Source organism: Gossypium arboreum, chromosome 6, assembly GCF_025698485.1.
Source record: "Gossypium arboreum isolate Shixiya-1 chromosome 6, ASM2569848v2, whole genome shotgun sequence".
Classification (NCBI taxonomy): domain Eukaryota; kingdom Viridiplantae; phylum Streptophyta; class Magnoliopsida; order Malvales; family Malvaceae; genus Gossypium; species Gossypium arboreum.
In genome coordinates this window covers 87,630,948-87,703,036 of record NC_069075.1, presented here as the reverse complement: position 1 = coordinate 87,703,036, position 72,089 = coordinate 87,630,948, and the positions used below count along the sequence as shown (strand labels likewise).

Below are 72,089 nucleotides of genomic sequence, written 5' to 3'. Positions count from 1 at the left end.
GGGTTACTATTAACTACAAGTTAAAGACTCCGATGTGTCGAAAACTGCTTTACAAATTAGGTACGGACATTATGAGTTTTTAGTTATGCCTTTCAGACTAACAAATGCACCCGCTATTTTTATGGACCTAATGAATCGAATCTTCAGACCGTATTTGATCGATTTTTTGTTGTGTTTATTGATGATATCTTGATTTATTCTCGTAATGAATCCGAGCATGCTAAACATATAAGAGTAGTGTTACAGACTTTGCGAGATAAGCAGCTATTTACAAAGTTCAGTAAATGTGAATTCTGGTTGCATGAAGTTGGTTTCCTGGGACATATTGTGTCAGTATCAGGTATTCGGGTTGATTCGAGCAAAATTTCTACAATAATAGATTGGAAGCCTCCAAGAAATGTATTTGAAGTCCATAGCTTTTTGGGACTTGCTGGTTATTACAAATGATTTGTAAAAGGTTTCTATATGATTGCAAACCCGATGATGAGACTGCTACAGAAAGATGTTAAGTTTGAGTGGTCAGATAAGTGCCAGAAAATTTTTGATCAGCTGAAAGCTCTTTTGACTGAAGCTCCAGTGTTAGTACAGCCAGAATCAGGTAAAGAATTTGTGATCTATAGTGATGCATCATTGAACGGCCTGGGTTGTTTTTTGATGCAGGAAGGTCATAGCTTATGCCTCGAGACAGTTAAAGCTGCATGAAAAGAATTACCCGACGCATGATTTAGAGTTAGCAGCCATTGTATTTACATTGAAGATTTTGCGCCATTATTTGTTCAGTGAGAAATGTCATGTTTATTCAGATCACAAAAGTTTGAAATATCTAATGACTCAGAAAGATCTGAACTTGCGACAACGAAGATGGTTAAAATTGCTAAAAGATTATGAACTAGTAATTGACTACCATTCGGGAAAAGCAAATGTTGTGGCTGCTGCATTAAGTCAAAAATCTTTGTTTGCTCTGCATGCAATGAATACTCAGTTGGCTTTATCTAATGACGGCTCGATTGTAGTTGAGTTGAAAGCTAGACCATTGTTTATACAATAGATTTACGAAGCTCAGAAAGTTGATAATGAAATGCTAGCAAAACAAGCTCAATATGATTCGAACCTTGATTTAGAATTTCAATTTGGCGCTGATGATTGTTTAAGATTCAGAAGCTGAATATGCATTCCGAGAAATTCAGAGTTGATTCGGATGATTTTGAATGAAGTACATAGTAGTTTATCTGTTCATCCGGGAAGTACGAAAATGTATAACGATTTGAAACAACTCTATTGGTGGCATGGTATGAAGTGTGATATTTCTGAATTTGTTTCAAAATGTTTAATCTATCAGCAAGTCAAAGATGAGCATCAGGTACCGTCTGGATTACTACAGCCAATTATGATTCCCGAGTGGAAATGGGACAAAATCATGATGGATTTTGTATCAGGTTTGCCCCTATCTCCGAGTAAGAAATATGCGATATGGGTGGTTGTTGATAGGCTAACTAAATCGACCCATTTCATTCTGGTACACACGAATTATTCACTTGATAAACTTGCTGAGTTGTACATCTCTCAAATTTTGAGATTGCACGAAGTACCTATTTCTATTGTTTCGGATAGAGATCCGAGATTTACATCGCGTTTCTGGAAGAGATTGCAAGATGCACTAGGTACAAAGCTACACTTTAGTACTGCTTTTTATCAGCAAACAGATGGTCAATCCGATCGAATTATTCAGATACTCGAGGATATGTTTATATGTTACATTCTTGAGTTTGAAGGTACGTGGGAACGATACCTGCCATTGATTGAATTTGCATATAATAATAGTTTTCAATCAGGTATAAAAATGGCACCTTATGAAGCATTGTACGGTCGTAAATGCCGAACACCTTTGTATTGGACTGAGCTTAGCGAGAATAAAATTCACAGGGTCGATTTAATTAAAGATACTGAACAGAAAGTGAAAGTGATTCGTGGCAGTTTGAAAGTAGCATCAGATCGACAGAAATCATATGTAGACTTGAAACAGAAGGATATGGAGTTTTAGATTTGGGATAAAGTGTTTTTAGAAGTTTCTCCGCAGAAGAAAATACTTCGGTTCAGTTGTAAAGGCAAGTTAAGTCTGAGAGTCATTGGGCCAAATGAGATTATCGAGCGTATTGGGCCAGTTGCTTATAGATTGTTGTTGCTACTTGAGTTAGAAAAGATTCATGACGTATTTCACGCATCGATGCTTTGATGATATCGATCCGATCCATCGCATATGATTTCCCCATCTGAGATTGAAAATTAGTCTGATATGACATATGAAGAAGAACTGATAAGAATATTAGTTCACAAGGTTAAAGAATTGAGAAATAAGAAAATCGCATTAGTGAAAGTCTTATGGCATCGACACAGGGTCGAAGAAGCTACTTGGAAACCGAGGATTCTATGAAAGACCAGTACCTGAACCTATTCGCTGGTAAGATTTTCAAGGATGAAAATCCCTAAGGGGGGAGAGTTGTAACAGCCCGATTTTAGCTAAATCGAAACAGTGGTTTCGGCACCACAAATTCGAGGTCGTAAAAATATTTTAATATTATTTTTGGTGTTTATAGCATGTGAATATTTATGTGAAAATTTCGTGAGCTAATTTTATCATTTAATAGCTAAATTTGAGAAAAAGAACTAAATCACGTTAAATGCAAAAGTTGCATTCTATTTGATAAAGGTGTCTATTTGCTATGGCTTATTAAATGTGAAGTCCTTATGTTGTAAATAGACCATTTGAATAATGGATGGACAAATATAATGTAACACCCCTAACCCGTAACCGTCACCGAAATAGGTTATGAGGCATTACTTAACCCACAACACAACTCAGAATATTCGTATATGAAATATCAAATCATTACAGTAAATGTCATTCATTCACATTCATTAAGAACATAAAATCAAGCATACGATACTTAAACGTGCATTCAAAACTAAATTGATAACATATAAAAGTTTCAGAACTTATAAAAAAAATTTCAACTTTTCAAAGGTCACATGTTCGTGTGAACAGGCCGTGTGCCTCACATGGCCTTAGACACGCTCGTGTGTCTAAGCCATGCCAAAACAGGGCATAGCTACTGACTTGCTCACACGGTTACAAGACACGCCCGTGTGCCTTGGCCGTGGTCAAGCCTGACTTGGGCCACACGGTTAGCCACACGCCCATGTGCTTTGGCCGTGTTCGGGCCTGACATACAATTGTAGGGTACCGCAGGGGACACACGGCCGTGCAACATAGCCGTGTGTCACACATGACTGAGACACATGCCCGTGTCTCTGCCCATGTGGAAAAATTTAGGCCATTTGAATAGCCAATTTGCCATCCCAAATTTGGGTCAACGTATAAGCAAAGAAACAAGCATATTTACACCACCATTTCAACCAATTTTTATGCCAAAACATAAGATAAGATCATTCCAAAACATTTCCTTCCATACATCATTCAATCTCAAGTTAAACTTACCAAAACTTACCTACTAAAACATACCACAATTATATATTAACATCACATATTATATACCATTATCAAACTATAAGTTCAAACATAAACTAGCCAAATCACATGGCTAAATGTATACATCACAAAACATAACCCCACAACTACTAGCCTATTCATGCCATACTTCAAAATATACAATTTCAAAATACCAAAATGAGGTTCGATAGTGTGGTGACGATCCTTGACGATTCCCAAGCTTGTAGTAGCTTCGATAACTATAAAACAATGCAAACACACACAAAGTAAGCTTTCAAAAGCTTAGTAAGCTCGTACCAAAAATCATCAATACATAAGTACTTACAAAATCTTAAATCATCTATCACATAGGTATCGTACATACCTGAATATTCACGTACTTATTCATTTTCATTCTCACCTTTCGTTTAAATATTTTAAGCTTTCAAAGCTAGAACGATTCTGCACACTTAGTACTGTAACAGTTAGCCAAAGCTAGAACGATTCCGCACACTTCGTGCCATCTCAATTAACCGAAACTAAATCAGTATCGCACACATAGTGCCTCATATAGCCGAAGCTTGTTTAAATCACACACTTAGTGCCAAATACCATTGGTTTATATTGCATTCATCCAAACCAAATATATATACAATCTAAAACAGCAAAAATATACTTATAACATCATGTTTTACGTACGAACTTACCTCGTACTCGGAATTGTAGACTCGATCATTTATTCTATAATCTTTGACTTCTCTCGGTCTAAATCTAAATTCCTCTTTTCTTGATCTATATGTATTCAAAATGAACCCTTTTATTCACCAAACCAATCAAAACAATCCATAGACACATATTTAGGGCATTTTGCAAACTAGCCCTTACATTTTCACATTTCGACCCTTTAGTTCCTGAATCACAAAATCACAAAATACACATAATTTGTTTATATTCATGCTTAGCTGAATTCTCCTAGATCTCATACAAGTCCATACATTTCAATTATTTTACACTTTAGTCCCTCAAAATAACATTTTTACAATTTAACCCATAATACTCAATTTCATTAAAAATTCAAAGACAAAACATGTAAACCCAACATCAAGCTTTCATAATTTATCAAATAACATCACAAAGCTCATATTTTCATCAATGGCACATTTCAAAATCATCATCTAAATCATAAATTGAAGCATGGGCTGGATAGTATGCTAAGCAACGATCACAAAAACGTAGAAATTATTAAAAATCGAGCAAAACATATAACCGAATTAAGCTTCCAATGTGTCAAAACCCTAAATAGCCAAGAAATATTTTATTTATTCTTTATTTTGGCAAAGATGAAGAAATAATGAACTAATTTCATGCTTGTTTTATTAATATTAACATAATAAACATTTTACCATTATAACCTTTGTTAAACAATTATAAAATCACATGATGGATGGTTATTAATGTCCATTCAAACTTACAATGGTAAAATAACCACATAAGAACCTCTCAATTATAAAGCCAAGTCATATAGGTACTTCTAACATCTAGCACATAGCTTTTACATTTTACGCGATTAGGTCCTTTTATCAAATTAAACACACAAACGATTAAGTTTTCAAACGAAACTTTCACAGATGCTAATTCATACATCATGTGCATGAAAATTAATAGTAAAATATTTTTCTAACTCAGATTTGTGGTCCCAAAACCACTATTCTAACTAGGTTCGAAATTGAACTATTACATATGCCTATAGTTAGTGGAATTTTAATTTTTATTTATTAAGGGTAAAATGGTAAAATGTGTATTAAGTATAATAAAATAAAAGCAAAGTTAATTTGTGTTCATATTTTCTTGCTATTAACCAAAATTAAGAAAGAAAAAAAGCCATTTTAGGGCTTTGATATTCGGCTAGCATATTTTTTGATTAAGGTATGTTCTTTGCTCGGTTTTTGATGATTTTTATGTTTTCGTGATCGTTGCTTCGAGTACTAGCTAGCCTGTGCTTTAATTTTCAAATTTGTTGATGATTTTCTGAAGTTCCATTGATTAATGCTTGAGTTCTTGAATGTTTGATGATGGAAAATGAGTATTTGATGATAGATTATTATGTTTAATTAAGTGATTTTTTTTATAAAAGGCCTATTGTGGATTAAATTATGAAATTGGAAAATTTAGGGGTCTAAATGTGAAGTAAATTGAATTAATGGGTTGATATGGACCTAGGGAAAATTCAGCCTAACATGAGCATATTGAAATTTGGTGTATTTTGAGTTGTTTTGAAATAGGGACTAAATTGAGAAAATGTGAAATACTAGGGGCTAATGTGCAAAATGCCCATTTATATGTTTTTGGGTGAAATTGTTTGAATTGGTGATTAAATAGATTAATTTTGAATACATATAGATCCTGAAAGAAAGAAATCGGATCTAGACCAGAGGAAATTGAAAGTTGTCGAATAGTCGATCCAGTCCCAGTCTTCCATCTACGAGGCAAGGTCATATGCAAATAAATGCATTTATTGAATTATATGTGTTTACTTTCCATTGAGATATTATGAATGTTGAACGAGTAATTACGAGCAAGAATCTACTAAGTTACGACATCCGAAAGTCCTGTACAAACCTTAGGAATAGCATTGGATACGAATGTCATGACATTAGGTTATTGAGATGTGATTTCATGTAAGACCATGCTTGGGACATTGGCCATGTATTAAGATTACGTGTAAGACCATGTCTGGGACATTGGCATCGTATTATAATTTCGTGTAAGACTCTGTCTGGGAAAGTGGCATCGATATGTATTTATATGTAAGACCATATCTGGCATTGTACGAGCTTAAGAGATTTTCGAATATCCTTATTGATTCCGAATGGTTCAACGGGTAAAGTCAAGTTGAGAAAGATTATGTGAATGAGCTAAGTGACTCAGGTACATATGATACTCATAAAAGTATAAAAAATAAAAGAAATTGATGAAATTACAAGTGAAATTGAACGAGTATTCACTAAAAAAGGTTTGTGTATCTATATGTTCTTTTTCTTAACTTACTTTCTTGGTGATTTCAATTATGATATTGAACATGTGTACAATAAGAAAGGTTTGAGAACTTGAATGTGTTTAGCTATGTTTAACATATTTGAATTGATATGTATATGTTCATATGATAGCTTTATTTGTATATGGCTCACTAAGCTTTTAAAGCTTACTTCGTGTATTTTTTTCCATGTTTTATAGATTATCAAAGCTAGCTCAGACATCGGGGATCATCGGGAACCATCATCACACTATCGGCTACTTGTTGGTACTTTTGGACGATTGTAAATATGGTATACGACATGTATAGGCTAGTGAGTAGATGATATGTTTTGTTTTGGGATATGATATAGCCATGAGATTTGGCTTCCTTTTGGTGTAAATGTTGGTGTGGTTTTGGTTTGGGAATGTTAGCCTTATTTGTTGATATAGTTTAATGATGTGTTTTGTGATATGAAATAGATCATAATATGATTAACTAATGTATATAGAACTTATGCAAGTTGTGATGATTTTGGCATAATGATTTGGTAGGTTTTGAATGTGGAATTGAGTATTTGAAATGGTTGATGATAGATGGTATGATATATATGTGAATTGGTATATTTTGGCTGACTATAAGTGGTTGGAAATGGTTCCAAATTGGTTGCTACGTGTGCAAGAGCCAAGGGTGGAAAATTGGCTTATTTTTTTCCATACGGGCAGAGACACGGGTGTGTGTCTCAGCCGTGTGCGACACACGGTCATGTTACACGAATGTCTGTCCCTTGGGGTACCCTTTTGAATTAGGAGAGTATGTCCTACAGGTTTGACACGGCCTAGACACACGGGCGTGTCTACTGGTCATGTGTATGGCATACGGGCTGGCACATGGGCGTGTGGCCAGCCGTGTGGCCAAGTCAGTAACCCCTCTAGTTTTCCCACAGCCATGGCACACAGACGTGTCCTCGGTTAAGTGGTGAAGTCAGTATGTATGCCCTGTTTTCACATGGCTTATGAAATAGGCATGTCTTGTGACCGTGTGAGGAACACGGCCTGTTCACACGGGCGTGTGACCCTTAAAAGTATGAAAATTTCTATGTTTCCCAAAGTTTCCAAATGTTATCGGTTTAGTCTCGAACCTTTTTTAAGCATGTTTTGAGGTTTCGTAGACCTATATAAGGGACATTATGAATGATTTATATGGACTTTGATTATGATTGCTTAAATGTATGAGAATGATGTGTATTGATCGGTAATGCCTCATAACCCTATTCTAGCGATGGATATGGGTTAGGGATGTTACATGTGTGAGGGACACAGCCTCAAGCACGGGCGTGTGTCTCGACCGTGTAAAGTCTGCACCTATTTCATGAAAATTAAATTAACCACATGGCCTAGCACACGGGCATGTGACTTGGCTGTGTGATCTCAACTTGTTCATGCTTTGTAAAACAGAAAGTTTCACGGCTTAGAGACACGGGGGTGTGTGACCACACGGCCTGCCCACACGAGCATGTCCCAAACCACACAGGCGTGTAACCCCTGTTCATAGAAAAAGATTTTCTAAGTTTTGTAAAAATTTCTAGAGTTGTCAGTTTAGTCCTGAACCACTTCCAAAGCATGTTTTGGGCGTAGGCTCGTATTAGGGACTTTATGATTGAATACAAATGATTTTAATTTGGATGAAAATTTATGCCTTGGAATTGTATGTTTGTAACACCCCTTACCCGTATCCAATGCCAGAATAGGGTACAAGGCATTACCAGACTTATACACAAGCAATAATACAAAATCGAGACATAAATTTCCATCTGAATTTAAAACTTTTCATTTTCAATTATGTTGTCCCTAAAACAAACCTGCGAGGCCCAAAACATGTATTGGAGGTGGTTTGGGACTAAACCTAGAACTTTAGACAATTCTACAACACTTAGAAAATTTTTCATCAAAACAAGGTCACATGCCCGTGTGACTTGGGACATGCCCGTGTGGGTTGGCCATGTGGTCATACACACTCGTGCCCTTAACCTGTGTAACTCTCTGTTTATGACGTCATGCATCAAAGGAAGTCACACGGTCAAGTCACACGTCCGTGTGATAGGCCATGTGGCAAATTTAATTTTTGAAATTTTTCGTAAAATAGGTGCAGACTTCGCACACCCTGGACACACGTCCATGTCCCTAGGCCGTGTCCTTCTCTGCCCGTGTGGACAAAAATAAGGCTATTTACCAAGCCATTTTGCCACTCTTACTTGCACCAACCTACACAACAACAAGCAACACCAATACAAGCATAGACATACAACCAAATTAGCCACAAACAAGATACCAATACATCATTTGCACATACTAACATCTATCATGCATAAACATCACATACTTTCTTTTCCATTCATGCCAATTTCATCTTTATGATAAGCGTCATCACATAAACATACTAATGACCAATAAGATTAATATTAGCCAACTTCCAATGGCCATATACAAAATGAATCATTAACCATTACAATGCCAATACATTTGGCTAAGCCAATATGACATGTAACAAAAGGACCAAGTCCCTATACATGCCATACTCAAAATATTGAAACCAAGTATACCCAAAATAATTGTTTGATAGTGTGAATCGAGCTCTGACATTCCTCAATCCCTGAGCTACCTTGGCGACACTATAAGGAATGGAAAGAAAAAGGGACTAAGCTTTAAAGCTTAGCAAGTTTGCATGTAAATAATAAGCAACATTAATCATACATTAATCACATAATTATTCAACATAAGTTAACATAAATATCACCATGTATCTTAGGCACAACTTACTCATTAGCATTCTCACCAAGAGTTCATCTCATACTAAAGTCCATACTCATAAGTTTTACATACATACCTGTACCGACTCGTAACATAGTCACATACTTTGTCATCTTTGACATACTCTTCGAATTACCCATTGAACACTTGGAATACTATCAAATACATGGAAAGTCTTGCACATAAGTGTCACATATGTAGCCAATGCTACCTTATATCTCATAACACATAGGACTCGCACACGAGCTAATCACGGGCCTGCTTACACAAGCTGTTAGTCAAGACATAGCTACACGGGCTGCTTACACAAGCTTTCAAGTATCTGCAATACTAGAATAACGAAAATCTGCAAGTTTACACAATCGCAACAAGTAATAAAGTGACAAGTAAATGTCGAGTTATCGTACCCACAGGGACTGTGAAAAGAACTATTTACTAATGCAATTTAAAACACTTTGGTGAAGAAAAATATTTTGTTTGAAGAGGATGATTAAAAACTAAGATTTTAAACTAAGTAAACTAAGTAAATAAATCTCAAATGCACGATTTCAAAATACAATTTTAATCAAGATGACATAATTGTGTTAGATTAATTACATTTCTTAACTTAGAATTATTAAACTCATGTTTATGTTGTTACGAATAAATTCACGTCAACTCAATAATTTGCTAACTTATGAACATACTCACCTACCAAAAATCCATTCATCTCTTGACATATCCCTATTCCAATTCAATCAATTAAACAGATTTTCATAAGCAAACATGTTATTGCATATACATACTCATTAAATTGAACTAATCACTTGCATATTCCTATGTCAATTCAAATGATTAATTAACTCTAATAAGAACATAAAAGACTATGTGAGGTAACAAGGTATCCTTACCTTGAAACAGTTTAATCACAACAATCTTGCAAGTTATGCAAGGCAAGTGTATCGCCAAATACAATGCTAATTTAACCTTCAGCTACCTTAGAAGAATAAACATGCACTGATTAAGTATTGTGTCAATTAGTTATAATTTCAATTCATTTAAACAATTAATTCATTAATTCCCTCACAATTATAATGCAAGAATAACTTAGGCTTGATTTTACTTAATCAAGCATTTTACCAAGGCCTATAACAGCATAAACACAACTTTAATAATTTAAGAGGACGAAATGCAATCAACCCAACATGAATTAAATTCAAGCTAAGCTGATTAAATTAACCATTCCACCAACATAAATATTCATAGATATGTTCATCACAAAAACAAAAAAAAAATTTAAAAAGATAGGGAACAAGAATCAAATTCGGCGTTTTTCCGTGGCTTGACTAGGCTGCTCTGTTCTTCCTTCTTTGTTGTCCTCGGTGATAAAGGCTGCTATGAACACTCAATTGCTGCTCCAAAATGGCTGAAGAAGAACCCTTTCTCAAGGGGAGAAATCGGTAAAAGAGCAATGGACTTTGAATGGGAAAATGAGAGTAGAAAATGAAAGAAGAGAGAAGAGATGTGAATAAATAAAGGATGCTTTGAGTTATCAGCCAAGGGGGTTTTTATACCTGAATGTGGCAGCTAAAATTTTCTGAAAATAGCAGCCAAAGAGCCACCCCTTGGCCGGCCACCTATGTGGCAAAGTTGATGGCTTCAACTTTGCTAAATATGACTTGGGGCAAATCTACAAAGCCACCGATTTTGGAGGGGTTGAATTGCAATTTGAACAAGTCTTCAAGGGCCTCTTTGCAAGCTTAAATAATCAGCTAATGAGCTGAATTGGGTCATCACTTGGACGATTTAGGGTTGTCCTTTTCTTGGCCGGTTCGATTCACTCAGTTCGGTTCAATTGGACCATTTTTCATAATTAATTAATAATAATAATTTATTAACCCAAATTAACTTGAATATAAATTAAAATTAAATATATTATGAACTAATACACATAATTTTGGACCGTCTTAGGCTGGAAATTAATTTGCCTTAGTACTTCAAATTGCTTCTCCGTTTTGTGCTTCTAGTAGTGTCTGCCGAGCCATTTTTCGCCTTTTGTGCAATTCTATCAAAAATAACCAAAATTAATCAAAATTAATTAAAATTCAACATGTTCATAATTTAAGTACAATTTAATTATTTTATAATAATTAATTATTTTTTGATAAGAATTTAACCGAATTCGCATGAATTTAAGTTAAAAGGGGTATGAAAAAGTATGTAAATTTTTGTGTTTCCAAATACATGCCAAACTACCCAGCCACCGTTAAGACGTACATGACTAGCACCTAGATTCACATAAATCACATAACTCATGGTTTCCTAATGACATATCACTTGTATCCTAAACTATTCCTATGGTTCAACAGGGATTTTCTTATCGTCGAAACTTCGTTGAATATTTCCATAAAAACAATCATACAATTCATGCAATATTAAACATTAAATACATAATACAACATTGCATTATAGTAGGAAATGGACTTAATCGTCAATAACCTTGTTCTTCCCCCGATCAAGGTCCGAACTTCATTTTTCTTAATCTATAATAGAAATTTTAACTTTAATTATCACATTACTTAATGCTGTCCTAAAATCACATTATGACAAAATTACAGTTTTACCCGTAACTTTTCACATTTTTACAAATTAGTCCTTAGGTTCGTAAAATTAAATGTATCCATTTTCTTTATTACTCAAGCCTAACCAAACCTAAATCATGCTCATAACTTCCCACATTTTTCATGAAATCACATTTCTACTACCCATTTTTACAACTTTTACAAATAAGTCCTTTTTATACATTTTCACTAAAAATCACTTAGTGAAAGTTCTTTATCACACCTTAAACATGAAATATCTTCCATCAAACATCAAAATACATGCATGCCACACATGGGTAAATTTTTAAATATGAACCCTACTTCAAAAAATGGTAGAAATAAAAAGATCGAGTGATAACGACTTCAAAAATGTAAAGTGCATTAAAAACGGGCTAGGATGTACTTACTATCAAGCTTGAAAGTTAAAGAAAACCCCTAGCTATGGTGTCTTGAGAATTTCGGCTGTAATCTCATCATAGGAGTAGCGATCATAGAAAATCCTTTAACAAACTATCTGTAATAACCGGCTAATCCCAAAAAGCTTCTAACCTCAGATACATTCTTTGGTGGATTTCATTCAACAATAGTAGAAATCTTCCTCGAATCAACTCGAATACCATCACCTGAAATAATGTCTCGCAAAAATCAAGCTTCTCAAAGCCAAAATTCACTTTTACTAAACTTAGCATACAACTGTTCTTCTCTCAAAGTCTGCAAAATAGTTCTCAAGTGCTCCGCATGCTCTACCTCATCTCGAGAATAAATCAGTATGTCATCAATGAAAACAACCACAAACTTATATAAATATGGTCAGAAAATTCGGTTCATTAAGTCCATAAAACTGCAGGAGCATTTGTTAGCCCGAAAGGCATGACAAGAAATTCATAGTGCCCGTACCTTGTCCTGAAAGCAGCCTTTGGCACATCCGACTCTTTAACTCCCAACTGGTAGTATCCGGATCTCAAATCTATCTTTGAAAACACCGTTTCCCCTTTCAGCTGATCAAACAAGTGATCAATTCTCGGCAAGGGATACTTGTTCTTTATAGTCACTTTATTAAGCTGTTGATGATCAATACAAAGTCTCATAGATCCATCTTTCTTCTTTACAAATAATATCGGAGCACCCCATGAAGAATAACTTGGTCTCGTAAAACCCTTATTTGTCAATTCTTGCAACAGAGCTTTCAATTCTTTCAATTCAGTCTGAGCCGTCCTATACGGAGCTATCATTATCGGGGTAGTGCTAGGGACCAAATCAATAGTAAACCCAACTTCTCCAATTGGAGGCAAACCTAACAATTCTTCTGGAAACACATCCGAATATTCACACAGTATTGGCACTTATTCAATTTTCAATTTAGACTCTTTTGTATTTAACACATAAGCAAGATAGGCTTCACAACATTTTCTTATAGATTTCTGAGCCGACATCGGAGAAATCACAATTGGCAATCTATCTGACTCATCTGATTCAACTCGAAGAATATCACTATTTTCACATTTCAATTCAATGACTTACTGTCTACAATTTACTATAGCATCATGCATAGTTAACCAATCCATACCCAATATAACATCAAATTCATCAAATGGAAACAACATCAAGTCAGCCAGAAGACAATGACCTCTAATCATCAAAGGACATTTCTTGCATACTTTATCAACTAATACATGATTGCCTAAAGGGTTTGACACCTTAATCATAAATTCTGTAGACTCAACAGACATATTCTTACTAATTACCAAATTCATGCATACATATGAATGGGTAGATCCTGGGTCAATCAAAGCAATAATAGTAGTATCATAAAGAGAAAAAGTATCAGTGATAACATCGAGAGATGTCGCTTCTTCGTGAGCACAGATGGCATAGGCCCTAACAGATGCTTGAGCTTCAGATCTTCCAGCTGAATCGTTGGTCACATTTTTGCTACTAGCTCCATTTTCGGTATTTCTTGGAGGTCTTCCTCTAGAAGCAGTATTACTCAGCCTTGTACTCTGAAACTTTTCTTTTTCAGTCATCTCAGGGATCTTTAATGAAGTGATCTTAGGAACTACACCTAAAACAAGCTGGGTCATTCATTCGGCACTTACCGGGGTGACATCTTCCATAATGTGGGCATCCAGATCTATTGGGTCGACTACCAATGCTCGCAATAGAAGTAGTTTAAGCTTTATAACCCGAATACTGATTCCCACGATTTCTATTTGAGAACCCAACTGAAGCATGAGAATGAGAATGCATCTTTCTAGATTTCTTAGACTGAAATTGGAACGACTTACTTATCGGCCTCTTTCTTGCATCTCTAGCCTCAAACTCGACCTTTCTCTTTTCTTTAGTTAGTTCTTCTACTTTACAAGCCCGATCCACAAGCACAACAAATTCTTTCAGCTCAAGAATACCCACTAACAGTCTGATGTCTTCATTAAGCCCGTCTTCAACCCTTTTACACATAATAGCTTCAGAGGAAACACACTCTCTAGCATCCTTGTTGAGCCAAAAAAACTCTCTTTCATATTCAACGACTGACATGTAGCCCTGTTTCAGCTTAAGAAATTCTTTACGCCTCTGATCGATGAATTGCTCACTGATACACTTCTTTCGGAACTCCTCCTGAAAGAATTCTCATGTAACCCTCTCTTCCAGAACCACAAATATTAGTGTCTTCCACCAATTATATGTTGTGTCCCTCAGTAAAGATATAGCACATTTCAAGCATTAATCGAGCGTACAAGATAACTCATCAAATACTCTAATACAATTCTCGAGCCAAAATTCTACTTTTTTGGGGTCATCATCGGTATTTGCTCTAAATTCTTCAGCCCCTTGCTTTCTTATCTTATCAACCAGGGTTCTATTCAATCTCATAAAGTCCATACTTTGAGGAACTATGGGGACAGGTTGAGGATTAGGAGGGGTGGAGCATGTTGTTGTTGAGCGGTAGGGTTTGTTCGAACGAACCCTAAGAACCACTAGTTCATCATATGGAAGAAGGCTTCCCAAGCCTCTCCTCTCTGACTCAAAGTTACAGGTCTACTCTCAATTGGCACCGTCCCTTGGGCGAGAGCCATCGCATTACTTTCTACATCATCTGCCACAACTCGATCGAGATCCATTACTATATGAAAACACAGTTTAAAATTGTCAAGAGTCGTCACACTATCACAATTTATATATAGCATGTATAGCTAGACTTGTACACATGCTATGTTAGTTCGAGAACTAACTAAACCGTAGCTCTAATACCACTAAATGTAACACCCCTTACCCATATCCAATGCCAGAATAGGGTACGAGGCATTATCGAACTTATACACAAGCAATCATACAAAACCAATACGTAAATTTCCATCCAAATTTAAAACTTTTCATTTTCAATTATGTCGTCCCTAAAACGAACCTACGAGGCCTAAAACATGCATTGCAGGTGGTTTGAGACTAAACCTATAACTTTAGAAAATTCTACAACACTTAGAAAATTTTTCATCGAAACAGGGTCATACGCCCGTGTGGCTTGGGACACGCTCGTGTGGGTTGGCCATGTGGTCATACACGTCCATGTCCTTAACCCGTGTAACTCTTTGTTTCTAACGTCATGCACCAAAGAAAGTCACACGGTCAAGTCACACGCCCGTTTGATAGGCCGTGTGGCAAATTTAATTTTTGAAATTTTTCATAAAATAGGTGCAAACTTTGCACACCCTGACACACGCCCATGTCCCTAGGCCGTGTCTTTCACACGGCTAAGAACACGGTAGTGTCTATGCCCATGTGGACAAAAATAATGCCATTTACAAAGCCATTTTGCTACCCTTACTTGCACCAACCTACAGGACAACAAGCAACACCAATCCAACCATAGACATATAACGAATTCAGCCACAAACAAGATACCAATACATCATTTGTACATACTAACATCTATCATGCATAAACATCACATACTTTCTTTTCCATTCATGTAAATTTCATCTTCATGATAAGCGTCACCACATAAACATACCAATGACCAATAAGATTAATATTAGCCAACTTCCAATGGTCATATACAAAATGAATCATTAACCATTACAATGCCAACACATTTGGCTAAACCAATATGACACATAACAAAATGACCAAGTCCCTATACATGCCATACTCAAAATATTGAAACCAAGTATACCCAAAACAATCATTTGATAGTTTAAATCAAGCTCTGACATTCCTCAATCCCCGAGCTAGCTTGGCGACACTATAAGGAATGGAAAGAAAAAGGGACTAAGCTTTAAAGCTAAGCAAGTTTGCATGTAAATAATAAGCATCATTAATCATACATTAATCATATAATTATTCAACATAAGTTAACATAAATATAATAATGTATCTTAGGCACAACTTACTCATTAGCATTCTCACCAAGAGTTCATCTCATACTAAAGTCCATACTCATGAGTTTTACATACACATCTGTACCAACTCGTAACATAGTCACATACTTTGTCATCTTTGACATACTCTTCGGATTACCCGTTGAACACTTGGAATACTATCAAATACACAGAAAGTCTTGCACATAAGTACCACATATGTAGCCAATGCTACCTCATATCTCATAACACATGGGGCTCACACACGAGCTAATCACGAGCCTACTCGCACATTGTTGTCAGTCAAGACATAGCTACAAGGGCTGCTCACACAAGCTGTCAGGTATCTGCAATACATGATGGACTACCCAGCCACCGGTAGGATGTACATGACCAGCACCCGGATTCACATAAATCACATAACTCATGGTTTCCTAGTGACATGTCACTTGTATCCTAAACTATTCCTAATGTTCAACCGGGATTTTCTCATCGTTGAAACTTCGTTGAATATTTCCATAGAAACAATCATACAATTCATGTAATATTAAACATTAAATACATAATACAACATTGCATTATTTACATACAAACTTACCTTGGTACAAAATAGAAGGAAATGGACTTAATCCTCAATAACCTTATTCTTCCCCCGATCAAGGTCTGAACTTCGTTTTTCTTGATCTATAATAGAAATTTTAACGTATTTAATTATAACATTACTCAATGCTATCCGAAAATCACATTATGGAAAAATTACATATTTTCCTCTAACTTTTCACATTTTTACAAATTACTCCTTAGGCTCAAAAAATGAAATGTATCCATTTTCTTTATTACCCAAGCCTAATTGAACCTAAATCCTACTCATAACAACCCATATTTTTAATCAAATCACATTTCTACTACCCATTTTTATAACTTTTACAAATAAGTCCTTTTTATGCATTTTCACTAAAAATCACTTAGTAAAAGTTGTTTGTCACACCTTAAACATACAATATCTTCCATCAAACATCAAAATACATTCATGTCACACATGGGTAAATTTTTAAACATGAATCCTACTTCAAAACAATGGTAGAAATAGAATGATCGGGTGATAAAACTTCCAAGACGCAAAGAGCATTAAAAATGGGGCTATGGTGTACTTACTATCAAGCTTGAAAGTTCAAGAAAACCCTAGCTATGGTGTCTTGATAATTTTGGCCAAGGTAGAAGAAGATAGACACAATTTTTGCTTTATTTTCTGTTTTTATTCTTTTATTAACTAAACAACCAAAATGCCCTTTTCTCAAAACACAAAAATTCTCTTACCCTATGTTTATTTTTGTCCAACTTAAAGTAAAATGGTCTAATTACCATCTAAAGACCTTCAATTTAAAATCTTATAGTAATTGGACACCTCTAGCATGAAGAACTCAACTTTTGTAGTTTTTACAATTTAGTCTTTTTTACTAAATTGAGTGCCCAAACGTCAAAATTTTCGAACAAATTTTTTACGAAATCATTTCATGAAACTGTAGACCATAAAAATGTAATAAAAATAAATTTTTCTATGTCAAATTTGTGGCCCCGAAACCACTGTTCTGACTAGCCCCAAAATCGGTCTGTTACAATGTTTGCTTGTGATGTGAGTCCGGTAATGCCTCGTATCCTATTCTGGCATTGAATAAGGATCTGGGATGTTACATTTAGTGGTATCATAGCTATGGTTTAGTCAATTCTCGGACTGACTTAGCGTGTGTGAGAGTCTAGCTATACATGCCATATTTAATTTGTGATAGAGTGACGACTCCTGACAATTTAAGTTGTGTCTTCATCAAGTAAATGGATCCCAACTGAGAGGTAGCTGATGATGTTGAAAGTAATGCGTCGGCTCCTGCCGAAGGAACAGCGCCATCAGAAAGTAGACTAGTAACGGTTAGTCAAGAAGGAGAGGCTATGGAAGCCTTCTTACAAAGGATGAATAAGTGGTTTACCGAGTTTTGTTCAAACAATCCACCTACCCAACATCCTCCACTCCTATCTAACCCCCAATCGGTTTCCGTAGCTCCCCAACGTGTGGAATTACTAAGACTGAACAAGCCTCAAGTTGATAAGATTCAGAAATAAGGGGTCGAAGAATCTAGAGCCAATGTTGACGATGATCCCGAGAGGGCAGAATTTTGGCTTGAGAACTCTATCAGGGTGTTTAATAAGCTTTCTTGCACACCAGATAATTGCTTGAAATGTACTATATCACTACTGAGGGGCTCAGCATACCAGTGGTGGAATACTCTTCTATCTATGGTACTGGAAGAAAGAGTTACCTAGGGTTTCTTCCAAGAAGAGTTCAGAAAGAAATATATCAGCCAACGGTTTAATGATTAGAAACGTAAACAGTTTTTAGAGCTGAAACAAGGCCATATGTCTGTGACTGAATACGAACAAAAGTTTGTTAGGCTCAGTAAGTACACTCGGAAACGTGTTTCCACTGAGGCTATCATGTGCAAGATATCCGAAGATAGGCTGAAAAGGATATCAGACTAGTAGTTAAGATTTTAGAGTTGAAAGAATTTGTCATACTGGTTGGCCCAGCTTACAAACCCAAAGAGCTGAGCAAAGAAAAGAGAAAAGTTGAGTTTGAAGCTAAAGACTTAAGAAAAAGACCAATGAATAAGTCATTTCAGTCTTCATCAAAGAAACTGAGAGATTTGTATACTCGTTTGAATGTTTCAACTAGATATCCTAACAGAGATTGTGGGAAGCAGTATTTGGGTTCTAAGGCCCAAACTACGTTAATAGCGAGCATTGGAAATGCTAGGTCTAATAGACTTGAATTTCAACACTGTGGTTGATGACACCCCGGTGAATGTAGGATGACTAATCGAGCTAGTTTCAAATGTGGCTCCCAAGATCACTTCATTTGAGATTGCCCTGAAATGACCGAGAAAGATAATTTTTAGAATGCAAGCCCGAGTAACATTGCCATTATAGAGAGGCCACCAAGAAATACTGGAACTAGGAACAGTAATATAGGTGTGACAAAAGAGTTTACTGCAAGATACGCTATTCGCACTTGTGAAGATGAGTCATCCCCTGATGTTATCACTGGTACATTTTCTCTCTATGATACTAATATAGTTGCATTGATTGATCCTAGATCGACTCATTCTTATATTTGTAAGAACTTGGTATCTAGTAAAAATTTTCCTGTTGAGTCTACTGAGTATGTGATTAAAGTGTCGAACCCCTTAGGAAAATATGTTCTAGTTAATAAAGTTTGCAAGAGTTTTCCCTTAATGATTCGGGGTCACTGTTTTTTGGTTGACTTAATGCTTTTACCGTTTGATGAGTTTGATGTAATTCTTGGAATAGATTGGTTGACTCTACATGATGTCGTGGTGAAGTGTAGACAAAATATTATTGAATTGAATGTCAAAATGATGAAATTCTTCAGATTGAGCTCGATGAGTCGGGGTGAGTTGCCTATCGTGATTTCGCTGATGTCGGCTTAGAGGTATGTAAGAAAAGGCTTATCTTACGTATGTACTGAATACAAAAGTGTCTGAATTGAAGATTGAGTCTGTATCGGTAGTTTGTGAATACACGGATGTGTTTTTAGAAGAGTTGCCTGGATTACCACCAATCAGAGAGGTTGAGTTCACTATTGATTTGGTGCTGAGAATTTCACTGATATCGATAGCTCCATATAGAATGGCTCTGACCAAATTGAAATAATTGAAGTTTCAGTTGCAAGAGTTGATAGATAAGGGTTTTGCGAGACCGAGTTTTTCGCCCTGGGGTGCACCAATGTTATTCGTCAAGAAGAAAGATGGATCTATGAGACTTTGTATAGATTATCATCAGCTTAACAAGGTTACGATAAAGAACAAGTATCCTTTACCGAGGATTGGTGATTTGTTCGATCAGTTGAAACGGGCAACGGTGTCCTCGAAGATAGACTTGAGACTAGGCTATTATCAACTGAGAGTTAAAGATTCAGATGTGCTAAAGACCGCGTTTAGAACAAGGTACAGGCATTATGAGTTTCTTGTTATGCCTTTTGAATTAACAAATGCTCCTGCAATTTTTATGGACTTGATGAATCAAATTTTTCGAACGTATTTAGATAAGTTTGTGGTTGTATTTATTGATGACATCCTAATTTATTCCCGAGATGAGTTTGAGCATGCTGAACATTTAAGAATTGTATTGCAGACTTTGAGAGATAAGAAATTATTTGCTAAATTCAGTAAAAGTGATTTTTGGCTCCGAGAAGTCAAATTTTTGGAACACATTGTTTTAGTAGAAGGTATACGGGTTGACCCGAGTATGATTTCGGCAGTTGTCGATTGGAAACCACCAAGGAATGTATCCAAATTCAGAAGCTTTTTGGGTTTGGCTAGTTATTATGGACGCTTTGTTAAAGGATTTTCGATGATTGCTACACTTATGACCAAATTGTTACGAAAGGATGTGAAATTCGAGTGGTCTAAGAAATGTAAAAAGAGTTTTGAACAATTGAAAGCGTTGTTGACTGAGGCACCAGTGTTAGTGCAACCTGAGTCAGGAAAAGAGTTTGTGATTTTTAGCGATGCGTCCTTAAACGGTCTTGGTTGTATGTTGATGCAAAAGGGTAAAGTGATAGCTTATGCCTCGAGAAAGTTGAAATCGTACGAGAAGAATTATCCAACGCACGACTTAGAATTGGCTGCTATTGTGTTTGCTCTAAAAATTAGGAGACATCATTTATTTGGTGAGAAGTGTTGCATCTTTACTGATCACAAGAGTTTAAAGTATCTGGTGACTTGAAAAGATTTGAATTTGCGACAATGAAGATGGCTCAAGCTATTGAAACATTATGAGTTAGTGATCGACTATCACCCAAGGAAAGCGAATGTAGTTGCGGTGCTTTAAGTAGAAAGACTTTGTTTTCTTTGAAGGTAATGAATACGCAGTTAACTTTATCTGATGATGGATCGATTTTGGTCGAGTTGAAAGCTAGATCGGTATTTCTTTAGCAAATTTGCGAAGCTCAGAAAGGTGATAATGAGTTGCAAGCTAAAAGACTTCACTGCCAATCGAATAATGATTCAGAATATCAGATTGAATCTGATGATTGTTTGAGGTTCCAAAGTAGGATTTGTGTACTGAGAGATATTGATCTAGTTCAGAAAATTCTTCATGAGGCACATAATGGTTGTCAATCTGTTTATCCCTGAAGTGCAAAGATGTATAATGATTTGAAGGAATTGTATTGGTGGTCAGGCATGAAACGAGACATTTCCTAGTTTGTACCAAGATGTTTAATTTGTCAAAAAGTGAAAGCCAAACATCAAGTGTCTTTGGGTTTACTTTAGCCTATGACTATACCCGAATGGAAATGGGATAGAGTTACGATGCATTTCGTATCGGGGTTACCCCTGACTCCAAAAAAGAAAGATGTTGTATGGGTCCTTGTTGATAGATTGATGAAGTTGACTCATTTTATTCTTGTATGTACTGATTATTCACTTGATAAATTGGCTGAGTTGTACATTGTTGAGATTGTTAGATTGCATGGGGTGCCTACTTCTATTATTTCGGATAGAGATTTGAGGTTTACGTCACACTTTTGGAAGAAATTGCAAGAAGCATTCGGTACAAAGTTGAATTTTAGTACTGCGTTCCATCCGTAAACTAACGGTCAATCTGAGAGAGTGATTCAAATTCTCGATGATATGCTTCGCTGTTGAGTTTTAGAGTTCGAAGGTAGTTGGGAGAAATATCTACATTTAGTTGAATTTGCTTATAACAACAGTTTTCAATCGAGTATTAAGATGGCACCGTATGAAGCATTGTATGGTTGCAAGTGTCGAACTCCATTGTATTGGACTGAGCTTAGTGAGAAATAGATTCACGGGGTTGATTTGGTCAGAGAAACCAAAAAGAAAGTGAAAGTAATTCATGATTGTTTGAAAGGAGTTTCGGATTGACAAAAATAGTACGCAGATTGGTGATAAAGTGTTTCTGAAAGAGTCTCCGTGGAAAAAAATTCTTAGATTTTGTCGCAAAGCCAAGTTGAGTCCGCGTTTCATTGGGACATATGAGATTTTTGAAAGAATAGGGCTAGTGGCATATCGATTAGCTTTACCGTTGGAGTTGGAAATAATTCACAATGTGTTTCATGTGTCAATGTTGTGATGATACCGATCAGATCCTACCGCATGTGATTTCTCCAACAGAGATTAAGATTCGACCCGATATGACATACGATGAAGAACCAATCAAAGTGTTAGCTCGAGAGGTTAAACAGTTGAGAAATAAAAGCATAGCTGTAACACCCCGAATTTGGGCCTAGAAGTATTGGGCCTTGAGTGGGGGTCCGTAAGGAGGTTGTTTATAGGTATTTAATTGTGCAATGAAATGAAACAATTAAATGTTTGCTATTAGTGGTTAATGGGTTTGAGAAGTGTTGGAGAAATCTTGGGTTCAAACTTGGGCTTTAGCAAAAATTTTGGTATTAAGTGAAAAAAAAACCTGGATGCTTGGATGAGGGTTTTTAAATTATTGTGTTAAATAAATGACACAAAAAAAACTTATGGCTTAGTGGCAAGTGGCGTGTGAAGCATTTGAGGGGAGGCATGGGTTCGAATCCCATGGCAAGCAAAGAGCATTTATTTTGCTAACAGGGGGCGGCAAGAGTTGGTGTTGAATTTAAACTCTAATGTTGGAGGATCCCACATCGGAAGCTAATATAAGAGTGGTTGTGAAGTGGCTTTAAATAGAGGAACCATGAAGGAGTAAATGTACCTTTCTTGGTGATCCCTTTCATTGTATGGCGTGCTCGTTTGGGTTGGGCGTCGGCTAAGAGTGCTCGGGCGTGGATTAACTCAGTCTCCTATCGGTGTGTATTTCTTACTACTCTAGTGTAGGATGGCTACTTGGCCACGATGGGCGAAAGGGGCCATGTGGGCCCAATGGGCCTCTGAGCCCAATTGGATAAGTTGTTTGATTGTGTAGTAAATATTGGATTAGGCTAGGTGAATCGCATATCTGTGGCTAGGTTTGGGCTAAAAGGGCCACACGAGCGTGTGGGCCCATTTGGTAGAGAATGGGCTTTAGAGCCATTAGTATTGTTATCCATGTTTAGAATACTTTAGTTTACTAAAATTAGAAATACCCTTAGTTTGTAAAAATCTTTGAAATACCTCGATTTGTAAAATTCTTGAAATACCTTCGACTTGTAAAATTACCAAAGTACCCACGATTTGTAATTATCGTTTTACCCCGATTTACATAATTACCGTTTTACCCTCGATTTACAAAATTACCGTTTTACCCTCGATTTCTGAATTCTTGTTTTACCTCGATTTATAAAATTACCGTTTTACCCTTGATTTATAAATTCTTTGTTTTACCTCGATTTACAAAATTATCATTTCAGTCGATTTATAGAATTACTATTTTACCCTTGATTTACTGAATTACTATTTTACCTCGATTTACAAAATTACGAAATACCTCAATTTGTAAAATTACCAAAATACCCTAGTTTGTAAAATTACCAAAATATCCTTTGGTTTGTGAAATTAAGAAATACCCTCAATTTGTAAAATTACCAAAATACCCACGATTTACAAAGTTACGAAATACCTTTGACTTTCTAAAATTATAGAAATACCATTGGTTTACAAAATTACTAAAATACCCTTGGTTTGTAGATTTACCAAAACACCCTTGTAGGATGAAATGACTAAAATACCCCTATTAGGTAAAAGACCGTAAAGCCCCAGTAGGGTAAAGTGACCGTAAAGCCCTGTAAGGTAAAGTGACCGTAATACCTGTATGGTAAAATGACGAATATGCCCTTATGTTTCATTATGGTGATGTGCTTAGGATTTACATATATTGATATTGGATTAGTTAAGTTTGAGTGGCGGTGGTGGTTATCGTGGCGATTGATTTTGGAAACATTTCAACTTCAACCCATAACGGTGTGTACTAACCCTCTAAATAGCTTAGATTAATATTTCTTTGAAAAGCGAAAGCGTCATATTTTAGTGATTCGGGAATTAATATTTAGATCTATTTTCTACGCACGTTTAAGTTGGATTCACAATGGATATGGGGTAGGAAGGTATTTGGAACGTTCTTCAATGAGTAGATCTCTTGGTAAGTATTGAACCTTCTTTCCATTTGTATCTTGTGGTTTAAGAAAGGCTGAAAACCCCTCTGTCGACTAAGGCTAAAAGGGTTTTTGGTGTTACTTGGTTTGTTGGTACTAGTGAGGATTAAAGGCTACCGATCGAGGAGTGTGTGAAAAGCTTGGATCATCGTAGTGACTAAATCTAGTCATCAACTTCGCAAAGGTATGAACCCAAGGGCCATTGTGGATGGTGGCGAATGTGTAAGTGATGATAATAGGTAGTTTTCGATTTGGTTTAATATTAACATGGTCTAATCTAAAAGTGGTTGATTATAGGAGAAATCGCATAGGAGATCTCGTCAAGAAATATCGCAAATCGGTGTGTAACGAACCCTTTTCATAGCTTAAAGTGATAAATGCGAAAAGCGAAATCCGAAATTCGGCATTTCGAGGACTTGTGAACAGCGAATGCTCACTAGTTAGTTAGAATCGATGAGATGATGATTGGGAGCAATGGAAACGATGGGGCGTGATTTGGCGTTCACGGTAGGTTGGGCCTCGAGGGGTGAATTAGGGCCCAATAGGCTTTCGGGCCCATTTGGGTAAATTTGGTAGAAAATAGGAAATCTGTTAAATTGCATGTTAAGACTGTTAAATACTGTTATGGATATAGGCTAAATGGGCCTAGATGACAAAATCAGCTTAGTAGGGCCTATCAGGGGTTTTTTGGCCCAATAACTCGTTTTCGCTAAAAGTGGGCCAGAATCACTGTATGCACCCATGAATTGTTTGTAACCGTTAATGAACATGGAAACCCTAATTTTTGGTAAAATTACAAGATTACCCTTATAATATGAAAATGACCATTTTGCCCCTAGGTAAAAATAACCATTATACCCCTAGGGTTTATATATGAACTTAATGCATGGGATTTTGATAAACATGATATGTATGATATGCACATGACATGTATGATATGCACATGATATGTATGATATGCACACGAGATGTTCATAAATGCATTGGGTTGGGTTTTTTATATGAATGGAGGAAGTGAAAAAGGGCTTATGCCCCAGTTATTAAAGGGCTTATGCCCCAGTTATCAAAAGGGCTTATGCCCGATTATCAAAAGGGCTTACGCCCGATTATTAAAAGGCTTATGCCCCAATTATAAAAGGGCTTTTGCCCCGATTATTAAAAGAGGCTAGGCCTCGGTTATATGATAAAGCAACTATCTTTGCCAAAGGAGAGTTATGGCGGGGTGGGTCGAGTAAATCCCACATGGTGTGTTGGTTGGTACGGGTGGAGAGTAGCGGATGGTGGGTTGAGTAGTCTCCCAAATGGGTTGCATTCTTTCATTTACATTATATGTGATATTGAAATGGGCCTATGGGCCATACTGTTTCTGACAAAGGCTTGCCCGATAATATGAAATTTGAAAAGGCTTCAGCCCAGTGTTATGAAATATGAAATATGAAAAGGGCTATGGCCCAGTACATGTTTGAGATTGGATTTGGGCTTAGACCCAACAGTCATTATTGTTTTAGGCTCGAAGGGGCTTGTTGCACTGAGTTTCCAAACTCACCCCTTTCCTTAACCTTGCAGGTGAGCCTTGATGTGGGGACTTGGGCCGGAGGGGATTCAGAGTGGCCACGGTGATTGTCTTTGGACTTTTAAATAAGCGTAGGTTTTCTTTAAATTTCCTTTAAATATTATTTATTTTTGGGTTGTAATAAGGCCATTTTAACTTTCCTTTTATTTCTTTTGGGGTTATTTTATTTTTAATAACTTCAAACTGGTTGATAATTGTTCAAATGGGCTAGACTTAGGGCGTGTTTTCAAAGTGACACTTGTTTTCAAAATATCTCAACACAACGATTAATCGATTTATCAAAGACGTCCACTTAAACAAATTTAAACTCGATATAACAAAGTGTGGCTATGGTTGTAGGCATGTCAGGATTGGATCCAATCAAAGAGCTTGGTACTTAGCGACCTTCATGGCTCACCTCCTCTATCTCGGATACCTACGGTGCCCGACTTCCATACACTTTGTTAACTCAACAAAATATATGGTTTTAAAACACTAAAACGGAACGTGGGTTTTCAACTCCAATGTGGCACGTCAGATTCGGCCATAACGTCTGGGCCGGGTTTGGGGTGTTACAATAGCTCTGGTGAAAGTTTTGTGGAAATGACACGGGGTCAAAGAGGCTATGTGGGAACCTAAGGAAGCTATGAGAAAACAGTACCCTAACCTCCTTTCTAGTAAGATTTTCGGGCAAAAAAATCCCTAAAGGGGAGAGAGTTGAAATAACCCGTTTTAGGGTCAAATCGAAATAGTGGTTTGGGGACCACAAACCTGAAGTAGAAATATTTATTTTATTATTTCTTTAAGGTCTACAGCATGATAGAATAATTGTGTGACAATTTCGTTAAGAAATTTTATCGTTTGAGTACTCAATTTGACTAGAAGGACTAAATTGCAATAGGTACAAAATTTGAGTTCTAAAGGCTAAAGGTAGTAAATTGTTATGAAATTCTAAATTAGAGGTCCTTGAATGGTAATTAGACCATTATGTTTAGTATGGACAAAAATGGACATGGAATAGGTAAAATTTCAAAGTTTAAGTGAAAGGCACTTTGGTAATCTGGTAAATAAAGACAAAATAAGTAAAAATGAAAGTGTCCATCTTCTCAAACTAGGTTTTGGCCACTTTCAAGCTCGATTGTAAGTTCGTTCTTGTCCCGTTTTTAATGATTTTTATATTTTTGAGATCGTTGTAACTTGATTTAGCTATTTCAAGGACTAATTTGAAACAAATTTAAAGTTTAAAATTTTACCCATGTTGGATGTGCATGTATTTTGATGTTTGATGGTAGAAAATGCATGTTTGTTGTTTGTTAAGCGACTTTTACAAAGTGATTTTTGATGAAAATGTTAAATAGGGACTTATTTGTAAATGTCTATAAAATGTGTAGAAAAGTGTGGATAAATGAAAAATGTGGACTTTTATGAGTATAAATAACAAACGGCTAGGCTTGGGTTGTGATGGAATTGAATGAAATTCATTTTAGGAGCCTAGGGACTAAATCAAAAAATGTTGAAAAGTTAGGGGCAAAAACGTAAATTTTGCCATAATATGTTTTTGGGCTGAATTGAATAATGTGATGACTAAATAAGTTAAATGTGGTATTATAGATCAAGAAAAATGAAGTTCAGGTGTAGGTTGGGGGAAAATAAAATAATTGACAAATAGGTCTGTTTGGTCATTTTTGTACTCGAGGTAAGTTCGTATGTTAAATAAGCTTGACTTTAAATGTGTTTTAAATGCTTTAATATATGCATGAATTGTGAAATCGACCTCACGGACACATTTGATGATGATTTGCCAAGCGAGAAATCCCAATTGAACCTTAGGAATAGATTAGGATACAAGTGACATGTTATTAGAGTTTTATGTTATGTGATCTAGGTGCTGGTCCTGTACGTCCTACCGGTGGCTGAGTATATCGGTATCTCTTGCGGTTACTTGACATCTTGTGTGAGTAGCACAGTGTAGCTACGTCTCAACTGACAGCTTGTGTGAGCAGACTCGTTGATAGCTCGAGAGCGAGCCCATATGTGTTATGAGATAGAGGTAGCAATGGCTACATATGTGGCACCTTGTGTGCAAGGTTTCCCGAGTATCCGAATTTATTATTCCGAGTAGTTCTTTGGGTATTATAAAGATAAGAATCAGTATGAAACCATATGAGTGGTACAGTATGTGCACAAAACTTATGATTTATTAAATTCACGAAATGATGAACTCAAGGTAAGTTGTGATGGTACAAATTATGATCACGAGAATATGGTAAATTATATTTCCTTATGATGTAATACTTGCATATTAATGTATGGTAAGTTTAGCTTATTTCTTTCATACGAGCTTACTAAGCTATATAGCTTATTCCATTTAATTTCCATGTTCTATAGTGGCACCAAGCTAGCTCGGATTGGAGATTCATCGGAGATCACCTCACACTATCACCTATTATTTTGGGTACCGATGATTTTAAATATTTTGTGAGTATGGCATGTATAGGGACCTGGTCATTTTGTTATATGTGTCATTATGATCTGGCCAAATGTATTGGCTTGTAATTGTCAAGGGCTTGATGTGGTATTTGGCCATGTAACTTGGCTCATTTTGGTTGAATTGGTTGTAAGCTTATATATATTTATATATGTATGCATGTGCAATTTTCTCATGTGTGATGTGGTTTATAAATGTTTGGAGAATGATTGAATGTGACTTAATGGTTTTGTTTTTGAGTGGTTGAGATTGGCGCATTGGTATGCTATGGACTTTATGTAGAATCATGCATAATAAAAGTATTTGTGTTGTTATTTGTGGATGTGAGATTGGTTTGATTTGGTTTGGTAGAATATGATGTTGGAAGTATGTTATGTGTGATAATAAAATGATATGTTCTAATTTTGATTATAGATGTTTTGGTTGCCTAAGCATACCATGATTTGTGACATTGAACTTTTGTATGTGTAGGTGTAAATGAGGGTGACAAACGGCTTGGTAAATAGCCTTTATTTTGTCCACACGAGTAGACACACGGGTGTGTGTCAAGGCCGTGTGTGACACACGGTCTAGCTTATGGGTATGTGTTTCGGCCGTGTGTCCCTTGCACCTTAATTTTGAGAAACAGAATGCTCAAAATTGAGCACACGGGCGTGTGTCTCAGCCGTGTGAGGGACATGGCCTCAGGCATAGGCATGTGTCCTAATCGTGTGAAGTCTGCACCTATTTCATGAAAATTAAATTAACCATACGGCCTAGCGCATGGGCTTGTGACTTGGTCGTGTAATCTCAATATGTTCATGCTTTGCAAAATAGAGAGTTACACTAGTTAGAGACAAGGGCGTGTGTGATGACACGACTTGCCTACACGAGCGTGTCCCAAACCACACGGGTGTGTGACCCCTGTTCATAGCAAAAAGATTTCTAAGTTTTGTAAAAATTTCCCGAGTTGTCGGTTTAGTCTCGAACCACTTCCAAAGCATGTTTTGGGGCTCGTAGGCTCATATTAGGGACTTTATGATTGAATACAAATGGTTTTAATTAGGATGAAAATTTATGCCTCGGAATTGTATGTTTGCTTGTGATGTGAGTCCGGTAATGCCTCGTATTCTATTCTCGCATTGAATACGGATCAGGGGTGTTACAAGCTAAAACCTAATTAACCACACAATAAACTTTTTAAATATTTTTAATAAATATTTATGAATCCGTTTGTCAAAAATAGAGACCCGAAAATACACTTTTCCCTTTACCCGACTATCAAGTCTTTACAGGAGGCCACCGAGAGTATAATGAACGACATTGACTGGACTCCTGAGCAAAAACTGAAGGGTGCAATTTCTTTGCTTCGCGACGAGGCATATTAGTGGTGGTTCTCGGTTGACGAGGGTACTTTGTCGAATCGAATTTGTTGGGAGTATTTTGAGACTACTTTTCAAAGAAAGTATGTAGGAACGAGTTATGTGGACGCTTGCAAATGTAAGTTCATGGATCTCACGCAAAGGGATAGGGCTATGGCCAAGTATGAGGCCGAATTTCTGAGACTGAGCTGCTACGCTCGAGGCATGGTGGCATCAGAATACGATAAATGTGTTCGCTTTGAGGATGGTCTAAAGGATAGTTTGAGAGTCTTGATTGCTACGTAGAGGGAGCTAGAGTTCGTCATCCTAGTGGACAAGGCGAAGTGTGACAGCCCTAAATTGACCCTAGTCGGAAAGTGGTTTCGGGACCATTAACCGAGTCTTATAAATAATTAAAGGTTATATTCTGTGTTTATGATGTGCGTAAATGCTTGTGTGATAGTTCCATACTTTAATTTGGTCAGTGTATGTGAAATTTATTAGTAGGGACTTATGTGAGACAATTTAGAAATATGCTAGGCAAGTGTTAAAGTGGCCTATTAATATATGTGGGAAAGTGCTTGTCCTTGCATGTCAAATGAGCCAAATTAAAGCATAGTGGCCGGCCATGCTATGGGTGGAAACATGTCACAAACATGTTATGTTAGTGATGTATGTTAGGAAAAATAAAATAAGGAGCATGGTAATAAAATAATGAAAGGGAATATGATGAAAACAAGGAAAAAAAAAGTGTCCATCCTTTTTCATTTCTTTTGGCCGAAAGTTCTAAGGAAGAAGGAAGGAGCTCTTGCTTCATGTTCGGCTTGGAAGGGGATTAGGAAGAGGTTCGGCCATACTTGTATCTAGGTTAAGGTAAGTTTGATGTTGTGCCATGAGATTCATGCATGATTTTAGTTGTTAGCTTGAGTTCTAACTAGCCCATGGTTTAAATCTTTGCTATGTGAGGGAGATGATACTCGGCCATGGGTGTTGTCTTCTTGGTGGATGTTTGATGTTGTGTTGGTGAGGTATGAAGATGATAGAGTGTGTGTGAGAATTTGAACAAGGTAGGTCTTAGCAACTTCATGAAGCAATCGGCCATGGTATATCCATAAGTATGATTTATGCTTGTTATGTTACTCATGGTTAAAATGATTCACTATGCTTCATGTAAAAATAAAATATACATGTGAATTTGGATATATGTTTATATTTGGTTAATGATTTATCCTTGTGAAGTATAAATTTGTAACATGATTTGAGTTGGAAGTTATTATAATGTATTTGTGCATTGGGTATATGATGAAAATATATGAAATGGTTATAATCGACCTTATGATTGGCTCTTGCATATATATATATATATATATGTTTGCACATGATGTATTGGTATGCCATTTATGGGTGGTATTAAGTATATAATTGGCCTCAACATATACATGCATACTCGCCACATGAGAAGATTAGTGTTGCATGTATTCGGTTAGAGGCAAGCATATTGATGCCTTTATCTTGGTTTAGACAATCGGCTAAAAGGGAGTGTGGGTTAATATGTTGAGTTGATGCATGATTTCACATGTATGTGACTTTAATGTCTAATGTATATATATGGGCTAAGTACCTTGAGTTCCTCTTTTCGATGCTCAAATGATTAAATCAATTTATTTGTTAAATTAAGCTCAAGAGCAAAGGGAACTAAATCCGATAAAGGGAAGGAAGCAAGTGGTCGAATAGCCATCGAAATCGTTCGACAACATCCGAGGTAAGTTTTGAGTACTTGAGACTTAGTTACCGATTTGATTAAGTCATGATGTATGAGCATAACAAATATGCGGTGATATGATGATTCTACTTGAATCATATGTTGAGTTAATTAGTCTATCGTATGACGGGTAGCCGTATGTGCATAGAGATAGTGTCATAAAGCAAATTAAACCATCTTTGTTTGTATGTGGCTAGTGAGTAGGAAATGGGATTGCTTAATCGTGGCGTGTGTTTGAACTCCAACTATGAAAATGAAATATAGATGTGTCATGATTTATTGATATGTGTATGAATATTTGGATGATAACCGGGCTAAGTCCTGAAGGCATCTGCGCTAGTGACTAGTTCCGGGCAAGTCCCGAAGCCATTTGTGCGAGTTACTAAATCCGGGCTATGTCCCGAAGGCATTTGGGCGAGTTACTAAATCCGGGCTAAGTCCCGAAGGCAATTGTGCAAGTTACTCTAACCGGGCTATGTCCCGAAGGCATTTGAGCGAGTAGCTATATCCAGTTAAATTCCGAAGGTACGTGATTTGGGAATGAGCGATCTGCTGTAATAATTTCAATTAATACGCTCGTAAAAACTCAACAACGAGGTATGTGTTGTACATGCATTGGATTAATTGATCCCTCTTAAATAGTATTCGCTCAGTCGATTAAGGAGCTTCCGGTTTTGGTTAAGTTGATCCCTTATGTATGAATATAAGGGTTGGAAATGTGAAGTAGGACTGATTTTTGAGAATATATGTGTATATGAAATTATCCGTTTAGTTATATGAATGCTATACTTCAGTTGAGCCTAATTCCATTGCTCAAAACTTACTAAGCATTAAATGCTTACTCCGTTCTTTGAATCTCTGTTTTATTGATTTTGGTTCGTCAGCTATCGGACTCGGGATTATTGAAGTCGAAGTCTCCCACACTATCAAAGCCCCTTTTGGTACACTTTTGGTTGAACTTTGAAATGGCATGTATAAGACTACCCTTTTTGTTGTTGGTCATGGACCCTTTGGTTTTGTATAAATCTGGATAGCCATACGAAAATGGCTTATATACACTTTGAGCTTAATATTATAATCATCTTGTATGATGTTCATTAAGAGGTATGGAAATGTTTGGGAACGATTAGCCATTGGAATGGTTAATCATGATCATATTTTGTGCTATATATGAAAAAGGGCTAGTTGAATCATGGAAACTATGTAATAGATAAAGTCTACCTTAAAAATAGATGCTGATAGCAGCAGTGACGTGAATGTGAAAAATCACTAAAAATAGTAGGAATGAAATTAAATAGTGAGTAAATTATGTAATCAAACCTTGATGAATCTATTTTCATAGGAAAGTAACGAAACGATCATATGAACAGTATGTTAAGAGATATTTAAGTTTTTGTGAGACAGGGCTAGAACGGTTTCTGGATTCCCTGTTCCGACTTTGGAAATTCATTATAAATTAACCAGAGATAATTATAAGTCATTCCATATATGTATAGATTCATTCTCTAGTGTAGTTTCTATAGAAACAAACGGCATCAGGATTGAAGCCCTGTACAGGGAGATATCCAAGTCGTAATGCGCAAAGGCAGTGTAGTCGAACCCTGAAACAGGGGAGACTTTAGCTAATAAACTGTACTAATTGGCTTGACCAAAAATTCTATAAAAAAATTTTTAGATGAACATATGAGTCTAGTTTCAGTAAAAATTTACAGAACTTGTTTTCGAGTTTTGGAACTCGAGATATGATTTTTAAGGTGACAGTGATGCAGTTAGCCAGCTCGTCTGGAAATTTAAAATGGACTGTGCAAATAAGTGATTTAAGTCTGCGAACCCCTCAGGTATCGACTCAAACAGCGGTCTCAGTGCACGGGTGTTTACGAAGATTGCCGAGGAGGTTAAGCATGTGGAGCACCAGAATAGGGATAGAGAGAGAGGCATAAATAAGAGGGATTCAGAGCCCTCTAATTCTACTTAGAGGTCTAAGAAATGGGCCATACCTGATGGGCCTATTAGAGTGAGAGTTCCAGTTGCTCCTACTAGGGTTCAGCTATGCAGCGGTTGTGGTAGGCGCCATCTAGACGAGTGTTGGAGGAGATTAGGGGCATGTTTGCATTGTGGGTTGTTGGAGCATCGTATTAGAAAGTGTCCACAGTGTTCTGATCAGATGCAAGCTTCAGTTTTGAGTTTTGTTTAGCTGCAAATGGCAGTACAGCAGCTGCCTAGGGGCCATGGTCCGGCTAGGGGTCATAATGATTTAGGCAGAAGACAGAAAGCACCGAGTAGAGGTGCTAATCAGACTTAGGCGAGGCAGGCTACACTGGTTTATGCTACTCGACACCGAAAAGACAAAGGCGTCCCTAATGTGATTACAAGTACGTTCCTTATTTTTTTATGCCCCTTATACTGCTTTGATAAATATAGGGACAACACACCCCTATATAGCTAGTTCTGTCTTTGGTAACTTGGGATTTCCTATTGAGAGTACTTTAGGTGAGATTTTTTTATTGAGTTCGTTGGGTCAGTCAGTTCGGATAAACAAACTGTACAGGAAAGTTCCACTGAAAGTACAAGGGGTTATGTTTCAGGCAAATCTAATAGAGCTATCGTTTGGGGAATTCGATTTGATTTTGGGAATGGACTAGCTAGTAGAGCACTAAGTTTGGATTGTGTGACTAAAAGGGTAGTTCTGAGAACTGAGGATGATGTGGAAATTGTTGTGATAAGCGAGAGTTGGGGTTACTTGTCTAGCGTAATCTCCACTCTAGTGGCTGAAAAACTAGTTTGGAAAGGGTGTGAAGCATATCTGGCCTTTGTAAGTGTCTCAATTTCTAGGGACACTTCTGTCGAGAATATCAAAATAGTAAGGGAATTTTTGGATGTATTTCCTAATGAGTTATCGAGTTTACCCCCAAATTGGGAAATTGAGTTTAACATTAAGCTTCTACTATGTACAACTCCATTGTCCATTTCTCCTTATCGAATGGCACCAAAAGAGCTTCCGAAGCTAAAGGCTCAGCTTCAGTAGCTTCTGGATCGTGGACTCATCCGTCCTAGTATGTCTCTGTGGGGGTATTGATTTTGTTTGTAAAGAAAAAGGATAGTACCGTGATAGTACCATGAGGATGTGCATCGATTACCAACAATTGAATAAGTTGACTGTGAAGAATAAGTGCCCACTTTCAAGAATTGACGATTTGTTTAATCAGCTTCGTGGGGCTTCAATATTCTCGAAAATAGATTTCTATTTTGGGTATCATTAGCTTAGAGTTAAGGAAGTTGATATTCATAAAATGGCTTTCAGGACTCATTATGGGCACTACGAGTTCCTAATCATGCCCTTTGGTTTGACGAATGCTCCGGCTACATTCATGGATCTGATGAATTAGGTTTTCCAACTGTATTTGGATCAGTTCATTGTAGCCTTCATCGACGATATTCTGGCGTACTCTAAGACCAAAGAGGAGCATGATGAGCATCTTAGAGTAGTGGGGCTTCAGTATTCTTGAAAATAGATTTCTGTTCTGGGTATCATCAGTTTAGGGTTAAGGAAGTTGATGTTCATAAAATGGCTTTTAGGACTCATTATGGGCACTACGAGTTCCTAATCATGCCCTTTGGTTTGAAAAATGTTCTATCTACATTCATGGATCTGATGAATCAGGTTTTCCAACTGTATTTGGATTAGTTCATCATAGCCTTCATCAACAATATTCTGGTGTACTCTAAGACCGAAGAGAAGCATGATGAGCATCTTAGAGTAGTGCTTCTGATACTGCCTGAGAAATAGCTCTACACTAAGTTGAGTGATCGTGAGGTTTCGTGATAGGTTTTAAATATTTATAATTACTCGTTCTTGAACTAACTATTACCGTAATGTAGGCAAGTGTACCTATCGAACAGTAGTATAGTTTTAGCAATACCGGATTGTCGAACCCAAAGGAACTAAAAGTACTAGTAATGACTATCTTTTTATTATCTAGCCTAAGAATAAAAGGGGTTTTTGTTTTAATTAAATAATTATCTAAACTAAGAACGCACAGAGAAAAGAATTGGGGAATTGCTTTTGGGAAAATCAATTGACTTGAGACAATACTTAAGGAAAAATCCACCTAGACTTTACTTGTTATTCTGGCTCCGAATCGAACGATTTATTCATTCAACTTGTTTCGTAGAGATCCCTAAGTTATGTTATTATCCCTATTCAAGACTAATAACGTCTAATCCTTAACACTCTAGGGTTGCATTAACTCGATCTATGGATCCCCTTATTAGGTTTCACCCTAATCCGGCAAAATCTTGTCACCCTAGTTCTAGGTGCGCAATCAACTCCGCTTAATTATGACAAAAGTACTCTTAGACAGGGTCTATTCCTCCTCTGAATAAGAGCATGTCTTGAATCAGTATCATGGGATATCAAAACAAGAATTAAGAACACATAATTAAGAACAAGTTAGATATTTATCATACTTCAGAAAATAATAACAAGATTCGTCTTAGGTTTCATTCCCCTTAGGTATTTAGGGGTTTTAGTTCATAACTAAATAAGAAAACATCTCAGAAGAATAAAGAATACAAAACATAAAGAAAACCTGAAACTCCTGAATGGAAATTGAGGAGAGATCTTCAGTCTTGATGATGAATCCAGCTTCTGAGATGAATTAATCAGCTTCTTTGGAGTAATTCTTTACCCCCTATTCTCCGTCTCCCCTTTTCTCCTCTTCTAGGGCGTATTTATAGGCTTTGAAATGCCTAGAAGCCCTCAAAAGTTGCCTTTTCTGAATTGGACTTCATGTTCATGTGCGATTACTTCAAGTCGTGTTCGAGCCTGTTAGAATGGCACGGGCGTGTGCTATACCCGTGTGAGTCGTGCTCCAATTCTGCCAGATTGACACGGCCATGTGGTCTGCCCGTGTGAGGAGGTCTAGGCCGTGTTGATTTTGTACTTTGGCCCATTTTCTCCGTTTTTGGCCCGTTTCTTGTTCCTTTTGCTCTCTTATGCTCTCCTAAGTATAATACATGAAATTAAAGCATTACGAGCATCGAATTCACCAATTCTAATTAGAAATCATCCATAAAATGCATTAAACATGGGGTAAAAATATGTATAATTTACGGTTTATCAAATACCCCCACACTTAAGCTTTTGCTTGTCCTCAAGCAAAATTCTCAACTCATAATCAAAATAAATTCTTCTCAACTTATAATTTTTATCAATAATATCTCACATTAATCCATAAGTAATCATGCATTGAGAATTCAACTAACAGAACATAAAAGTTTCAAACATTCCAAGTTGAGTATTTAGTCATGCAAACTTAGGTGCTTCCCTTCGTCTAAGTAATTACCTTTGATTCAGAATATCACAGAGTTTCACATCCTCACTAAAGGTTCACTCAAATCACTCGAGGTGTTTAAGGACAATAAATGAAGCAGTCAATAGTCAATAATGAAAAGTCATTACCATAAGCTTGCATGAAAATCAAATCTCCACCACTATAATTTAAGATGATACATCAATCAAAAGGTCTTTAGAGGGTTGTAGTGAGGCTTGGTTAGGGGGGTGTGGTCACAAGCTGAAAGAAAAGGTTAGAATCGAGATTGAATTGAAAAATTGCCTAACTAGAAAAAGAGTTAATCTTCACTTGCGTACAATAGAGCTTCTCTCAGAATATGAAATTACAGATATGTATACATAGTTTTTTTTTTAAGAACAAGTTAAAATAATATAGACTAACTAGAAAGAATAAAACATAGCTAGGCAATCCATTCAACTCAAATCTCGACAAAAAATAGGGATTAATTTAAGGGATTTCAACAATAATGGGTTAAAGGTTAATATTAAAGGTAATACAAGAAATGGCTTGTTAGGCTCAAGGGGGTTTACTAGGGGTTAATCGTGGAGGTAGGCTTTTCATGGCATGAGTGGGTTAATCCTAAGTGCCTTAATCATTTTGACATATCAAATCAAATGGTGTGGTCTCGACATGCATAATCAAGCAAGTTCTAGAATAACAGTTCAATATTGACGCACTCAAAGCAATGATAAAAGTGAGCATGAAGGAATTAATAGATGCTCAAAAGGCTCAAAAATCTCACCAAATTTATGGCTTTTTGATGTTTGGACTCGTGAATTCCAATTCAAAGTAATACCTAGACTTAGGGAAACAACCTATAATTTTAAATTCTTAAAAATCGACTTATCATGCTTGATTCTTTAATGTCTTAAAGTTTAAACAATCAATGCATAAGTGCCTATGTTTTAATTCAAGATATATCAATCAAAATCATAAATCAATTAAAATTTATCCTAAATATGATATGAGAGCTTTTCAAAAGAACAAGGTAATTATTCAGGGATTTTTCTGATAATGAAATAAATACCCCCCCACACTTAAGATGTACATTGCCCTCAATGTACAAAGATAGATATTATAGTATAAAAATAAGATAGGGAGAGAAGTGAAACTTCCTGTATGATGAATTCCTCGAACTAGAGTTTTACAGAGTAATTGGTTCGAGAGTGGAGGAGGATACTCCAGTGGTCGTAGAGGTTCATTAGTCCATAAGTCCTGCGCCAAAAGAATATTATATCTAGTGGTAGCTATGGTTGTGGTCGAGTAGGACATGGCAGTTGTGGAGAACCTTTCCTGGTGAAGTTTTAGTTCCTATGTGATGATGAGCTTAAGAGCTCTATATAACTGTGATAAAATCGGGAACTTTTTAGAGAATATTAGGAAGAATAAGTACTCGAAAAGAAATAACCGAAAGTAATAATTAAAAATAAAATTCTAAAATCTAACAAAAATAAAAAGTAGTTTCAATAAAAATTAAAAACATAAAATAATAAATAAATATTTCTAAACATCTTCATCGTTGGATGGTTCGCAAAGTGGGACTGGCGATGAGATGTGGAGGTGCTGACAAATCTGCTATAGAGTAGCATCAATGTTGTCAAATCGTTGAAAACACTGCTACTCGAATTGGGTAAGGTGCTCAGAGATGTCAGCATATGAAGCTGCCGCATGAACTGGACGAGAGGGTGGTGGTGGCTGAGTCGGTGGGTCCTCGTGCTTTGGGGGACATCATCAGGAATGTCCTCGTAGGCCTCCTCCTTGGTAGATTAGGCGAGATGATACTGGGAAGGGTAGGTTCCTCAGCACCTCTCGATCATCCTCATGCTAAGCATGCTCGAGATGCCTTGTGGAGACATCTGGCCGATGAGGGTGAGGGATGATTCTTGGGTCGCGGTGTTGAGGAGCCCGAAGTGTCACGCCAGCCTAGTCACGTAAGGGCCAATGGAGATGACCCCCTTCCAATGCTGCTCCGTCTGGTGCTGAATTGCAAGGGCAATGAAATAGGCAAGGTCGATGATGTGTCCTTGCAACATGCACCATAAGAAGTAGACATTGTGGGTGTTAACGACGCCAGTGCTCTCTCGCCTCCCTGTAATCATGTGAGCTAAAATAGGATATAAGTACCTCAGGGATGGTGGGAGAACTGATGCCTTGGAGCGGCTAGGATTATCCGAGGATGTGCTAGGGGCCAAAGTGTGCCAGCACTTCGAGGGAGAGAAATGTATGTGGTGACTGAGAGCATGTAGTTCATTCTCCTCCCTGAACTCCTCCATATATAGGCCTAGTGCAGCAACAAACTCTGGGACGCTTAGCTGGTGGATTAATCCGCCTAGGCGAAACTGGACCGTGCCGGAATCATCGTACCTTGTCATTACGATCTAAAGATGGAACGTTGAGCAGAGTTCCATCGTGAGCTCGAGGTATGTCAGTTCGATAATCCCGAAGAACAGCTCCCACGGGTTCGTGGTTAAGAGAGCCCGAATCGCATCAGCCATCTGGACTTGTTCTACGGTAGCCCAGTTGATGCAGCAGCCTACTGCTAAAGGTCGGGCCAGAAGTATTTGGAAGAGCTCTTCTTGGGGCCCTCGTGGAAACTGTAAGAGAGGGTGATGAATTTTCGCGACTGGACCCGCGGAGAATGACGTTCCCTTCCTCTTCTTCGAGGCTGGTACAGCGGTTTTCTTTCCTCTTGAATATGACATTGAAGGCCTGTAATATAAAGAATAATAATAATAGGTAAACATATTCGAAGGGGAGGCAAACTATTTCAGCCAAGACTACTAATATGAAGCAAACTCAACCACAATAATAATGAAAATGAGAATAGAAATGTAATGGGTATAAGGTTTTCCTAGTCCCAATTTAACATAAATTGTATGGTAACTAACCTAGGAATGCAATTCAAATGATAGACATTAGCATGATAATAGCATGAAAATAAGCATAGTAATGTCATGGATATGAGGTGTGTCTAACAACTTGATTTAATTCAAAATGTATAATAAAGAACCTAAAAATGCAAACTAAATGAAAAAGTAATGAACAAAAATGAAAACTAGTTCAAAAGTAATGGAGATTATGGTAATAATAAGCATTAATAATGAGTAAAATAGAAGTGAAAGGAGTAAACAAATGCTAAGGGAAAGAGATTGAGCTTTAAAAACGAAGTTGGAGGCAGCGCACGGGGGTGGCAGAGAGGCCGTATGGAGTTGCAGCAGCTAAGGTTAGGGTTTTTGAATAGAGAAGAAAGTGAATAGTGCAGGGTATCTATAGATTTTGGGACACACGGCCATGTCACACGCCCATGTTCCCCAATTTCAGCCCGTGTGATTCGCGAATTTCAAATTTGGGCACGTCTGACATTTAGTACACGCCCGTGTTCCTCGGGCGTATGGGTTCACACAGCCGTGTCACACGATCGTGTCTAGCTTCGTTCGCTTCTCCCACGCCCGTGTGTTCAACAGGTTCGACCACGGGTGTTAGACACAGTCATATTGCACGCCCGTGCTAGTTTCTCAGTTTCAACCACGGGTCTTCCACACAAGCGTGTCGCACACCCATGTTGTTTTGGCAGGCTCGACCAAGGCCATGTCGCACGGCCGTGGCGTTTTATCGTATCCCGTGTTGGGGAAATCTTTTGCGCTGTTTTCACATGGCCTTAAGCATGCCCGTGTCTCTGTGGAAACACCTATATTCAAGATCTCTATTAATAGGTTAGGAGTAAAATACCAAAATTTAAATAAATTAATAATGTTAGTGCTCGGGTTGCCTCTCGAGAAGCACTTATTTATAGTCTAAGCTTGACTTACCTCTTCAGTGAATGGTCATGGTGGTTTGAGGAGTTTATACTCCTCATTCCTACTATCAATCTCATCAAAATAAGGTTTTAATCGAGTGTTTTCTGCCTTAAAAGTGCCGAACTTGGGATGACTCACCTCCACTGTACTGAATGGAAAAATACTGAGTACCGTAAGAGGGATTTCCTCATTCTGTGTGGTAGTGACAATATGGGGATCTACGGCATCTAATAAGACCTTATCACCAACCATAAGTAAATTTGGGGAGGTATCAAACTCATTCTGGCATAATTTTGGTTTATCGTGTGTTCTCGGTTTATGTGCTCGCCATTCGTCTAGCTCCTCTATCTGTAGCCTTCGTTCTTCATGAATGTGTCCTCTATCATTTATGGAACATGGCTCGTGAACTTCTTTGAAGCTTAATTTCTACAAAGTCATATTGTCAGTTTTAGTAGATTGGTGTGGACAATTACCTTCAATGTTCGATGTGATGCCAGAATTATGAGCTTGAAGGGTGATCGTTTCGTCTCCCACACGAAGTGTAAGCTCACCTGTACCAACATCAATAATTGTTTTAGCAGTTGCTAAAAAGGGCCTACCTAAAATCAAAGGGGTGTTATTATTGTGACAGCCCAAAATTGACCCTAGTCGGGAAGTGGTTTCGGGACCGCTAAACCAAGTCACCGAAATGTTTGAACGTAATATTTATTGTCTAGAATATGTAATTATGAATGTGTGAAAATTTCAAGCTTCGATTTAGTCCATTGCATGTGAATTCAGTTAGTAGGACCTGTGTGACACTTTTGAAATGTGATAGGCTAATCTATAAGGACCTAATAGTGCATGTAATCAAAAGGGGGGACTTGCATGTCAAATTTCCCCCCCCTAATTGGTAGTGGCCGGCCATGACAAAGGATTATGGGCAAAACATGTCATAGACATGTTATGTTGGTGCATCATGGGAGGAAAAAAATAAATTAATGAGTATGGGTAATAAAGAAATGGAAAAGAAAAAAAAAAGAAAGGATGTGTGAGTGTTACCCCCCATTTTGTCGTGAGTTGAAGAAAAAAAAAGAAAAAAAATTGTTGTTCATCCTTTTTCATTTCTTTGAGCCGAAAATTCTAAGGAAGAAGGAAGGAGTTCTTGCTTCATGCTTGGTTTGGAAGACGATTAGGAGGAGGTTTGGCCATACTTGTGTCTAGATTAAGGTATGTTTGAGGTTGTGCCATGAGATTCATGCATGATTTTAGTTGCTAGCTTGAGTTCTAATTAGCCCATGGTTCAAATCTTTGCTATGTCATGGGGATGATATTCGGCCAAGGTGGATTTTGTGTTAATGCCATTGCATGCTAAATATGAAGCTTGATAATGATACATGTGATGGTGGATTGAGGACTCTTGGATTTTCTTTTTAGCATTTTTTTGAGTGAGACATTAAGTTCTTTGTTTAACCATGACCAAAATTGAAATGGTATGGTGTTGTGATGTATTCGGCCATGGTATACCCATAAGTATGATTTATGCTTATTGCATGGTAGGTAAGATTTGTGTTTTGGAGTTATGTTCATGTTTAGTTATAATCAACTTGAGATTCGGCCCTTGCACCTATATGTATATATGTTTGCACATGATGTATTGGTATGACATATATACTATCTCAAGGTATATATTTACTTATGATGATGTTTGGTTATGAAGTAAATGATAGATGCGTATTGAGCTACAATATGTAATGCATTAGTTAGTAAAATGTATGCCATTTATGTGTGGTATTAAATATGTAATTGGCCTCAACATCAACATGCATATTCGGCCACATGAGATGGATTGGTGTGCATGCATTCGGTTAGAGGCAAGCATATTGATGCCTTTATCTTGGTTAGGACAATCGGCTAAAAAGGGAGTGTGGGTTAATATCTTGAGTTGATGCATGATTTCACATGTATGTGACTTTAATGTCTAATGTATAAATGTGAGCTAAGTGCCTTGTGTTCCTCTTTTCGATGCTCAAATGATTAAATCGATTTATTTATTTAATTAAGCTCAAGAGCAAAGGGATCTAAATCCGATAAAGGGAAGGAAAAAGTGGTCGAATAGCCATCGAAATCGTTCAACAACATCCGAGGTAAGTTTTCGAGTAATGGAACTTAGATTATGATCTAATTAGGTTATGTAATAAACAAATCAAAATCATGCTCTTGTATGTGGCTATTGAGCCGAAATTGTAAATATGATAAGTGTCTTGTGTTTGAGCTTTGGTAATGAGAATGTAATAAGGATGTGTTATGATTTGTTGATATATGTGCTTGGTTATTCGAATGGTATCCGGGCTAAGTCCCGAAGGCTTTTGTGCTAAGTGACTAAAATCGGGTTAAGTCCCGAAGGCATTTGTGCGAGTTACCAAAACCGGGTTAAGTCCCGAAGGCATTTGTGCGAGTTACCAAAACCGGGTTAAGTCCCGAAGGCAATTGTGCGAATTACTATAACCGGGCTATGTCCTGAAGACAATCGAGCGAGTCGCTATATCCGGTTAAATTCCGAAGGTACGTGATTCAGGAATGAGCAATCTTGCTGTAAAAATTTCAGTTAATACGCTTGCAAAAAAAATTCCAGCAATGAGGTATGTTCGTATGTGCTTTGAATTAGTTGAGCCCTTACAAATAAGTATTCGCCGGTTGATAAACGAGCTACCGCCTTTAGCTAAGTTGATCTTTTGTGTATGAACATAAGGGTTGGTAATGTGAAGTAAGTATGATATTGAGAATGTGTGCATATGAAATTATCCGTTTAGCTATATGAATGCTATGCTTTTGTTGTCTTGGAATCCCTTGCTCAAAACTTACTAAGCATAAATTGCTTACTCCGTTTCTTTGTTCTCTGCTTTATAGATTTTGGCTCGTCACCACGGATTCGAATTTTGGAAGTCGAAGTCTCCCACACTATCAAAGCCCCCCTTTTGGTACAATTTTGGTTGAACTTTGAAATGGCATGTATAGGACTACCCTTTTTGTTGTTGGTCATGTACCCATGGATTTTGTGTAAATTTGGATAGCCATGTGAAAATGGCTTATATACGTTTTAGCATAGTACCATAATCGTTTTGTATGTTGATCATTAAGAAGTATGGAAATGTTTGGAAACGATTAGCCATTGGAATGGTTAATCATGATCATACTTTGTGCCATGTATGCAAAAAGGGCTAATTGAATCATGGAAATTATGAAATAGGTAAAGTCTACCTCAAAGGCAGATGCTGATAGCAGCAGTGATGTGGATGTGAAAAATCACTAAAAATATTAGGGATGGAATTAAATAGTGAATAAATTATGTAATGAACCTTGATGAATCTACTTTCATATGGAAGAAACGAAACGGTCATATGAGTTATATGTTAAGAGATATTTAGGTTTTCATGGAACAGGGCCAGAACGGTTTCTGGAATCCCTGTTCCGACTTTGGAAATTCATTATAAATTAACCAGAGATAATTGGGAGTCATTCCATATATGTATAGATTCATCTTTGAGTCTAGTTTCTATAGAAACAAACGGCATCAGTATTGAAGCCCTGTACAGGGAGATATCCAAGTCGTAATGCGCAAAGGTCAGTGTAGTCGATCCCTGTAATAGGGGAGAATTTAACTAATAAACTGTACTAATTAGGCCAACCAAAAATTCTAGAAAAAAATATGTAGATGTACATATGAGTCTAGTTTCATGAAAAAATTACGAAACTGATTTTCGAGCTTTGAAACTCAAGATATGATTTTTAAGGCGACAGTGATGCAGTAACCAGCTTGTTTGGAAATTTTTTTTTGGACTGTGAAAATAATTAAGTTAAGTCTGTGCACACCTTGTGTTCGACTCCGGTAACGGACTCGGGTACGGGGTGTTACAATTTTATTGGTATCATAGCTACGGTTTAGTCGATTCTAGGACTACCGTAATGCGTTTGGGTCTAGCTATACATGCCATTTTATATGATTATTTGCTAGTGTGGTGATTTCTGACAATTGCAAATGTGTTTATTTATAGTAATGGATCCCGATCCTGACCGAGCGGTAGCTGATGATCTTGAGAGTGTAGCGCCTGCTCCCGCACAAGGGACAGCGCCGGAGGACTCTCAACCTAATGCTAGTAATCCAAATGATGAAGCTAGACAAGCTTTCTATAGCGTGATAAATGATTGGTTTAACCAATACATTCGAACTAATACGTTGTTCCACAACCTCCATTCCCAACAAACACAACCCCGCACCTACAATGCCTCCCAGAATCGACCAAATAAGGTCAAATAAGCCCCAGTTGATGAATCCGAAAACATGGGGCTACTGAATTTAAAGCTACGGATAGCAACGATGCCGAGCAAGCTGGATTTTGGTTGGACAACACTATCCCGCACTCGATGAGCTATCTTGTACACCGATGAATGCCTAAAGTGTACTATCTCCTTGCTACGCGATTACGCCTACTATTGGTGGAGTACTCGACTTTGTTGTACCCCGAGAGCAAGTAACTAGGGAGTTTTTCCAAACCGAGTTTGGAAAAAGTATATCGATCGAGATTTGTTGATCAAAAACGGAAGGAATTTCTTGAGATTAAGCAAGGTTCTATGTCGATTCATCGATTACGAGCGAAAATTTGTTAGACTTAGTAGATACGCCGGAATGTATTTCTCGAGGCTATCATGTGTAAACGCTCGAGGATGGGCTGAATGAAGATATAAAATGTTCGTTGGCATTCTTGAAATACGAGAGTTCGTAGTACTTGTCGAGCGAGCTTGTAAAGTCGAAGAGCTTAGAAAAGAAAAACAAAAAGTTGATGTGGGAACTGGAGAGTTTCGTAAAAGATCCTCGGGAAAGTCTCTTCAACAGGCATCGAAGAAATTTCATGATGATGTGGGCCGGTCTAGAGGCACTTCGGGCCTTTTAGACGAGATCGTGATCGACCCACAATGGTACACGAGGCACTTGATCGCCAGTGTTGGGAATGAACGTCGAGACAGAACGAAGTGTCAGCATTGTGGCAAATGGCATTCTGGAAGTTGTAGATTCCATGACTGCTCCTGTTACAAGTGCGGATCAGTTGACCACTTCATCAAAGATTGCCCGAGGTTGCTGAATGTAATGTAAATCGAGTGGGAAACCGGCGCTACCACCGCCGAGGTAGACCATCTAGAAATATGGGCAATGCTAGTGGTGGTCGAGAGGATCTAGAGATGCTACGACCAGATCCGAGGCTCGCGCTCTGCTAGGGCTTATGCAATACGCGCGACGTGAGGATGCTTCCTCGCCGGATGTTATTACGGTACTTTCACTCTCTTTGATACTAATGTGATTGCTTTGATTGACCTGGTTCTACTCATTCTTATAAATGCGAAACCTTAGCATCCAAAGAAGACTTTACCTATTGAGTCTCTTTGAGTTCGTAATTCGGTGTCAAATCCCTTGGGTCGTTACGTGCTTGTCGACAAAGTGTGTAAGAAATGTCCCTAGTAATTCGAGGTTCTGTTTTCCGCGGACTTGATGCTTCGCCGTTTGATGAATTTGATGTTATTCTGGTTTGGATTGGTTGACCGTGCATGATGCGGTTGTGAATTGCAAAAGCAAGACTATTGATTTGAGGTGCATAAATAACGAGATGATCCGAGTTGAGTCTACGAACTTAAAGGGTTGCCGGTGTAATATCATCAATGTTGGCCCGAAATGTGTAAGAAAGGGTGCGAAGCATACCTTGCGTATGTATTTGATGATAAGGAGTTAGAGATAAAACCGAATCTGCGCTTGGTAGTTTGTGAATACCGGATGTTTTTCCAAGAATTACGGGTTTGCCACTGTTCGGAGATAGAGTTTGGTATTGAGCTTGTACAGGACTACGCTGATTTCGATAGCTCCGTATCGTATGGCACCAACCGAGTTAAAAGAGTTGAAAGCTCGGTTGCAAGAATTGACGGATAGAGGTTTGATCGACCAAGTTTCTCACCTTGGGTGCACCAAGATTGTTTGTGAAAAGAAGGACGGAACCATGAGGTTGTGCATTGACTATCGTCGGTGAATAAAGTGACGATAAAGAATAAATATTCGTTATCGCGTATTGATGATTTGTTTGATCAACTAAAGGGAGCCTCAGTGTTTTCAAAGATAGCTTTGAGATCGGGTTATTATCAGTTGCGGATTCGAGATTCGGATGTACCCAAAACTGCTTTCAAAACGAGGTACGGTCACTACGAGTTCTTAGTAATGCCGTTCGGGCTCACTAATGCCCCTGCGGTATTTATGGATTTGATGAATCGGATCTTGACGATATTTGGACCGGTTCATAGTTGTGTTCATTGATGACATCTTGGTCTATTCAAGAGATGAGACCGAACATCTTGAACACCGAGATTAGTGTTGCAAATACTACGGGATAAGCGGTTATATGCTAAGTTCAGCAAGTGTAAGTTCGTTAAGAGAGGTTAGCTTCTTGGGTCATGTGGTATCTGCGATCGGTATTCGAGTCAACCCGAGCAAAATTTCAGCCATACTTAGCTGGAAGCCTCAGAAATATTCTCGAGGTTCGAGCTTTTGGGGCTTGCCGATTACTCTTGACGGTTTGTAAAGGTTTCTCGATGATAGCCACACCCATGAAGAAGCTACTTCAAAAGATGTTCGATTCGAATGGACGGAAAAATGTCGAAAAGTTTTGATCAACTGAAAACTTGTTTGACGGAAGCTCAATTTTAGTGCGGCCGAATCGGGCAAAGAGTTTGTCATCTATAGTGACGCCTCCCTACTTGGGTTAGGTTGCGTATTGATGCAAGAAGGTCGAGTTGTGGCCTATGCGCCGAGACAATTAAAGCCACATGAGAAGAATTATCTGACCCATGATCTCAAATTAGCTGCCATCGTATTCGCCTTGAAAATATGGTGACATTACTTATTTGGTGAGAAGTGCCATGTATTTTCGGATCACAAAAGTCTCAAATGTTTGATGACTCAAAGAGACTTGAATCTACGACAAAGGCGTTGGCTTGAGTTGTTGAAAGATTATGAGCTGGTCATTGATAATCACCCGGGAAAGGCTAATGTGGTTGCGGACGCCTTAAGCCGGAATCACCGTTGTTAAGCTGAAGCGATGAATGTACACTTGTGCGTTTCTACCCGACAATGTGTTAGTAGTGAATTAAAAGCCAAACCATTATTGATTCATCAAATTCGTGAAGCTCGTAAAGTCGATGATGAATTGGTTGCAAAGCGGGTGAGTGTGTTTGAACAAGGAATTGGAGTTTCAAATTGATGATGATGATTGTTTGAGGTTCAGAAGTCGTTTGTGTGTTCCAAGGAATTCGGAACTCATTTCGATGATTCTGAATGAAGCCCATTGTAGCCGAATGTCAATTCACCCGGGGAGTACGAAGATGTACAACGATTTGAAACGTCGGTTTTAGTGGCATGGTATGAAACGAGACATCTCCGACTTTGTTTGAGATGTTTAATATGTCAACAAGTGAAAGCGGAACATCAAGTGCCTTGAGATTACTTCACCGATCAAGATACCCGAGTGGAAATGGGATCGAGTCACAATGGACTTTGTGTCCGGACTGCCATTGTCCGCAAGTAAGAAGGATGCGATTTGGGTTGTTGTTGATAGACAGACTAAGTCGGCTCACTTTATCCCCGTGCGTACGGATTTTTCATTGGATAAACTAGCTGAATTGTACGTTTCTCAGATTGTGAGATTACAAAGGGTACCGATTTCTGTTGTGTCAGATAGAGATCCGAGATTCACCTCGCGATTTTGGAAGAAATTGCAAGAAGCTTTGGGTACCAAGCTGCATTTTAGCACCACTTTTCATCCACAAACCGATGGTCAATCTGAGCGGGTAATTCAGATACTTGAGGATATGTTGAGATGTTGCGTCCTTGAGTTTAATGGTTCATGGGAACGATATTTACCTTTGATTGAATTCGCTACAACAATAGTTTTCAGTCAAGTATTAAGATGGCACCTTATGAGGCTTTATGCGGTCGAAAATGCCGTGACGCCATTGTTTTGGACTCGGTGAAAGTAAAATTTTTGAGTGGACTTGATTAAAGATCTGAATGAAAGTAAAAGTAATCCGTGAAAGTCTAAAGACGCCACAGATCGTCGTAAATCGTGCAGCGGATTTGAAACGAAAAGACATTGAGTATCGTGGGAGATAAAGTGTTTCTTAAAGTTTCGCCTTGGAAAAAGATACTCGATTTGGTAGTAAAGGCAAATTGAGTCCGAGGTTCATCGAGCCATATGAAGTATCCGAACGAGTAGGTCCGATTGCATATCGATTGATTTTGCCTCCTGAACTTGAGAAGATTCACGACGTCTTTCATGTTTCGATGCTTCGACGCTACTGATCGATCCATCGCACATAATTAGTCCATCAGAGGTCGAAATTCAAGCCGATATGAGTTATGAAGAAGAACCGATTCGTATTCTAGCTCGTGAAGTGAAGGAGTTGCGAAACAAAAGGGTTCCGTTAGTAAAAGTGTTATGGCTCAAACACGGGATGGAAGAAGCTACTTGCGAACCCGAGAACTCTATGAAAGAGCGTACCCAAACCTATTTGGGTAAGATTTTCGGGACGAAAATTTCTTAAGTGGGGAGAGTTGTGACACCCAAAATTGACCCTAGTCGGGAAGTGGTTTGGGACCGCTAAACCGAGTCAACGAAATGTTTGAACGTAATATTTATTGTCTAGAATATGTAATTATGAATGTGTGAAAATTTCAAGCTTCGATTTAGTCGATTGCATGTGAATTCAGTAAGTAGGACTTGTGTGACACTTTTGAAATGTGATAGGCTAATCTATAAGGACCTAATAGTGCATGTAATCAAAAGGGGGGACTTGCATGTCAAATTCCCCCCCTCTAATTGGTAGTGGCCGGCCATGACAAAGGATTATGGGCAAAACATGTCATAGACATGTTATGTTGGTGCATGATGGGAGGAAAAAAATAAATTAATGAGTATGGGTAATAAAGAAATGGAAAAGAAAAAAAAAAGAAAGGATGTGTGAGTGTTACCCCCCATTTTGCTGTGAGTTAAAGAAAAAAAAAAAGAAAAAAAATTGTTGTTCATCCTTTTTCATTTCTTTGAGCCGAAAATTCTAAGGAAGAAGGAAGGAGTTCTTGCTTCATGCTTGGTTTGGAAGACAATTAGGAGGAGGTTTGGCAATACTTGTGTCTAGATTAAGGTATGTTTGAGGTTGTGCCATGAGATTCATGCATGATTTTAGTTGCTAGCTTGAGTTCTAATTAGCCCATGGTTCAAATCTTTGCTATGTCATGGGGATGATATTCGGCCAAGGTGGATTTTGTGTTAATGCCATTGCATGCTAAATATGAAGCTTGATAATGATACATGTGATGGTGGATTGAGGACTCTTGGATTTTCTTTTTAGCATTTTTTTTGAGTGAGACATTAAGTTCTTTGTTTAACCATGACCAAAATTGAAATGGTATGGTGTTGTGATGTATTCGCCATGGTATACCCATAAGTATGATTTATGCTTATTGCATGGTAGGTAAGATTTGTGTTTTGGAGTTATGTTCATGTTTAGTTATAATCAACTTGAGATTCGCCCTTGCACCTATATGTATATATGTTTGCACATGATGTATTGGTATGACATATATACTATCTCAAGGTATATATTTACTTATGATGATGTTTGGTTATGAAGTAAATGATAGATGCGTATTGAGCTACAATATGTAATGCATTAGTTAGTAAAATGTATGCCATTTATGTGTGGTATTAAATATGTAATTGGCCTCAACATCAACATGCATATTCGCCACATGAGATGGATTGGTGTGCATGCATTCGGTTAGAGGCAAGCATATTGATGCCTTTATCTTGGTTAGGACAATCGGCTAAAAAGGGAGTGTGGGTTAATATCTTGAGTTTATGCATGATTTCACATGTATGTGACTTTAATGTCTAATGTATAAATGTGGGCTAAGTGCCTTGTGTTCCTCTTTTCGATGCTCAAATGATTGAATCGATTTATTTATTTAATTAAGCTCAAGAGCAAAGGGGATCTAAATCCGATAAAGGGAAGGAAAAGTGGTCGAATAGCCATCGAAATCGCTCGACAACATCCGAGGTAAGTTTTCGAGTAATGGAACTTAGATTATGATCTAATTAGATTATGTAATAAACAAATCAAAATCATGCTCTTGTATGTGGCTATTGAGCCGAAATTGTAAATATGATAAGTGTCTTGTGTTTGAGCTTTGGTAATGAGAATGTAATAAGGATGTGTTATGATTTGTTGATATATGTGCTTGGTTATTCGAATGGTATCCGGGCTAAGTCGCGAAGGCTTTTGTGCTAAGTGACTAAAACCGGGTTAAGTCCCTAAGGCATTTGTGCGAGTTACCAAAACTGGGTTAAATCCCGAAGGCAATTGTGCGAATTACTATAACCGGGCTATGTCCCGAAGACAATCGAGCGAGTCGCTATATCCGGTTAAATTCAAGGTACGTGATTCGGAATGAGCAATCTTGCTGTAAAATTTCAGTTAATACGCTTGCAAAAAAATTCCAGCAATGAGGTATGTTCGTATGTGCTTTGAATTAGTTGAGCCCTTACAAATAAGTATTCGCCGCTTGATAAACGAGCCACGGCCTTTGGCTAAGTTGATCTTTGTGTATGAACATAAGGGTTGGTAATGTGAAGTAAGTATGATATTGAGAATGTGTGCATATGAAATTATCCGCTTAGCTATATGAATGCTATGCTTTTTTGTGCCGAATCCTTGCTCAAAACTTACTAAGCATAAATTGCTTACTCCGTTTCTTTGTTCTCTGCTTTATAGATTTTGACTCGTCACCATCGGACTCGGGATTTTTGGAAGTCGAAGTCTCCCACACTATCAAAGCCCCCCTTTGGTACAATTTTGGTTGAACTTTGAAATGGCATGTATAGGACTACCCTTTTGTTGTTGGTCATGTACCCATGGATTTTGTGTAAATTTGGATAGCCATGCTAAAATGGCTTATATACGCTTTAGCATAGTACCATAATCGTTTTGTATGTTGATCATTAAGAAGTATGGAAATGTTTGGAAACGATTAGCCATTGAATGGTTAATCATGATCATACTTTGTGCCATGTATGCAAAAAGGGCTAATTGAATCATGGAAATTATGAAATAGGTAAAGTCTACCTCAAAGGCGAATCTTGACAAAGAAGTGATGTGGATGTGAAAATCACTAAAAATAGTAGGGATGGAATCAAATAGTGAATAAATTATGTAATGAACCTTGATGAATCTACTTTCATATGGAAGAAATGAAACCGTCATATGAGTTATATGTTAAGGGATATTTAGGTTTTCATCGAACAGGGCCAGAACGGTTTCTGGAATCCCTGTTCCGACTTTGGAAATTCATTATAAATTAACCAGAGATAATTAGGAGTCATGCCAATATTTATAGATTCATCTTTGAGTCTAGTTTCTATAGAAACAAACGGTATCACTGTACAGGGAGATATCCAAGTCGTAATGCACGAAGGTCAGTGTAGTCGATCTCTGTAACAGGGGAGACTTTAACTAATAAACTGTACTAATTGGGCCTACCAAAAATTCTAGAAAAAAATATGTAGACGGACATATGAGTCTAGTTTCATGGAAAAATTACGAAACTGATTCTCGAGCTTTGAAACTCAAGATATGATTTTTAAGGCGACAGTGATGCAGTAACCAACTTGTCTGGTAATTTTTTTTTTGGACTGTGAAAATAATTAAGTTAAGTCTGTGCACACCTTGTGTTCGACTCTGGTAAGGCACTCGGGTACGAGGTGTTACAATTATCCTCCTCTATGTCTAGAGCAACGAAATCAACGGGAAATATGAACTTATCTACTTTCACTAGTACATCTTCAATAATACCACTAGGAAATCTTATAGTTTTATCTGCCAATTGAATGCTCATCCTAGTTTGTTTAGGTTTCCCAAGACCTAGTTGCTTAAACATTTTGTAAGGCATGACGTTAATACTAGCCCCTAAATCAGGTAATGCATGACTTATATCTAAACTACCAATTAAGTAAGGAATTGTAAAACTCCCTGGATCTTTCAATTTGTGGGGTAGCTTATTTTATAGAATAGCTGAGCAAACTGCATTTAGCTCCACATGCGACGCTTCATCCAACTTCCACTTATTTACTAAAAGCTCTTTTAAAAATTTCATTGCATTTGGCATCTGCGACAAAGCTTCAATAAATGGTAAGTTAATATGTAATTTTTTCAAAAGTTTGAGGAATTTACCGAATTGTTTGTCTGAGCGGTCTTTCCTTGTCGCGTTAGGGTATGGGACACGAGGTCTATATTCTTCATTCACCATTTTGTTATGACTTACCTTACTTTTACCTTTGCTCACCACAGTTTCTTGCATCAATTTTGGCTCAGGCACAATGAATCCTTCCTTATCTTAAGTACTAATTGCGTTGAGGTGTTCCCTTGGATTAGGTTCAGTATTACTTGGTAAGCTACCTTGTCGTCGTTCGGAGATAAGTTTGGATAGCTGCCCTATCTAAGTTTTGATCCCTTGGATCGATGCTTGTTGATTCTTAAGTGCTGTCTCGATATTTTGGAAACGAGTTTCTAATACCGAGATGAATTTAGAGAGCATCTCTTCAAGGTTTAGTTTCTTCTCTTGTTGATAAGGTGGTTGTTGAAAACCCTGAGGATTTTGTGGCTTTTGATTCCCTTGACCACCCTAAGAGAAATTTGGGTGGTTCCTCCAACCTCCATTATAAGTATTACTGTATGGGTTATTTTGAGATCGAAAGTTATTGTTATCCATATAGTTGACTTGTTCCTCTTCGATTGTAGGATTGAAGGATTGATATTCTATATGCACACCTTCTCCACTTGAGCCACACCTCATTACTGGATGTACCTGCGTAGAATCAAGTAAACCATCAATCTTTTTATTGAGAAGTTCTACATGATTTGACAGCATAGTAATTGAGTCGACATTATAAATGCCGGCTATTTTTGTTGGCTTAGTCCTCATGACTTGCCACTGATAGTTATTCAGTGACATTTCTTCAATGAATTCATAAGCCTCTTCAGGTGTTTTTTTGTTGATGGTTCCTCTAGCAGCTGCATCAATCATCTGTCTTGTTGAGGGATTCACACTATTGTAAAACGTTTGAACTTGCAGCCATAGAGGTAACCCATGGTGAGGGCACCTTCACAATAGATCCTTGTATCTCTCCCATGCATCGTAAAGTGTTTCTAAGTCAATCTGCACAAAAGAAGAGATATCATTTCGTAACTTAGCCGTTTTAGCCGGAAAATATTTTAGTAGAAATTTTTCAGTCATTTGTTCCCAAGTAGTGATGGACCCTCGTGGTAACAAGTTCAACCACTATTTGGCTTTGTTTCTTAGTGAAAAAGGGAATAATCGAAGGTGAATGGCATCATAAAAAACTCCATTAATTTTGAAAGTGTCGCAAAACTCCAGAAAATTCGCCAAGTGAGTGTTGGGATTCTCATCCTGCAAACTATCAAACTGAACAAACTACTGTATCATCTGAATTGTGTTAGGTTTCAGTTCAAAATTATTCACAGCAATAGCAGGTCTAACTATACTTGACTCAGTTCCTGTTAAAGAAGGTTTAGCTAGTCATACATAGTACGTGGAGCAGGATTTTGATTAGCCGCAATTGCAGGAGGTAGCTAATTGCCTTGGTTTTCAGCCATCTCTTCGGTTAGGGGTTGAGTATCGTCTTCTTGCTCGTTCTCCGTGTATCTTAAGGTTCGCTTTATTTCTTTTTGGTTTCTACGAACCGTGCGATCGATTTTTTTGTCAAAAAGTAATGGTCTCGACGAGTTTCTTCTATTCATAAACTATGAAAACCTGCCAAGAGAAGGAAAAAGGAAGTTAATTAGTAATAATAATAAAATTAAATTAAATTAAATTGCAAGAAAAATAAATTGCTAAAGTAATAAAAATTGAGTGTTCCTAATATTTTAGTTCCCCAGCAACGGCGCCAAAAACTTAATCATGAGGTTTCGTGATAGGTTTTAAATATTTATAATTACTCGTTCTTGAACTAACTATTATTGCCATGTAGGCAAGTGTACCTATCGAACAGTAGTATAGTTTTAGCAAGACCAGATTGTCGAACCCAAAGAAACTAAAAGTACTAGTAATGACTGTCTTTTTATTATCTAGCCTAAGAATAAAAGGGGTTTTTGTTTTAATTAACTAATTATCTAAACTAAGAACGCACAGAGAAAAGAATTGGGGAATTGCTTTTGGGAAAATCGATTGACTTGAGACAATACCTAAGGAACAATCCACCTAGACTTTACTTGTTATTCTGGCTCCGAATCGGATGATTTATTCATTCAACTTGTTCCGCAGAGATCCCTAAGTTAAGTTATTATCCCTATTCAAGACTAATAACGTCTAATCCCTAGATTACATAACCGAGACTTTTCTTTAATTAACATTCTAGGTTGCATTAACTCAATCTATAGATCCCCTTATTAGGTTTCACCCTAATCCGGCAAAATCTTGTCATCCTATTTCTAGGCTTGCAATCAACTCCGCTTAATTATGACAAAAGTACTCTTAGACAAGGTCTATTCCTCCTCTGAATAAGAGCATGTCTTGAATCAGTATCCTGGGATATCAAAACAAGAATTAAGAACACATAATTAAGAACAAGTTAAATATTTATCATACGATTCAGAAAATAATAACAAGATTCGTCTTAGGTTTCATTCCCCTTAGGTATTTAGGGGTTTTAGTTCATAACTAAATAAGAAAACATCTCAGAAGAATAAAGAATACAAAACATAAAGAAAACTCAAAACTCTTGAAGGGAAATTGAGGAGAGATCTTCAATCTTGATAATGAATCTGGCTTCTAAGATGGATCAATCGGCTTCTTTGGAGTAATTTCTTACCCCCTATTCTCCGTCTCCCCTTTTCTCCTCTTTTAGGGTGTATTTATAGGCTTTGGAATGCCTAGAAGCCCTCAAAAGTGGCCTTTTCTGAATTAGACTTCTCACCCTTGTGCGATTACTTCAAGTCATGTTCGAGCCTGTTAGAATGGCACGGGCGTGTGCTATACCCGTGTGAGTCGTGCTCCAATTCTGCCAAATTGACACGACCTTGTTGTCTACCCGTGTGAGGAGGTCCAGGCCGTGTTGATTTCGTACTTTGGCCCATTTTCTTCATTTTTGGCCCGTTTCTCGTTCCTTTCACTCTCCTATGCTCCTCTAAGTATAAAACATGAAATTAAAGAATTAGGAGCATCGAATTCACCAATTCTGAGTAAGTATTAAACATGGGGTAAAAATATGTATAATTTAGGCTTATCATTGAACAAGTATAAGTTTTAGGGAAGTAACATTTCTGGGGCATATAGTTTTTGTTGAGGGGATCCGAGTTGATCTTGGAAAGATTGAGGAAGTACTTGATTAGAAACAGCCTAAGAATGATTCTGAGATCTGCAGTTTTCTGGGTCTTGTGGGTTATTATCGACAGCTTGTTGACGGGTTCTAGTTGATTGCACCTCCTCTGACTAAGCTTCTACGTAAGAATGTTCCTTTTGTCTGGACTGATGCGCAAAAATCAAGCTTTGAGAAGCTTAATTCTGTTCTGACTTAGGCTCCTATTCTGATACAGCCTGAATCTGATAAGGAATTCGTGGTTTATAGTGATGCGCCAGACGTCGAATTGGGGTGTGTTCTAGTATAGGATGGTAAGATTGTGGCTTATACGTCCCAACGGCTTAAGTCACACGAGGAAAATTATCCAACGCATGATCTCGAGTTGGCTACCGTGGTTTTTGCCTTAAAGATTTGGATGCATCATCTATATAGTGAAAAGTGTATCATCTAAATGGATCACAAAAGCCTCAAGTACCTCTTTACTCAAAAGGAGTTGAACTTAGACAGTGTAAATGGATTGAGCTGCTCAAGGATTACGACTGCACGATAGAGTATAATCCCGTTAAGGCTAATATGGTGGTCAATGCTCTTAGTCGTAGAGCAAAATCTAACTTGAGGGCAATGTTTGCTCACTTAAGTCTGTTTGAGGATGGGAGTCTGTTAGCCGAGTTACAAGTTAAGCCGACTTGGATTGATCAGATTCGGGATAAATAGTTGGGGATGATTTTCTGGTTCTGCATTTCTGTCAAGTTGAGAGTGGCAGTAAGTGATTTTGGGTTGAATAGTGAGTGGGTTCTGTGTTTCCAAGGACGAGTTTGTGTACCGAATGATTTCGATCTAAGACAGTCGATTCTGAGGGAAGCGCATAGTAGCCCTTATGTTATGCATCCTGGTGGAAATAAGATGTATTGAGACCTTTGTGAACTGTACTGGCAGTCGAGTTTGAAATGAGAGGTAATAGATTTTGTTGCTCGTTGTCTGACGTGCCAACAAGTTAAGGCTGAGCACCAGTTGCCTTCAGGTTTACTCCAACCAGTTAAGATCCCCTTGGAAATGGGAACGTGTAACGACGGACTACGTTGTGGGTTACCCTTAAAACCTACTATGAAGGATTCTATATGGGTCATCGTGGATCAGTTGACCAAGTCTACCCATTTCATTCTGGTTCGAACAGATTATTCTCTGTAAAAGTCAGCCAAGCTATACCTTTCTGAGATTGTGAGACTTCACGGGGCTCTAATTTCGATAATTTCATATAAGGATCTTTGCTTCACGTCTTAGTTTTAAAAGAAACTTCATAAAGCTCTAGGTTTCAGTACTAGTTCTATCCTCAGACTGATGGTCAATTTGATAGGGTGATTCAGAAACTAGAGGATTTGCTTTAGAGTTATGTGATTGATTTCCAATGGAGTTGGAAGAATTTTCTACCTTTGGCTGAGTTCGCCTACAACAATATTTTTCAGTCTAGTATCTAGATGGCATCTTACAAGGCTATGTATGGTCATAAGTGTCGTAAGTGTTGTACTCCACTGTGTTGGACTGAGTTGGGTGAATGATGGGTTTTGGGTCCTGAGTTGGTTTCCGAGACTGAGGACAAAGTCAGACTAATTTGGGATCGTCTTAAGGCAGCTTCTGATAGATAGAAGTCCTATGAAAATCTGAAATGGATGGACATTAAGTACTCTGTGGGGGATTACATGTTCCTTAACGTATCTCTGTGGAAGAAAGTTCTGTTCAGACGTAATGGCAAGTGAGCCCTAGGTTCATTGGGTTGTATTGGATTCTGAAGCATGTGGGACTGGTCGCTTATCAGTTAGAGCTACCTCTGAAGTTAGATCGTATCCATGATGTGTTTCATGTCTCTATGTTGAGACGATATCAATCTCATCCATCTCACATTTCTATTGAGGAGATCAAGGTTAGACCGAATTTGACATTTGAGGAGAAGCCGATTCAGATTTTGGATTGAGATGTAAAAATTTTGAGGAGAAAGTCTATTCAGTTATTTAAGGTTCTGTGGCAGAATCAAGGCTGAGGAAGCCACGTGGAAACCTGAGGACTCGATGCGTCAATAGTATCTTCAAATGTTCGAGCCAAGTAAATTTCAAGGTCGAAATTTCTTTTAAGAGGTAGAGTTGTAACACCCTGATTAATTTAACATTGTTTTTTGTGAAATTTGTCATAAATGAGTATCTTTTTTAGTGGCTAAGTGTTCTGATTGTGTGTTTGAGGTCTTGGGTTCAAGTCTCACTTTCGAAAATTTTGTTATTTTTATCCTAGCCTTATCCTTGGTTGTTTGGCTTATAGTCTATTACTAGTCAAATCGTATAAGAATGAGCCTACTAGTTTAAGTGGTAAGGTGTTAGCTTGCCTTCGGGTCCCGTGTTTGAGTCCCTGTGTGAACAGGAATAATAATTTTTGCTTCAGTTGTCTGATAAAGGTTCGGTGGAGTTGAAACTCTATGGTGGTTGGATGAGAATCTATTGTCAGTTTTAGTGGAATAATGTTGTTTAGTGGGTTAATGGGGAGTTAGGGAATTTAGTGGTTTTTTTTTCTTTTCCCCAAAATCCCTCTCCGCTTTGGGACATTTCTTTTCTTCTTTTCCAAATTTTGGTTTTTTCCTAACGTTTTTCCCCCCTTTTCTTTCTCTGCAAAAATTTTTTGTTGCGTCCTTCTTCAATTCCAAACACCATTTGTGTTGTCGTCGCTGTGCTTTTTAGGGGTTCTTCGATTCGTTCAGAATAGGTAAGCTATTGAGTAGTTCTTTTCCATTTTGCATTCTAAGGGATTTCTAGTTATGTGTAACAAAATCCATTGATTGTGTTCATTACTTCTCATTTAGGGGAAAGGCAAGAAGTGATTGGTGCTCCCCCATCGATTTAAATGTTGTGTGTTTTGGATCATTGGTGGTAAGTGAATTGCACGTAATTCGGTTTTGAGAGGTTTTTATCATAATCAAATTCTTGGTTAAATTCTTAAATTGGTTTCTAATTTGTCATTAGGATGTTGTTTCTTAAGTTTCAGAGGGCTTGGGATTGTTGTAGCATCAAAAATGAACCAGGTGTGTAACGAAAACACGAGAAAATGAGGTTCAACGAAAGCTAAAATAGTGGCCTTTCGACGCCACACTGGCTTACGACTGGCCATGTGCGACACACGACCGTGTGACTGGCGAGTGTGTGGCCATGTGGGCCATACGGGCTAGACCGATTTGAGCGTGTGGGCCAAGCCGTATGGGCCACACGAGTAAGGCCAATTCAGACGTGTGGGCCAACACAGGCATGTAGGCCTAAAATTCTAAAATTTTCCCTAGGGTCACATACATCATTCTTATCGACTGTGAGCCTTCTATAAGGTCTATAAGGACAAAACAAACCCTAAGGCATGATATCTACTATTCTGATAGACTAATTTGAGCATTTAGAAAATGATATGTATGATTTGACTGGTTCGTAATAACATGTATGCTACCTATATATGAGCATGTGGGACATGTTAATTATGTATATCTGTTATCTGTTATTTGTACCTGGGTATTGGGCGGGATTTGTGTATGTGGAGGAAGTGTTTTATGATGCGACATCTCACTAAAATACTAGCAGCTTGACTGCAAACTGTTCTGGTAAGTTTCGTAAAGACACTATGTGGTGTGTAGGGATAAGTAGGTGTTTCATACCCCACATAGTGTGTTGGGATGGTCAAAGATGGTGTGAGAGGATGGGGCTAGGACTTTGCATGTCTATATATTTTGATAATCTGATTATGATATTATCTGATTTTGTTAAGGACCAATGCCCATATCTGATCTATTCCATGAGAAATATGAGTTTATATGCATGTTTGTCTTTGTTAAGTTACACACTGAGTTTACGAAAACTCACATCTATTTATCTGTTCTGTTTAGATAATCCTCAGACATAGGGGGGTCGGTGCGACTGAGGCTCATCAGTGACCACTAGTCTGGAAACTATTTTTTATTATTAAATTATTCAATTTTTGTGATTTTCCTTTGAGATTTTTGTAATTTTGGGATTCTTTGGGCTGTTGTTTATAATTTTGGTTTTGGATGCATTTTGGCTTTTAAACTGCGATGTTCAACAAACGGTTTTACGCAAACAAATGTTTTCAAAACACAATCTCGATTTTCAACTATAACGACTTACAAACTTCCGCTGCAAATTTACGTTTTACTTTAAAGGGAAATAAATGAAGATTTCATTAAAGAGAATAATAACAAGTTTTTTTCTGAAAATGTAGACTCTTTTAGAACAATTAATAGTAGAAGTTCTAACATGAAAGTTTTGTTTCAAAACCCTTCTTTGTAACATTCTCAGTTTCGACCATACCGTCTAGGTCGGGTTTGGGGTGTTACAAAATAATGATGAATAAGATGATACCTCTAAAAAGTAGATAATCAACAATTAAGCACTCTCACACAAAGTTACAACACTTGAAAGAATAATAGAAGACTTAACCCACAAGTGTGTACAAGAAATATTTAGTAAAAATGAGAAAGATTGGAAAATTGAGTTATTAGAATTTAGACATTTGTTTCAATATCTTTGTAACACCCTGATTTTGGGCCTAGCCGGAACAGTGATTTCGGGACCACAAATCCGACGATGAAAATTTTATTTTTTATTATATTTTTATGGTCTACGATTTCACGGAATAATTTCGTGAAAATTTCGTTCGAAAATTTTGACATTCGGGCACTTAATTTAGTCAAAAGGACTAAATCGTAAAAAGTGTAAAAGTTGAGTTCTACATACTAGAGGTGTCCAATTGTTCTGAAATTTTAAATTGTGGGTCATTAAATGGTAATTATACCATTGGTTAATTTTTGGACAAAAATAGACATGAAATGGGTGTAATAAAATATTTTTAAGTTAGGGGTATTTTGGTAAACTAATAAGTAAAAGAATTAAAAAGGGAAATAAGCCAAATTAGCTATCATCTTCTTCATTCAACTGTTTCTACCAACATCAGCCATGGTTAAGGTTTGTTCAAACTCCCAATCTCGATTGTAAGTGCTCCTTAGCCTCGTTTTTAAAGTTCTTTACATTTTTGAAATCCCGGTAACTTGGTTAAGCTTATTCTAGCAATAATTTAACCTAGGGTTTATATTTGGAAAAATACTCATAGGTGAAATGTGTTTATTTTGATGTTTTATGGTAGAATATGAAGCTTGAAATTGTGTTAGATAACTTTTACTAAGCGATTTTACGTGAAAACGAGTAAAACGACATAATCGGTAAAAATACCTAAAGTTCATAAGTACATGTTAGAGTGTGAATTAGATGTTGTTATAGAAGGGAAAAATGATCAGAATGTCATAAAACATAAGAAAATAGGATGAAGTTTAATTTACGAGCTTAGGGGAAAAATGTAATTTTGACAAAGTTTAGGGGCAAAATTTTAATTTTTCCAAAATATGATTTTGGGTCAATTCGAATAATTTGAGTCCTAATTAGGCTATATTTGTAATGATAGAGCAAGGAAAATTGAAATTCGGGCAAAAATCAGCCAAATACCAAGTTGTGGACAAAATGGTAAAAATGGCCATTTTTGTATACGAGGTAAGTTCGAGTGGTAATAATAATGCAATACCATTCTTGAATTGTAATTTTCCATTATTATGGCATAAATTGTATGATTTAATATGTTTAGGAGAAGTTGATGGATGGTGTGTATGATATGGAAAATGTGATGCTTGTTATGTCATGTGAAATTGAATGGCAAATTATTGTTACATGAATTGACTGTTAAATTACTATTACATGGGTTGTATGAATTGCTGCACGGTTGTACCTGATGAGATTTCGACAAGTTTGTACGTAAATAATTTATCGATTCTTTTTATTTTATTATATTTTGTTATCATATGAAATGTGGCTGCGTATGGAATGATTATTTGTTGTAAATTGTAAATTGAAAAAGGACTATGAATAAATTTGTAACATGTTGGAAAGTGAGGAATTTCCTAGTTGAGCCTTCAGAATAGAAACGATACGAATGATCTATTATGAGGTCACGTGTGTAGTACTAAGTGTAGGCTACTCCATGTACGAGATAACCAGTCGCATGTGTAGTACTAAGTGCAGGCTACTATGCGTACCCGATAACTTCGATCACGTCTGTAGTACTAAGTGCAGGCTACTACGTGTATCAGATGGTTAGGTCACATGTGTAGTACTAAGTGCAGGCTACTATGCGTACCAAATAGCCTTGTCTACAAGTGTGAAAATATGTACAGGCAACTGAGTATCAGTTATTATTCCGAAGAGTTCAACGGGAAAATCGATTAAGTAAAAATACATGTGAACATGATTATATGATGAATAAGTGTAGGTATATGTTTATGAAAATTATGAGCAATGTGCTCGATATTTGAGTGAACTTCAATAAGACAAAATGGATTAAGTGAAATTATGTAAGAGTGAATTTTAGTAGTAAAATAGTGTTGGACAGCAGCAATTGCGTGACTTTGAAAATTCACCAAAAATTGTGTAAGTTGAATTAAATTTCAAAAAAATTATGAAGTAAAATATTAATGAGTCTATTTTCATATAAAAGAAAAAGAGGGAGAAAAAAGAGTTCTACATTATGTGATATTCTAATTTTTGTGAGACAGTGTTAGAATGAATTCTAGATCCCCTTTTCTGACTTGGAAAAATTGTTAAAAATTGTAAAAAAATAATTATGAGTTATAATTTATATGAATAGAATCCTAAATGAGTCTACTTTCAGGAGGAATGGGTAGAAACATCATTCAAGTTGCGAAATATGAGATAAATAATTTTTAGCAAAGAGAAGTCAGAACTGTTGGACAGCTAAAGAGGGGAAAATTTAATGAATAAACTGTACTAATTAGATAAACCAAAACTTCTGGAAATTTTATGGGATGAATTTATATGAGTCTAGTTTCAAGTAAAATTGACAACACTAAGTTTGGAGTTTTGTACCTCCAGATATGAATGATTTAGTAACTATAACTCGATAAAATAGCTTAACCTTAACATGTGTAATTGTACAATTATAGTGTTTTATCTTGAAAAGCATGTTAGTAATTGCTTATTAACTTCATATGGACTTACTAAGCGTAAATATTACTGATCCTCTCCATTTATTTAGTATTTTCAGGTCGGCTCAGGATTGGAGATCGTCAGAGGCAAAATCACACAATCAAATTATCATTTTTGGGAGAATTAATTCAAATATTAGAAATATCAAGTGAGTGGCATGTATAGGAAGTTGGTTTGTGATATGTATTATTATTATGACTTTGACCATACGTATCAGTCTGCATTGAGTTATTGTATATGATCATGAGATGTGGTCCTTATCCATTATGGTTTATAAGTTTAATTAATCATGCCATGTCCTATGTTTTGATGTGATGATATAGTTAGCTTTGTTTGTTATGCATGATTGGTAATACATCAGGTAAGTTATATGGAGGCTAGTGGATCATGAATTAAATGGAAATGAGTATTGTTGCCTTGAATATGGATGTTTAATGGACAAATTGGTAACTACATTATGATGGTATAAAATGAGAATAAGATTTAGCATGTCTAGTTCTAGTTAATGTAAGATTGTATACTATATACAGGATGGTAAGCAAATATGTTGAAAGTGAATGACATGTTATTTCATGATTATGGATGTGTAAGTGCTCCTTTATGCCACATTATATGTCTTTAAATATGAGTCTATACATGTGTTCAAAAAGTTTTGAATTAAATGAAATTTTATGGCCCGATTTTCGTCTGTGTATGGTTAAGTTTGGTAATGCCTCGTACCCTGTTCCGGCCTTAGATACGGGTAAGATGTGTTACATTTAGTGGTATCAGAGCTATGGTTTAGTTGATTCTCGAACTAACCTAGCATGTGTAAAATTCTAGTTATACATGCCACGGATCCGTGATAGTGTGATGTCTCCCGACGTGTAAGAGCACCGTCTTATTTAGACAAAGGTACTCTCCAACTGAGTTGCACCGACCATGTTCAAGGTGATTAAAGGTATTTGAGTAAAATTATGATTATGATAAGTCTCGGTTCAGAAAAGTATGAATAAAAGTTTATGATATATATGTGATAACACGTGATATGAAAGTTTTTATTGTGATAACTATCTATATTTACTTAATGCTCCATATGATGTAGTGCGCTTGGCTTACTTGACAAGTTGAATGGGATAATTGGAAAATTGGTGTAAACCAACATGAATGTTGTGTTGTCTGAAATGAATGACATGATTTTGACGATGTTACTATGATGATGAAAGTTGTGTCGTATGTATATGTATAAAAAAGTCGAGTCAGAGGCCCTACAACCCCTCCCTCTTATCGAAGTGGTGCTTATAATGGAATTTCATGAAATTTGTACTGAATAAGTTCCCGGTTAAAAAACCAAAAAGTTTAATGATAGAATAATTATAAGTATGATTAGAGATTGAGAATGAGTTGATAAGTAAAGTCAGAGCTAGAAAAGTATCAGGTTGACATAAAGATTATTGGAGCTATGCATCGTCTCCGTTAGAGAATGAATTTACTTTGGTAAATTGAATTACTCAGTACAAGGTTGAGAAAATGTAAATCAAAATTTATTCAGAACTGGTTTTCTTCAGTGAAAGATCTAACATGAAATTTGTGATGGCAGAACTAGTTGTGGGAAATGATATTTAAAATGTGTAATATCTGAGTGTGACAGTTACGGCTGAACAGATTTAACAGTTTCTTCTAAGATGTTCCATGTATTTATCCGTTCTCAGAAAAATTTCTATGGCTGTTGATCTTTTGAAGAAATTCTTGTTATATGGGAATGTTTTCTAATCTTGATGTTAGATAGAAGCATTGGTAGTTTGACTGGTTTATAATTTGTATTGTTGTATTTCCTCGGGCATTTTATTACATTTCGTCTGATAAGAATTGATGAGAGGATATGTATGATATTATGATACTGTTTCTTCTACTTGATGCTCCATTTGATATATATGTATGGGAAGATACATTGTTCTTGTTATAGTTGATTCCAATGGGACTAAATGATCTTTTCTTCTGGACTTCTTTTCTCTGAGGAATTTTCGAGATCTTCCATATTTTCCTATGAGTTTGGTTTTCGATTTTCCAGCATGGTATCATATTTCTTTATTTGGTTTTCTTGTTATCTTTATTCCATAATTTGTCAATTATGACTTATGTTCGAAGTGCGTTCTTCAGCTCGTGATAATCATGACAAGCATGACTATACTTCCAATTTGATCTTGGTAATGTGATGATTTTAGTATTGGAATTTCTCAAATTTCCGTGTAAGGATTTGACAACAGTAAAGGCATAAGTGATAAATATGCGAGTTTCAATCGATATGGTGGATTACTTCTCTCAAGTAAGTCAATTATAGTTAATGTCTTCAATTGAGATATTTTGGTTACTTGAGCTAATGCAATTGAGATGATTTTGATTAGCAGAAGGAATGAATAGTAAAGGACTGCATGATGAATTGTTTAGTAACTAAAAGAAAGGATAAGGATTACTTGAAATATCATTCAACGGTGTTCAAATCGACTCGAGTGTTTAATCTGTGTGAATTATTTATTTGAAAGATTTCATATGACAATTATGTCAGGATCATTTTTCCCAAATCTGATAATAGAATTTCATTTCTTTACAGGAAAAAGGCAAATAGTCTGAAAGAGAAGTGTATATCTCTTAGAAAATTTTGATATGAGTTAAAGCTACTAAGAATGATAAAGTTTTCATCTTGCGAAAGCTGAAAAGTTTATTACATGTTAGCAATGTTTGGAAAATGAGAATATTGCTAACCAAAGCGTCTGAACTGGACTAGTCTGCATTGATTAAAGATTTCCTAATTTTCAGTAGTGCACTGTGGTATGAAGGGTGATGTGTTTCAAGAAAATAAAGAAAATGTGATAGTGAGTAGTAAACTAAAAGAGTACAGTGAGGATCGACTTCTGATGTTGAATTTCAGATTGGAGCTGATTCATGGTATTATTATTTTGGGGTTTATATAGAAAGAACTGTACGAAGCTCACAGTGAAAATTTGCCTAATTATTCAGAGAGTAATGACGTATACTATAATTTGATTCAGATGTTATTAGATTGTGATTTATCGATGATGAAAATCTGTATGATTATTTCGGAAGAGTGCAGGTCCCTTTGATTGCTGGATTTCTCGGAATTCTAGTCTCCATAAACCAAATTGAGATCCGGGTTTTATGTCATGATATCATGGGAAACTGAGAAGCCTTTGAAAATTTAAGAACAATTGGGAGTTGAGTCCGTAAGCTTTCAAATCATATGAGAAATTAAAGAGATGTATTGGAGGCACCGCCTGAGCGAAGATACTTTGGTATCGAGTATGAGATTAAGGAATCTAAGAGAAGACCACTTTTTCGGTAAGATTTTAGGGGACGAAAATCCCTAAAGGGGGGAGAGTTGTAACACCCTGATTTTGGGCCTAGTCGGAACAGTGGTTTCGGGACCACAAATCCAAAGATGAAAATTTTATTTTTTATTATATTTTTATGGTCTACGATTTTACGGAATAATTTCGTGAAAATTTCGTTCGAAAATTTTGACATTCGGGCACTTAATTTAGTCAAAAGGACTAAATTGTAAAAAGTGTAAAAGTTGAGTTCTACATACTAGAGGTGTCCAATTGTTCAAAAATTTTAAATTGAGGGTCCTTAAATGGTAATTAGACCATTGGTTAATTTCTAGACAAAAATAGACATGAAATGGGTGTAATAAAATATTTTTAAGTTAGGGGTATTTTGGTAAACAATAATTAAAAGAATTAAAAAGGGAAAGAAGCCAAATTAGCTATCATCTTCTTCATTCAACCATTTCTGCTAGCAGTAGCCATGGTTAAGGTTTGTTCAAACTCCCAAGCTTGATTGTAAGTGCTTCTTAGCCCCATTTTTAAAGTTCTTTACATTTTTGAAATCCCTGTAACTTGGTTAAGCTTATTCTAGTAATAATTTAACCTAGTGTTTATATTTGGAAAAATACCCATAGGTGAAATGTGTTTATTTTGATGTTTTATGGTAGAATATGATGATTGAAAATGTGTTAAACAACTTTTACTAAGCGATTTTACGTAAAAACGAGTAAAACGACATAATCGGTAAAAATACCTAATGTTCATAAGTACATGTTAGAGTGGGAATTAGATGTTGCTATAGAAGGGAAAAATGATCAGCATGTCATAAAACATAAGAAAATAGGATGGAGTTTAATTTACGAGCCTAGGGGCAAAAATGTAATTTTGACAAAGTTAGGGGCAAAATTGTATTTTTACCAAAAATATGATTTTGGGTCAGTTAGAATAATTTGAGACCTAATTAGGCTATATTTGTAATGATAAAGCAAGAAAAATTGAAATTCAGGCTAAAATCGGTAAAATGCCAAGTTCTGGACAAAATGGTACTAAGTGTAGGCTACTATGTGTACCGGATAATTGATCGCATGTGTAGTACTAAGTGCAGGCTACTATGCGTACCAGATAACTTCGATCACGTGTGTAGTGCTAAGTGCAGGCTACTACGTGTATCAGATGGTTAGGTCACATGTGTAGTACTAAGTGCAGGCTACTACGTGTACCGGATAATTGGTCGCATGTGTAGCACTAAGTGCAGGCTACTATGCGTACCAGATAGCCTTGTCTACAAGTGTGAAAATATGTGCAGGCAACTGAGTATCAGTTATTATTCCAAAGAGCTCAACGGGAAAATCGATTAAGTAAAAATACATGTGAACATGATTATATGATGACTAAGTGTAGGTATATATTTATGAAAATTATGAGCAATGTGCTCGATATTTGAGTGAACTTCGATAAGACAAAATGGATTAAGTGAAATTATGTAAGAGTGAATTTTAGTAGTAAAACAGTGTTGGACAGCAGCAGTTGCATGACTTTGAAAATTCACCAAAACTTGTGTAAGTTGAATTAAATTTCAAAAAAATTATGAAATAAAATATTAATGAGTCTATTTTCATATAAAAGAAAAAGAGGGAGAAAAAAGAGTTCTACATTATGTGATATTCTAATTTTTGTGAGACAGTGTTAGAATGAATTCTAGATCCCCTGTTCTGACTTGGAAAAATTGTTAAAAATTGTACAAAAATAATTATGAGTTATAATTTATATGAATAGAATCCTAAATGAGTCTACTTTCAGGAGGAATGGGTAGAAACATCATCCGAGTCCCGAAATATGAGATAAATAATTTTAGTGAAGAAAGGTCAGAATTGTTGGACAGCGAAACATGGGAAACTTTAATGAATAAACTGTACTAATTGGATAAATCAAAAATTCTGGAAATTTTATGGGAGAAATGTATATGAGTCTAGTTTCAAGGAAAATTAACGACACTAAGTTTGGAGTTTTGTACCTCTAGATATGAATGATTTAGTAACTATAACTCGATAAAACAGCTTAACCTTAACATGTGTAATTATACAATTATAGTGTTTTATCTTGAAAAGCATGTTAGTAATTGCTTATTAACTTCTTATGGACTTACTAAGCGTAAAGCTTACCCATCCTCTCCATTTCTTTAGTATTTGCAGGTCGGCTCAGGGTTGGAGATCGTCGGAGGCAAAATCACACTATCAAACTATCATTTTTGGGAGAATTAATTCAAATATTAGAAATATCAAGTGAGTGGCATGTATAAGAAGTTGGTTTGTGATATGTATTATTATTATGACTTTGACCATACGTATCAGTCTGCATTGAGTTATTGTATATGATCATGAGATGTGGTCCTTATCCATTATGATTTATAAGTTTAATTAATCATGACTTGTCCTATGTTTTGATGTGATGATATAGTTAGCTTTGTTTGTTATGCATGATTGGTAATACACCAGGTAAGTTATATGAAGGCCAGTGGATCATGAATTAAATGGAAATGAGTAATGTTGCCTTGAATATGGATGTTTAATGGACAAATTGGTAACTAAATTATGATGGTATAAAATGAGAATAAATTTAGCATGTCTAGTTCTTGTTAATGTAAGACTGTATATTATATACAGGATGGTAAGCAAATATGTTGAAAGTGAATGACATGTTATTTCATGATTATGGATGTGTAAGTGCTCATTTATTCCACGTTATATGTCTTTAAATATGAGTCTATGCATGTGTTCGAAAAGTTTTGAATTAAATGAAATTTTATGGCCTGATTTTCGTCTATGTGTATGGTTAAGTCTGGTAATGCCTCTTACCCTGTCCCGACCTTGGATATGGGTAAGGGGTGTTACAATCTTAATGAGGAGCCTTGACCTTGTATTTAAGTCCTCTAACAACCTTGTGGACATTTGTAGCCGTTAGAAACAAAATAGAGTCGTTGTAGCCATAAAAACTAGCATTAAATGCAGTCTGTAGCAACAAAATAAAGCCCTAATTTAAGGACACCGCATGGCATTCATGGTAGCATATTATCGGTCATAGGTTGAGTGGCATTTTGAAGAGTATGACCCCCTTTCGATTAGACAAGGACAATCGTTACTAGGTCCCACTAGATGTGGACAAAGACTTTTTGAATGTTCTTCTCGAGCAAGGTATTTCCTCACCCTTTAAGTTTGTTACAAGGTGTTTCCTTAAAAAGAGATGAGGTGTGAAATTTGTTCAATGAGGTATGATAAATTCAAATTGATTTTCCTTTTTCTATTTTTCCCTTTCCTTTAATAACCCTTTGAATATTAAATGTAGCAAGAGTTATTAACTAAAATTGAAAAAGAAAATCTGAGCTTCTTGTTAAAGGGAAAATGAGTTAAAACAACAAGAAGGAAACAAATAGAAACTCGAGATCAAGGGAATACTAAACCTAAGCCATTAGGGCTCTCTAATACACCTGGACCTATTTCCCTTAGACTTGATATTAGCACAAAGCAAATTATCATACTTTAAATAATCGATCATAAACGAAGGAGGAGTGTTCCAAGTAACTTAGTGTGCATGTAATAAAGTTGTCTTAGCAAGATAATGAGTTGCTCTATTCATATCCAGACACATTCAATGGAAAGACAAAACATGGAAATGTTCTTTTAAAGCTAAGCAATCTTGATTAAAACACTAACTTTCATTAGCTTCAAACCATGAAAGAAAATTGCGTAAACAACAACTTTTCAATCTAATTCAACAATAATATTATCGAGTCCAAAATCTATAAGCCACGAAAGGGCCTCCCTAACAACCATAACTTCAACTTGAACAGGATCCAAAGTTTCAAACAAATTGTGCAGTCGTCCTTTGATAAACTAACCATCAACATTTTGAATAAAAAAATCAAACCCAATATGATTACTATCTCTCAACATAGAAGCATACACATTGCATTTAAGCAAGCTTTTTAAGGGTTTTGCTTGTGAATCAGATAAGATGGCCTATATGACTTGCTTTGGACACTTTGGAATGCACTGTTTGCATCTCTCTATTTCCAAACAAAATTTTTTGCAAAAGAAATGATAGTAGAAGGATGAGTCACAATATTATTCCAGCAAAGTGGGTTTCTATAGAACCAAATACTCTAAGAAATAACAAGGATATGATCATGAACGGAAGAGTCAATTAAATGTAATGTGTGACGTATAAAATCTATGGTACCATTATGGCTTAATTGAATACCAACAACATTCAAAACATAAAACAAAAGAACACCCTATAACGGATAACTGGTGAGTGTATGTGTGTGTGAAGCGTTGTAAAGTTGTTGCATGTCTACAAATAAGGTATATGAGTTACTGCATGAATAATATAATGTGTGGTATGTATGCATGTGAAATCAGGTATAGAAGAGTATGAATTTTTTAGGAGTGTAAATGAATCTAGGTAAGTGTGTTCTATGTTAAAGAAGTAACATGAACATTTGTGATGCCTCTGGTAGGGCAAGTACACTGCTAAGTGGACTGGAAGATCACGACATGCAGATATGTGTAAGACCATGTAGTAAAGACCCATGGCATCATATGACAATAAAAATACTCATGGTGTAGCCTTCATAAAGGTGTAAACTAGACTTGCAGATCACAACATGAAAATATGTACAAGATAATGTGAGAGAAACCCATGACACCCTCTGAGATAGTCCGTCAGGACAATAAACACATAATGTTCTGTAAAGTCTTTGTGGTGTATTCTGTGTTGCCTATGTGACATATTCTGTAAAGCCTTTGTGGCATATTCCATGTTGCCTATGTGCATATTCTATAAAGCCTTTGTGGCATATTTCATGTAACTTTTGTGGTGTATTCTACGTGCATGTGTGGTGTATTCTATGATACCTTTACGGCGTAATTTGTGATGCCTTCATGGAAAATTCTGGTTAACCTCCCTTGAAACAAGATCTGGGTAAGTGTAACACCCCTAACCCGTTTCCATCGCTGGAATGGGTTACGAGATATTACCGAACCGAATACTTATTCAAAAATTTTCATGCATCTACTTCTATCATCTTCATTTCGTTAAGTTCACCTTTAATAATGCATAATTCATTATGCCACCATAAATATTCATTATTCATGTATAGCCGGAACACATAATTAATCATTATCAAGTCCAATCAAAACCATCACATAAGTTTACATCCTATAACAACCATATCATACGATTTTATGTTATGTTCAGACATAACCAGACGACCCATTATGCTATCTCAAATTAAATACTAAGATCAAATACAATAGCCAAATTACAATTAATCACCTATATAAATGTGTCATAATCGAACCACCCCAAAAACACATAATCAATATTTCTTAGCATTTTCAACACTCAAACATATGTATAGATTTATATATATATATATATCATTCATTAATAGCATTACACATTATAACCAAGACGAATTATACCATGATTAAACATAACCAAATTCAAACTTAGTATTTAAGCCATATTCGCATGGCTGGAAGTATACA

The 72,089-nt window shown here is 36.8% G+C and overlaps 1 non-coding gene across 1 annotated transcript; it reads left to right on the top strand.

The window, feature by feature from the left end:
• The first annotated feature begins 53,897 nt into the window (after positions 1-53,897).
• Positions 53,898-54,004, top strand: LOC128294250 (small nucleolar RNA R71). Its single transcript, XR_008284564.1, has one exon. It is a non-coding gene; the product is annotated as a small nucleolar RNA R71 (small nucleolar RNA).
• Positions 54,005-72,089: the final 18,085 nt, after the last annotated feature.